Source organism: Cherax quadricarinatus, unplaced genomic scaffold (genome assembly GCF_038502225.1).
Source record: "Cherax quadricarinatus isolate ZL_2023a unplaced genomic scaffold, ASM3850222v1 Contig424, whole genome shotgun sequence".
NCBI classification, from domain to species: Eukaryota; Metazoa; Arthropoda; class Malacostraca; order Decapoda; family Parastacidae; genus Cherax; species Cherax quadricarinatus.
The window spans coordinates 10,450-82,538 of NW_027195450.1; the positions used below are offsets into that span (position 1 = coordinate 10,450).

The 72,089-nt window shown below is 44.5% G+C and overlaps 1 protein-coding gene across 1 annotated transcript; it reads left to right on the forward strand.

Annotated features, from left to right (window-relative positions):
- The first annotated feature begins 13,681 nt into the window (after positions 1-13,681).
- On the forward strand, positions 13,682-54,700 carry Phax (phosphorylated adaptor for RNA export). Its single transcript, XM_053794557.2, has 9 exons — positions 13,682-13,838; positions 15,392-15,561; positions 15,749-15,845; positions 29,582-29,790; positions 31,012-31,190; positions 39,962-40,053; positions 48,008-48,188; positions 51,480-51,613; positions 53,577-54,700. Exons 1-9 carry the CDS (start codon positions 13,785-13,787, stop codon positions 53,805-53,807), a joined length of 1,347 nt encoding a protein of 448 aa, XP_053650532.1. The 5' UTR covers positions 13,682-13,784; the 3' UTR covers positions 53,808-54,700.
- The last annotated feature ends 17,389 nt before the right edge of the window (positions 54,701-72,089 follow it).

A 72,089-nucleotide genomic window follows, 5' to 3' on the forward strand; every position in this document is an offset into this window, starting at 1 on the left:
AACAAAAGGTATTTGGGCATAAAATTACGTTAATTTAATGTAATTGATAATTATTAAGGACGAGACAGAGCGTCAGCAATTACATTACAATGACCACTTATGTGTTTTATACTAATAGAATAAGGTTGGATTCTGAGGGCCCACCTCATGATCCCAGCATTTTTACTTTTCATGGTATTAATATAAGTGAGTGGATTGTGGTCTGAAAAAACGTTAATTTTAAATGGGGAAGTGCCCAAATACACGTCAAAATGTTCCAATGACACCACAAGAGCTAGAGCCTCTTTCTCAATAGTGGCATAATTTTTCTGGTGTCGTTTAAGCTTAGATGAATAGTAACATATAGGATGGAGAATATCAGTGGATGTTGACTGTTGGAGCAGCACAGCACCCACTGCATAACCACTCGCATCTATATGTAAAAAGAAGGGAAGATTGAAATTAGGACTCTTCAACACAGGAGCAGAGGATGACAAGCGCTTCAACCTTTTGAACGAGTCTGAACAATCTCTAGTCCAGATGAACTGAACTTTGGTACTAATGAACATAGTGAGAGGTGCAGGTGGAGGTGAGTGAGCTGGCTTGCCTGTCACTTGACACACATGGCAACGTCGCACATGATCAGCTACTGTTTCCTTCATCTTTGGCCAAGTAAAATGTTTTGCCAGTTTACCGAGTGTCTTCTTGACACCCAAATGTCCTCCTATGGGACTATTGTGAGCAAAATCAATGGCTTGTTCACGAAATGTAACTGGTAACACAACTAGATTCTTGACTGTGGTAGAAACACTATCAGCTGACAACTTACATGTATTTTTCTCCATCAGTAGAGATCTCCAGTGAATACTAGAAAGGATGCCCTTCTAGCATCCAGCCTGTTACTGGGTTTTCGTAACAAGTAGTCAGTATCCTTGTCCAATTATCCATTAAAATTCAGTATGGTTCAATAGTGCTTTAGGATTACAACTGGTAGGCTACTAACTAGAGAAATTAAAATTTAATAAATTTATTAAGTAGTAAGTTGTCTAGAGGTATATTATCAAATTAAATTAATTACAGCAATCAAAATAAAATCAATCTCTCGAGTTCAATATTATTGTGCTGAAAGCACATATCACATTTATAATTCTTAAGTACCGTCAGGTACATTAACATTTAATAAGATATTACAAATATGTACAAGTAAGTGTGTATGCGTGTAAGTGCTCTTAAGTAGTTAGCTATGTCTCAAGACTCGAATAAGACTTAAACAAGTGACTGACAAAGTCCTCAAATAAACTAACTTCTTGACCGACTGGCAACCCGAACAGTCTGCTTGAACAGCAAAGAATGCTAAGCCCAATAGCAATGCAATATCAAGCGACTGCGACACAGAATCAGGAACTGGGAAATAATATAACGACACTAAGTAGGGACCATCAGCAGATCCTCCACAAAAGTTACAAAACTCCCATAATACTGAATCTTTGTTCAGCATAGGTAAAACTGTGACTGTGACAATACACAGGAACCAGTACAAAATTAGGTCAGAAGCTATAGCTAAGGACCTGAGATACTCAGAGTGTCTATGTGACACACAACCTCAGTACAACGTCGAAAATCACTAAGTCTTTACAATGTTCTGAGAACAGAGTTCTACAGAACTAACAAGAATAATGAGACAGACAATGTCCAACCACCAAGCGAGTCTACAGCAGACTGACTACTTCACGAGAGGTGAGGACACCCCCCCCTCGATCACGTGATAGCTACGTGGACAACTGCAGCTCAGAAACCGGCAGTATAACGAGCGACAAGCAATAATTACAGTAGTTTGACAATCAAGACTAACTGAGCACATTTTATGTACATCCTAACAACATAAGCTAAATAACAATATAACAGTCAAATAATAATATAAAGTCATACATTTACGATTTAGCTATTATCGCAAATATAAGCAATATAAAATTAAATGAAAAGGTAATATACAATATATATATATACATAATAATCATTGTAACCCATTCAGGGGTTGCAACACCCTGACATTTATTGTATGGTCTCTTAACGTGCTAGTGACACCCCTGCTTTTCATTGGGGGGATGTTGCATCGTCTGCCAAGTCTTTTGCTTTCGTAGTGAGTGATTTTCGTGTGAAAGTTCGGTACTAGTCCCTCTAGGATTTTCCAGGTGTATATAATCATGTATCTCTCCCGCCTGCGTTCCAGGGAATACAGGTTCAGGAACCTCAAGCGCTCCCAGTAATTGAGGTGTTTTATCTCCGTTATGCGCGCCGTGAAGGTTCTCTGTACATTTTCTAGGTCGGCAATTTCACCTGCCTTGAAAGGTGGTGTTAGTGTGCAGCAATATTCCAGCCTAGATAGAACAATGACCTGAAGAGTGTCATCATGGGCTTGGCCTCCCTAGTTTTGAAGGTTCTCATTATCCATCCTGTCATTTTTCTAGCAGATGCGATTGATACAATGTTATGGTCCTTGAAGGTGAGATCCTCCGACATGATCACTCCCAGGTCTTTGACGTTGATGTTTCGCTCTATTTTGTGGCCAGAATTTGTTTTGTACTCTGATGAAGATTTAATTTCCTCATGTTTACCATATCTGAGTAATTGAAATTTCTCATCGTTGAACTTCATATTGTTTTCTGCAGCCCACTGAAAGATTTGGTTGATGTCCGCCTGGAGCCTTGCAGTGTCTGCAATGTCTGCCTGGAGCCTTGCAGTGTCTGCAATGGAAGACACTGTCATGCAGATTCGGGTGTCATCTGCAAAGGAAGACACGGTGCTGTGGCTGACATCCTTGTCTATGTCAGATATGAGGATGAGGAACAAGATGGGAGCGAGTACTGTGCCTTGTGGAACACTGGGAGCGAGTACTGTGCCTTGTGGAACACTGGGAGCGAGTACTGTGCCTTGTGGAACACTGGGAGCGAGTACTGTGCCTTGTGGAACACTGGGAGCTAGTACTGTGCCTTGTGGAACACTGGGAGCGAGTGCTGTACCTTGTGGAACACTGGGAGCGAGTGCTGTGCCTTGTGGAACACTGGGAGAGAGTACTGTGCGTTGTGGAACACTGGGAGCGAGTACTGTGCCTTGTGGAACACTGGGAGCAAGTACTGTGCCTTGTGGAACACTGGGAGCGAGTACTGTGCCTTGTGGAACACTGGGAGAGAGTACTGTGCGTTGTGGAACACTGGGAGCGAGTACTGTACCTTGTGGAACACTGGGAGCGAGTACTGTGCCTTGTGGAACACTGGGAGCGAGTACTGTACCTTGTGGAACACTGGGAGCGAGTACTGTGCCTTGTGGAACACTGGGAGCGAGTACTGTGCCTTGTGGAACACTGGGAGCGAGTACTGTGCCTTGTGGAACACTGGGAGCAAGTACTGTGCCTTGTGGAACACTGGGAGCGAGTACTGTGCCTTGTGGAACACTGGGAGCAAGTATTGTGCCTTGTGGAACACTGGGAGCGAGTACTGTGCCTTGTGGAACACTGGGAGCAAGTATTGTGCCTTGTGGAACACTGGGAGCGAGTACTGTGCCTTGTGGAACACTGGGAGCCAGTACTGTACCTTGTGGAACACTGGGAGCAAGTACTGTGCCTTGTGGAACACTGGGAGCGAGTACTGTGCCTTGTGGAACACTGGGAGCAAGTACTGTGCCTTGTGGAACACTGGGAGCGAGTACTGTGCCTTGTGGAACACTGGGAGCGAGTACTGTACCTTGTGGAACACTGGGAGCAAGTACTGTGCCTTGTGGAACACTGGGAGCGAGTACTGTGCCTTGTGGAACACTGGGAGCAAGAACTGTGCCTTGTGGGACACTGGGAGCGAGTACTGTACCTTGTGGAACACTGGGAGCGAGTACTGTGTCTTGTGGAACACTGGGAGCGAGTACTGTGTTTTGTGGAACACTGGGGGCGAGTACTGTGTTTTGTGGAACACTGGGAGCGAGTACTGTGCCTTGTGGAACACTGGGAGCGAGTACTGTGTTTTGTGGAACACTGGGAGCGAGTACTGTGTTTTGTGGAACACTGGGAGCGAGTACTGTGTTTTGTGGAACACTGGGAGCGAGTACTGTGCCTTGTGGAACACTGGGAGCGAGTACTGTGTTTTGTGGAACACTGGGAGCGAGTACTGTACCTTGTGGAACACTGGTAGCGAGTACTGTGCCTTGTGGAACACTGGGAGCGAGTACTGTGCCTTGTGGAACACTGGGAGCGAGTACTGTGCCTCGTGGAACAGAACTTTTCACCGTAGCTGCCATAGAGTTTACTCTGTTGACTACTACTCTCTCTGTTCTGTTTGTGAGGAAATTATAGATCCATCTACCAACTTTTCCTGTTATTCCTTTATCACGCATTTTGTGCGCTATTACGCCATGGTCACACTTGTCAGAAGCTTTTGTAAAGTTTGTATATACTACAACTATATTCTTTTTGTCTTCTAGTGCATCCAGGACCTTGTCATAGTGGTCCAGTAGCTGAGACAGACAGGAGCGACCTGTTCTAAACCCATGTTGCCCTGGGTTGTGTAACTGATGGGTTTCTAGATGGGTGGTGATCTTGCTTCTTAGGACCCTTTCAAAGATTTTTATGATATGGGATGTTAGTGCTATCTGTCTGTAGTTCTTTGCTGTTGCTTTACTGCCACCCACCACTACTACAACCTCTATCACTACTACTTCTACTATTACCACCACTACTACCACAACTACTACCACCACTACCATCATTAATTCCACCACTACCATAACTATCACCACTACTGCCACTACTACCACCACAACTACTTCCACAACCAATACCATTCCCACTACCACTACTACCACCACCACCACTACTACCTCCACCATACCATTACTACCACCATTACTACCACCGCTACTACCACCACTTCTACCAGCACTAGCACTACAACCACTACCACCACCACTACCTCTATCACTACTACCACCACTACCACCACCACTACCTCTATCACTACTACCACCACTACCAATACAATCACCACTACCACCACTACTACCACCACCACTACCACTATTACTACTACCACTACTACCTCGACCACTACTACTACTGCCACAACTATCACCACCACCACTACTACCACCATTGCCACCACTACCACCATCATTGCCACCACCACCATTACCACCACCACGACTACCACCACCACTGCCACCACCACTACTACTACCACCACTACAACTACTACTACTACTACCACCACTAAAACTACTACTACTACTACCACCACTACAACTACTACTACTACCACCACTACAACTACTACTACTACTACCACCACTACAACTACTACTACTACCACCACTACCACAACTACTGCTACCATTACCAAGAACATTGTCCTAACTAAACCTCATGAAACACCACTACATCCCACTGACACAGCTAACAAGATAAACGACTTCTTCTCAAACATAGGATCTAATCTCGCCAGTAAAATCCCACATACCAATGCCCATGCCGGGGACTACCTAGATGGAAATTTCCCTAATTCCTTCTATCTTGCACCAACTGAGCCCACGGAAGTCATTGAGATTATAAAGTCACTTAAAAATAACTCAGGGAATCTGTCTCATGTCCCACCATTACTGTACAAGCGAGCGGCCCATGTCCTTTCACATGCTATCTCATTACTTTTTAACAAGTCACTAGAGACTAGCACTTTCCCGAAACTACTCAAGATGGCAAGGGTTACACCAATACATAAAGGTGGTGACCCTACAGACTTAAACAACTATAGGCCAATATCTAACTTACCATTGCTATCCAAAATCTTTGAGAAACTCGTGCACAGGAGACTGTATTCATTTATAACGGCTCAAAACATACTCAACCCCTGCCAGTTTGGATTCAGGAAAAATAAAAGCACTAATGATGCAATCATAAAAATGCTAGATCTGCTTTATACAGCATTGGAAAATAAGGAATATCCACTAGGAATTTTTATTGACCTAAGAAAAGCTTTTGACACAGTAGACCACGACATCCTACTCCACAAACTTGACCATTACGGTATAAGAGGCCATGCGCTTGCTTATTTCAAATCTTACCTTACTAATAGGTATCAGTATGTCACCATTAAAGACACAGCATCAACAACACGGCCACTTGATACTGGAGTTCCGCAGGGAAGTGTCCTTGGTCCCCTGCTCTTCCTCATATACATCAATGATCTTCCAAACGTATCTCAACACCTGAAACCCATTCTCTTTGCTGACGACACGACTTATGTCATCTCTCACCCTAATCTTGCCACCCTCAACACCATTGTTAACGAGGAGCTGATCAAAATATCGACTTGGATGACAGCCAATAAACTTACACTTAACACTGACAAAACCTACTATATTATGTTTGGTAGCAGAGCAGGAGATGCACAAATTAACATTAAGATTGACAACACTCTAATTACCAGACATAATGAGGGCAAATTCCTAGGCCTATACCTCGACAACAACCTGAATTTCAGCACCCATATCCAACACATAGCCAAAAAAGTATCCAAAACGGTTGGGATCCTCTCCAAGATACGATACTACGTGCCGCAAAATGCCCTTCTCACACTATACCATTCACTTATTTATCCATACCTCACCTATGCTATCTGTGCTTGGGGATCAACTGCAGCAACACACCTAAAGCCAATAATAACCCAACAGAAAGCCACAGTAAGAATAATCACTAAATCCCATCCCTGGCAACACTCCCCCCCACTCTTCATAGATCTAAACTTACTCCCTGTTCAGTACATCCACACTTACTACTGTGCAATCTACATCTACAGGACCTTAAACTCCAATATCAACCTTGACCTAAAACGCTTTCTTGATAGTTGTGACAGAGCCCACAGGCATAACACCAGACACAAACATCTCTACGACATTCCCCGTGTCCGACTAAACCTTTACAAAAATTCAATGTATGTCAAAGGCCCTAAAATCTGGAACACCCTACCTGAGAACTCTAGAACTGCAGACACATTCATCACCTTCAAAACTACCATCAGAAAACATCTTATCTCCCTGATACACCCTGTCAACTAACTACACGAATACCACCTGGTGGTTCACACTTACACTCACTCACCCATTTGACCATAAACAGAAATATTAATCTCAGTCTTAAAATAATGAATCCTGTGATACTCCAATACTGAAACTATGTACTGTGCCAAAACAAAAACATTCACATTGCTAAACTCACAAACTAGTATTTAGTCACTTAGCCATAATACCAACTTACCTCATAATTTGTAATATTTTAAAATTAAGAATAAAACTAAGCCCGAAATGCCTAGCCATGCTAAGCGTTCTAGTGGTACACTCTGCAATCACAATTTTACTACATGTAAACCAAACAATAACCAAATTTCTGTAAACTCAGCATTGTAATCCTTATAGAGAATAAACTTTGAATTTGAATTTGAATTACCAACCCTGCTACGGCAACTACTACCACCACAACCATCATTACTACCACCACTATTCCCTGCACTACCACAACTACTACCACCACTACCACCACTACTACCACCACTACCACTACTACTACCACCACTACCAACCATACTACCACCACCAGTACCTCCAACATCTTGCTCCTGGGGGATTTCAACTTAAGGCACCTAAAATGGAGGAATATAGCAAATAATATTGTTGCAGTAATAACACCAGGAGGCAGCTCTGATGAAAACTCACACTCACACGAGCTTTTAAATCTCTGCACAAAATTCAATTTAAACCAGCAAATAATAGAGCCTACTAGACTGGAGAATACACTAGACCTCATCTTCACTAACAATGATGATCTGATAAGAAATGTCACCATATCAAAAACAATATACTCAGATCACAACATAATTGAGGTTCAGACATGTATGCGTGGAGCCCCAGACCGACATAATGAGACTAGTCACGAGGGAGCATTCACCAAATTCAACTTCAATAACAAAAACATAAAGTGGGACCAAGTAAACCAAGTCCTAACCGATATAAGCTGGGAAGATATACTAAGCAACACAGACCCCAACTTATGCCTAGAACAGATTAACTCGGTGGCACTCGATGTATGCACAAGGCTTATTCCTCTAAGAAAAAGGAGGAGTAGATGTAAAATAGAAAGAGACAGGCGCTCCCTTTACAGGCGACGGAAAAGAATAACAGAGCGGCTAAAAGAGGTCAATATATCTGAAATGCGTAGGGAGACACTGGTCAGAGAAATAGCAAGCATCGAACTTAAGCTAAAGGAATCTTATAGGAGCCAGGAATCGCGGGAAGAACTAAAAACCATAAATGAAATCGAAAGAAGCCCAAAGTATTTCTTCTCCTATTCCAAATCAAAGTCGAGAACAACGTCCGGTATTGGGCCCCTACTTAAACAAGATGGGTCCTACACAGATGACAGCAAGGAAATGAGTGAGCTACTCAAGTCCCAATATGACTCAGTTTTTAGCAAGCCGCTAACCAGACTGAGAGTCGAAGATCAAAATGAATTTTTTATGAGAGAGCCACAGAATTTGGTTAACACAAGCCTATCTGATGTTATCCTGACGCCAAATGACTTCGAACAGGCGATAAATGACATGCCCATGCACTCTGCCCCAGGGCCAGACTCATGGAACTCTGTGTTCATCAAGAACTGCAAGAAGCCCCTATCACGAGCTTTTACCATCCTATGGAGAGGGAGCATGGACACGGGGGTCGTCCCACAGTTACTAAAAACAACAGACATAGCCCCACTCCACAAAGGTGGCAGTAAAGCAACAGCAAAGAACTACAGACAGATAGCACTGACATCCCATATCATAAAAATCTTTGAAAGGGTCCTAAGAAGCAAGATCACCACCCATCTAGATACCCATCAGTTACACAACCCAGGGCAACATGGGTTTAGAACAGGTCGCTCCTGTCTGTCTCAACTATTGGATCACTACGACAAGGTCCTAAATGCACTAGAAGACAAAAAGAATGCAGATGTAATATATACAGACTTTGCAAAAGCCTTCGACAAGTGTGACCATGGCGTAATAGCGCACAAAATGCGTGCTAAAGGAATAACAGGAAAAGTTGGTAGATGGATCTATAATTTCCTCACAAACAGAACACAAAGAGTAGTAGTCAACAGAGTAAAGTCCGAGGCGGCTACGGTGAAAAGCTCTGTTCCACAAGGCACAGTACTCGCTCCCAGTGTTCCACAAGGCACAGTACTCGCTCCCAGTGTTCCACAAGGCACAGTACTCGCTCCCAGTGTTCCACAAGGTACAGTACTCGCTCCCAGTGTCCCACAAGGTACAGTACTCGCTCCCAGTGTTCCACAAGGCACAGTACTCGCTCCCAGTGTCCCACAAGGTACAGTACTCGCTCCCAGTGTTCCACAAGGTACAGTACTCGCTCCCAGTGATCCACAAGGCACAGTACTAGCTCCCATCTTGTTCCTCATCCTCATATCCGACATAGACAAGGATGTCAGCCACAGCACCGTGTCTTTCTTTGCAGATGACACCCGAATCTGCATGACAGTGTCTTCCATTGCAGACACTGCAAGGCTCCAGGCGGACATTGCAGACACTGCAAGGCTCCAGGCAGACATTACAGACACTGCAAGGCTCCAGGCAGACATTGCAGACACTGCAAGGCTCCAGGCAGACATTGCAGACACTGCAAGGCTCCAGGCGGACATCAACCAAATCTTTCAGTGGGCTGCAGAAAACAATATGAAGTTCAGCGATGGGAAATTTCAATTACTCAGATATGGTAAACACAAGGAAATTAAATCTTCATCAGAGTACAAAACAAATTCCAGCCACAAAATAGAGCGAAACACCAACGTCAAAGACCTGGGAGTGATCATGTCGGAGGATCTCACCTTCAAGGACCATAACATTGTTTCAATCACATCTGCTAGAAAAATGACAGGATGGATAATGAGAACCTTCAAAACTAGGGAGGCCAAGCCCATGATGACACTCTTCAGGTCACTTGTTCTATCTAGGCTGGAATATTGCTGCACACTAACAGCACCTTTCAAGGCAGGTGAAATTGCTGACCTAGAAAATGTACAGAGAACCTTCACGGCGCGCATAACGGAGATAAAACACCTCAATTACTGGGAGCGCTTGAGGTTCCTAAACCTGTACTCCCTGGAACGCAGGAGGGAGAGATACATGATTATATACACCTGGAAAATCCTAGATGGAATAGTACCGAACTTGCACACGAAAATCACTCACAACGAAAGCAAAAGACTTGGCAGACGATGCAACATCCCCCCAATGAAAAGCAGGGGTGTCACTAGCACGTTAAGAGACCATACAATAAGTGTCAGGGGCCCGAGACTCTTCAACTGCCTCCCAGCATACATAAGGGGGATTACCAACAGACCCCTGGCAGTCTCCAAGCAGGCACTGGACAAGCACCTAAAGTCGGTTCCTGACCAGCCGGGCTGTGCCTCGTACGTTGGATTACATGCAGCCAGCAGTAACAGCCTGGTTGATCAGGCTCTGATCCACCAGGAGGCCTGGTCACAGACCGGGCCGCGGGGGCGTTGACCCCCGGAACTCTCTCCAGGTAATCTCCAGGTACTCCCACCGCTGTCACCACTTCCACCAATACTACCACCACTATCCCCACTAGCATCACCACTACCACTACTACCACCACAACTACTTCCACTGCCACTGCTAACACCACTTCCACCACCACCAGTACTAAGATTACTACAACCACAACTAATACTACCAGCACTGCTAGTACTTCCACAACTACCACTACTGCCACCACCACTACTACCACTGGTACTACCACCACCACCATTACTTTCACCACCACTACCACTACTACCACCACCACTTCCAACACCATTATCACTACCACTACTACCACCACCACTACTACTACTATCATTACTACTACCACCACTATCATCACCACCACTACTACCACCACTACCACCATTACTACCACTACTACTACCACTACTACCACCGCCACTACTACTATTATCACTACTACCACCACTACAACCACTACTACCACTACTACTACCACTACTACCACCACCACTACCACCACTACCACCATCACCACTACCACCACTACCACCACTACCACCACCACCACTACCACCACTACCACCACTACCACCATCACCACTACCACCATCACCACTACCACCACTACCACCATCACCACTACCACCACTACCACCATCACCACTACCACCACTACCACCACTACCACCACTACCACCATCACCACTACCACCACCACTACCACCATCACCACCACCACCACTACCACCATCACCACTACCACCACTACCACCATCACCACTACCACCACCACCACTACGACCACTACCACCACTACCACCATCACCACTACCACCACCACTACCACCATCACCACCACCACCACTACCACCACCACCACTACCACCATCACCACTACCACCACCACCACCACTACCACCATCACCACTACCACCACTACCACCATCACCACTACCACCACTACCACCATCACCACTACTACCACTACCACCACCACCACTACTACCACCACCACCACCACCACCACAACCACCACCACCACTACCACCACTACCACCATCACCACTACCACCACTACCACCACAACCACTTCCACCACTACCACCATCACCACTACCAACACCAGTACCACCATCACCACCACCACCACTACCACCACCACCGCTACCACTACTACTACCAACACCACTACCACCACTACCACCATCACCACTACCACCACCACTACCACCATCACCACCACCACCACTACCACCATTACCACTACCACCACTACCACCACCACCACTTCCACCACTACCACCACTACCACCATCACCACTACCACCACTACCACCACCACCACTACGACCACTACCACCACTACCACCATCACCACTACCACCACCACTACCACCATCACCACTACCACCATTACCACCACCACCACTACGACCACTTCCACCACTACCACCATCACCACTACCACCACCACTACCACCATCACCACCACCACCAGTACCACCATCACCACTACTACCGCTACCACCATCATCACTACTACCACCACCACCATCACTACCACCACCACCACTACCACCATCACCACTACCACCACTACCACCACCACCACTACCACCACTACCACCACTACCACCATCACCACTACCACCACCACCACCACCACCACTACGACCACTACCACCACTACCACCATCACCACTACCACCACCACTACCACCATCACCACTACCACCACCACTACCACCATCACCACCACCACCAGTACCACCATCACCACTACTACCGCTACCACCATCATCACTACTACCACCACCACCATCACTACCACCACCACCACTACCACCATCACCACTACCACCACTACCACCACCACCACTACCACCACTACCACCACTACCACCATCACCACTACCACCACCACCACTACCACCACTACCACCACTACCACCATCACCACTACCATCACTACCACCACCGCCACTACCACCACCACCACTACCACCACCACTACCACCATCACCACCACCACCACTACCACCACCACCACTACTACCACCACTACCACCACCACCACCACCACCACTACCACCATCACCACCACCATCACCACTACCACCACCACTACCACCATCACCACCACCATCACCACTACCACCACCACTACCACCACCACTACCACCATCACCACCACCATCACCACTACCACCACCACCACTACCACCACCACTACCACCATCACTACTACCACCACCACTACCACCATCACCACCACCACCACTACCACCACTACCACCACCACCACTACCACCATCACCACCACCACCACTACCACCACCACTACCACCATCACCACTACCACCACCACTACCACCATCACCACCACCATCACCACCACTACCACCACCACTACCACCACCACCACTACCACCACCACTATCACCATCACCACCACCACCACTACCACCACCACTACCACCACCACCACTACCACCACCACTACCACCATCACCACCACCACTACTACCACCACCACTACCACCATCACCACCACTACCACCACCACTACCACCACCACTACCACCATCACCACCACCACCACTACCAGCACCACAGCTACCACTACTACTACCAACACCCAGGTGTTGTACAATGTGCATAAGAGTCAAGAATAAGAGTATTTAGAGCCATTGCCTTTGATCAAGAGCTCTTAGAGGCTCCCAGGCTCCGACTCCTGGATCCTGAACCATGCTCCGCCGCCTTGGATCAACACCAGCTGAAGATAGAGCCTCTGAAGGAATGTCTGCAATCAATTATAAGCCTTATTATTGGCCTCAGAGGCCACTGCCTTGGATCAAGTGCCGCCGTCTTGAATGATGAGCCTGTAAAGTCTCCCTGGCTCTAGCTCCTGGACCTTGGATCGCGCTCTTTTACCTTGGATCAAAACAGTTGGAGATATAGCCTTTGCAGGAATATCTTGAGTGTATAATAGGCCTCAGGAGCTACTGCCTTCGATCAAGAGCTATTAGTAGCTCGTAGGCTCAAGCTCCTGGGTCGTGTACCCCGCTCCACCACCTTGGATCAAGTCCTGGCCAGCTGTGCGCATCTCGACCTTCACTTATCATTGTTTACATCTGGCGGCGCCTGGACACGACTACTCGACCATTTTCCTCTATTTTAACTATTTTTGGCCATTTTTGGGCGGTTATGGAGCGCCGGGAGGAGGGCGAGTGTTCCGACGCCCACGACGACAGTTTTGACGTGAGTGTGGGCGGCATGGGCGGCCTGTGGGCGGCTGTGTGGGCGGTAATATGACCCCCCCCGAGGGTGGATCTCCTGGTCGGGTCCGGAGGCTGGAGGGTTTTTGATCCGAGGAAGGGGAGTGGGGGTGGTTAAGAGGGTTTAATGGGCGGCTGGGGTGCCGCCCACACCACCCAGCCGCCCAGTTACCCTTAATAAGGGGCGGAAATTCTCCTTAATAACTTAAGGGGGTAATTCTAAGGGGCTTTTGATCCGAGGAAGTTGAGCGGGGGTTAGAGGGGGATGTGGGCGGCCCGGGGGCCGCCCACACGCCCATTTACCCGTTAAAAAGGGGGAATCCCCCCTTAAGGGGCTTCTATGGAAAAAGGAGATCTTGATCCGAGGAGGTGGAGCTGCTGCTCCTCTTCCTCGGATCAAAACCTGTGTTTACCCGTAACCAGGGGGGCTGCCAGGTCCCCTACGGGCTTAGTGCTCCAATGAATGATAATTATAAAAAATTAATTATTAAATTACTATTATTAATTATTATTATTATTATTATTATTATTATTATTATTATTTTGGATTAACAACTGGACCGTCCAATCAGAATTGTCCGCTGGTCCACTAGATTATTAATATTAATTATTATTATCCTTCTGCTTTTAATAATTATAATTATAATAATTACAATAGTAATAATATTTGTAATAATTATTATAATTATTATTATCCCTCTACTTTTATTAATAGCAATTATGATTGTAATTATAATTATAATAATTACAATAATAATAATTACAATAATAATAATAATAATAATAATGTGAGAGCGGACTAAGGGCGGAACTCAGTGTTGATTGTTGACCAGAAATTGATTTTCCGCTGTGGCGGCGACATCAATTTTAATTGGTGTAGCGGCCAGCGGACTCCCTCGGCCGTTTGGCACAAGTCAGTTCGCCCGGTTGACCTTAGAGTATGATTCAAATTGAATCGACTTCTTCCGTTAAGTTCAGAATTATAATAATTGTAATAATGTACGATTCAGATGTAATAAAATTTCCACTGAATTCAAAACGAATCTTCGGATCATAACTGACATTCGATTCAGATTGAATCAGCTTTCCGCTAAATTTCAAATGATTCTACCCCGTGGACTTAATCGTTATTTATGTCCGCTGGATCAGTCCAGCGTAAATAACGCTTGATTTGGATTGAATCAACTTTCCACTAAATTCAAAGTCAATCAGCCCAGCGGACATAAAGAATGACGATCGTCGATGGTACAAACAATTCCATTTTCAACCCTCGTCCGGTCACGGATTCTTTTGTCGTGTCCAAAAATTTCCAAAATTCGTTACCCTGGGGTTTGTTCCATTTCCGTTTTGAATGCGTTGGTGTTTGTACGGCGGGAGAAGCACCGCTTCACGGTTCATACAACACCATCTGCATTTGTTATTTATTTGTAACTTGCAATGTTTACGATATTTTCAACCTATGTTATTTACAATATTTTCAATTTACAATGTTTACAAGATTTTCACCTAATGTTATTTACGATAATAATAACACAGGTCGCCTACAAGCCGGTGTCTCGGCCAGACTCGACCAAGTACCGCTATGCGGCCCGAGAGCTGCCATCCAGTGACACGGACGGCTCGTCTGGCTCCGATTCAGACAGCCCGGCCACGACCAAGCGCCGGCGGCCCAACCTTGGCCCCATGGACATCTGTGGACCTCAGAGGTAAATTTCTGGCCCTTGGCCGCTCTTTATACAGTCAGTCCTCTCGTAAAATTCCTCTATTCACTCTCAGTGTATATACACTATGGTGTAGTAGATAGACTTGAAACTTTATCAACCAGTGATAATAATAATAATAATAATAATAATAATAATAATAATAGTAATAATAATAATCATTATTGTACAGCGGTGACCCCAGAGTATGGAGTGTGGACAGCGCTGCCAGACAACCATCGCGACCCCGGCGCCGCAACAATGTTTGGTCTACTGTCATGGAAGAACAGGTAGGCCTAGTCAGGTCTAGGGTAGGCCTAGGGGTTATCTGTAGGCCTAGAGGTCTAGGGTAGGCCTAGGAGTTTGGTAATTCTAGGGGTCATGGGTAGGTCTGAAGGTCTAGGGTAGGCCTAAGGGTCAAGGGTAGGTCTATGGGGTCTTGATCCAGGGAGTGGAGTTTGTCTCGATGCCTCCTGGACCCCCAATGGGTTTAGTGCTTTTCCTGACTATTTTAATAGTAATAATAGTATCAACAATAGTAATAATAATAATAATAGTAATAATGGTAGTAAATAATAATAACAGTAGTAATAATAATAGTAATAATAATAATGGTAATGTAATAATAGTAATAGTATTATAATGGTAATAATAATAATAGTAATAATGGTAATAGTAATAATAATAGTAATAGTAATAATAGTAATGATATTAATATTTGAGTTTGTGAAGGCTTACTCAGCCCTGTAACAACTTCAGTAAGTATTACTCAGGCTGGCTCCTCCTCAGGAAAATTATTGAATAGAAAAAGAAATAATAACAGACAAACATAAACACTTTATTATATAGAAAATATAAAATGTAAAACACTTAAATATGAAATATTAATCCTACATTAAAGAAAATGAAAATTGAAAAAAATAAATGATAACTGAATTCAACGCTAATATAAAACTTGGGTGTCTGGTGTTGGTGACACTGTGTTGTTGAAATTGTAGCCGTTGCTGATGATGGGGGGGGGGGGTCGCAGGTGTTGGTGACCACCACTGGCTAGATCTTCACAGATTATTGCCGTGAGTATAATATCCCGATGACAGGAAAGCAGGTTCTTTACCGCTGCAATGATGTGGGGTTATGTCCTGCAATTTCATACAGGTGCACAGGTACTTCAATACAAAATGGAGAAGTCTCTGGACGTTAGTCCTTCTCCTGTTCTGCTCGTTGATTGACAGGTGACCCTCACTGTCATCCAAGAGTAGTGTTGGGAGCTGTGAGTCGAGTGATTTACTGTTTGACCAGAGCCCCACACGTCACCTTTCGAGGGGAGGGGGTGGAAGAGGGATAGCGGGAGCTAGACTGACCCTACGTTAACAAGCAGCCGGCAGTCAAACTATCACTTTCAGGGAGGGGGAGAAAAGGCGGGAAAAACGGGAGCTTGACTTACCCTACCTTAACTAGTAGCCAGTAATGAAACTATCGTTACTCTATCTACTCTATCTATTGAACTTTTCCCTCACAGAGTTATTAATGATAATAGATATTAAAACACTGAAAGTCAAGATCCCGGGTCTGGAACTTGTCCACAACCTCCAAGAATTTAAAAATAATATATATATATATATTTTCTAATGAAATGATAGAGAATCTTTTTCTGAAGGTACAGTGGACCCTCGACGAATGATATTAATCCGTTCAGAGAGCTCATCGTTAATCGAAATTATCGTTAGTCGAGTTAATTTTCCCCATAAGAAATAATGGAAATCAAATTAATCCGTGCAAGACAACCAAAAGTATTGAAAAAAAATTTTTTACCACATGAAATATTAATTTTAATACACACAAACTGAAGAAGACATGCACAGTTACATGACACTTACCTTTATTGAAGATCTGGTGATGATTGATGGGATGGGAGGAGGGAAGAGTGTTGATGGTGTTTAGAAGGGGAATCCCCTTCCATTAGGACTTGAGGTAGCAAGTCCTTTTCTGGGGTTACTTCCCTTCTTCTTTTAATGCCACTAGGACCAGCTTCAGAGTCACTGGACCTCTGTCGCACAACATATCTGTCCATAGAGGCCTGTACCTCTCGTTCCTTTATGACATTCCTAAAGTGTTTCACAACATTGCCAGTGTCACAATTAAACACTTGTTCAGGTTTCAGTCCTTCACTGTCTATGTACTACTTGAATTCCTGCACATATTTTTCAGCCGCTTTTTGGTCCAAACTGGCAGCCTCACCATGCCTTATCACACTATGTATGCCACTACGATTCTTAAATCTCTCAAACCAACCTTTGCTGGCCTTAAATTCACTCGCATCACCACTAGTTGCTGGCATTTTTCTAATTAAATCCTCATGCAACTTCCTAGCCTTTTCACATATGATCGCTTGAGAGATGCTATCTCCTGCTATCTGTTTTTCGTTTATCCACACCAATAGTCTCTCAACATCTTCTATCACTTGCGATCTCAGTTTCGAAAACATAGTTGCACCTTTGGCAAGAACAGCTTCCTTGATTGCCATTTTCTTGCCCACAATAGTAGCGATGGTTGATTGGGGTTTTGTGTACAACCTGGCCAGCTCGGAGACTCACACTCCACTTTCATACTTAGCAATGATCTCTTTCTTCATATCCATAGTAATTCTCACCCTTTTTACTGTAGGGTTGGCACTAGAAGCTTTCTTGGGGCCCATGGTGACTTATTTTGCAGGTGCAATCACTAAAAACGCTGTGATAATATGAAATGTTCCGATTGTATGTTTGGATGGGACCGCGGTGGCTGGCTGGCTTGTAAACACTGGCCACAAGTGGACGCGTCTCAGACGGAACGAATCATGTTGGTCGAGTTTTTTAGCGCTAGTCGAGGCAAAATTTTTGCGTTAAAATGTATTGCTAGTCGGATTTAACGTTAGACGATGCCATCGTTGGTCGAGGGTCCACTGTAATAAGAAAAAAGTGCAAAATTTGATGGCAAATTGGCAAAATTACGCTTTTGCGAATTTTGGTGCATCAGCGATATTTATGCATCTGTGGTTTGTTCCAATTGACCAAATTCTGAGCTGTTTCACTAGTACAGTGATACCTGGGGTTTCGAACACCTCCCAACTTGAATAATTATATAAGTGTATTTTATCAGTGGTTTTGTAAGTGTATTTCTGGGGGTCTAAAATGGACTAATCTAATTTACATTATTCCTTATGGGAACAAATTTATTCAGTGTCAGTACTCGAACAGTCTTCTGGAATGAATGAAGTTCGTAACTCAAGGTACCATTCTGTATCTTCTATTTTATCGATTGAGCACAAGAAACTGTCCAATCAACTATTTCATCCACCCAATAAAGTGATTAGAAATTGGTAATTTGTCCAATTAAATACAGATTTCAGAATACAGCTTCTCACTTAATGACAGAGTTGCATTCCCATGACTGCATCGGTAAACAAATTCGTTGCTAAGCGAGGAGCATACTGTAATGGTAGTGGGTTTGTTTTTTTTTGTTTGCGTGCTTGCTTCCAAGTGTTTCTGGATCCTGTCTCGTCTTTGTTGTCTGCTCCTGCTGCTTCATTTGGGAAATTCTGCTTTTACTAGGAGGTCCCTCAGTGACTTGGCTTTTTTCCAGGCCATCATTGGGGGTCTTGTTGGGAAGAAAGTCCTCCAAGATGCTCCTCCAAATTCTTTATCTATCCATTCCCATAGTTCCCCTAGTTGTGTCTCATGTTTGAGTAGAGGGCTGAACATTGATGGAAGTATGTTAGCTGTACAGGTCTCCCTCAACATTCACGTTTTCAGCTTTCGCGGGCTTCACACATTTGCGAATTCCCAGCCGCCAAATTCCCAGCTGCCAAATTCCCAGTCGCCAAATTCCCAGCTGCCAAATTCCCAGCCACAAAATCATATTTACGTTTCCTGCCACCCAAGCATCCTTACTACCCTCCCTCCGACCCCTGCAACATGCAGCCAGCCCGCCTGCCACTCACTCAAGTCATTCTCCAGCCAGTGATGCTGACAGTGAAGACTTAGAATCCACACATAAGACTCATCATTCCATGCAGTTACACTCCATATATTCATGACTGCATATTGGAATGGCCATTTGGACAGGTATTGGATGGTGACGTTATTTGTTTATTCTTGAACACGGCAAAGAATCAAACATTTCTGCTGCTGCTACTGCTAATAATAATAATAATAATAATAATAATAATAATAATAATAATAATAATAATAATAATTGGATATTGGATGGTGACATTATTTGTTTACTCTTGAACACGGCAAAGAATCGAACATTTCTGCTGCTGCTACTGCTAATAATAATAATAATAATAATAATAATAATTGGATATTGGACGGTGACATCATCTGTTTACTCTTAAACACGGCAAAAAATCGAACACTTCTGCTACTGCTAATAATAATAATAATAATAATAATAATAATAATAATAATAATAATAATAATTGGATATTGGACGGTGACATCATTTGTTTACTCTTAAACATGGCAAAGAATCGAACACTTCTGCTACTGCTAATAATAATAATAATAATAATAATAATAATATAATAATAATACGATAAAATTGAAGGAAATTGTACAAAAACATGAGGGTTGAAGCAGTGGTGGAGGCATCGTGAGAAGTGTGACTTTGTTTATGCTGGAGTGAGCATTAGCCTCTGGACTCTTCTAAACATTTCATAATAATTCATTGTGTTTGATGCTTGTAGATTGAGTGTGACTGCTACATAATTAACCATGGGCCCAAAGAAACTTGCTAATGCTAGCCCTTTGGTAAACAAATTGAGAAACACGATAGAGTTGAAGAAAGAAATTGTACAAAAATACGAGGCAGTGGTGGAGGCAGTACAATATTTTACGATGTTTTCATGTATGTTTTTTATGATTGTTCATAAGAACGTAAGGAAGGAGGAACACTGCAGTAGGCCTGTTGGCCCATACTAGGTAGGTTCTTCACAAATCCAACCCACTAACAGAATAAATGCTACCCAAGCAATAAGCTTTAATAATTCTATTTACTCACGTGCAAGTTCCACTCAAATCCAACGCTTCTCACTCTTGTATTTATCCAACCTTAATTTGAAACTACCCAAGGTTTTAGCTTTGGTAGGACCTTTGGAAGCTTTAAAAAGAGATTGGACAAATGTATGAGTGGGAGGAGCATGTATGTTTATACATGTATGTATTTTACGATGTTTTCGTGTGTTTTATGATTGTTCATGGTTCAATAGGTTAAGGAAGCAGTGTTTTATTATTCCCTACAGTATGGGCACCAAACATTCGCAATTTTTCAACATTCATAAGGCTCTTGATCCCCTAACCCTCACGAATGTTGAGGGAGACCTGTATTTGTTCCCTTTTCTTTTACTGCTAATAGCTGTTCTCCGCTTATTGTACCGAGTGTCTGTTTGGCTGTGTTTAGGCAGTCTTATGGGTCGTCCCTTAATTTAAAGAACTTCAGCATCTCTTTCAGGGAAGCTTCAAACCAGGAAGTTTCACTACAAACTTTTTTTATCCGGAGGGTTAACTAGTATGGGAGAGAAGTTTTCAGTGTTGTGGGGTGCAAGGATGACCACAGTAGGTACTGGTGAGCATTTCCTGGCTTGTAATATGTTTTAGTATGTATGTGCCTTTGCTCATTCTGGTATATAATTGTGTCTTAAGAAGGGAAATTCATTGTCGCTAGAATCTGAGGTGAATTTCAAGGATGGGTGTACTCCATTGGCCCATGTCCTTAGTTCTTCTACTTTATCGTCTCCTGTTAATATGCAGAAAATGTCGTCGATGTATCCTAAGTAAGCTATAGTAGGAGGTCCTTTGGTTTTCCTGTTTTTTTCAAATATACAATGTACAAAGATCTCGGCAACTGCCACACTAACTGATGCTTCAGTTGCCGACCCTGTCTTCTGCTTGTAGGTTTTATTGTTAAACTTCAGGACATTGTCCTCCATTATCTGTATTAAGGCCTTTCTTACTGTGTTTTCCTCAGGAGGTTTTCTTATTCCTAGCTCCCCTAGTTTTCCTTTGATTTTATCGAGGTTTTCAGAGTAGAAATCTGCTACTACTGCTGCTGCTTCTTGTTGTGGGATTGAGGGATATAGGACCTCAATGTCTAATGAGACTAGTCTCAAGTTCTCTGGGGGCCTTTCTTATTTTCTTCTTGGTTTCTTCAATTTCTATTAGGAAATGTTTGGTATCTTCTATCCTTTCTGGCAACCAGTCCAGCAAGGGCATTAGGAGGGCTGTCGTGAACTTGTGTGTTGGTCTGGTTGGTGCAGTACAGACTGACAGCACCGGTCTAGTCTTGAAGGTTTCCATTTCCTTGTCCATTTCCTTGTGAGTTTTGGGAAGGAAATACATGTTCGGAATTTTTGCCTTGAAGCTAAGCAAGGAATCCGTCAAGTTGGTAAACGAGTATGTTACTAAGTGAGGAGAGATTGTATTCCAGTTTCAAAATAGGCTCCAGAATAAACAATGCAGACATTCCTGGCACTAAAATAACACTTCCTCTTGTCACGTTCCCAGAGGCTTTACACACGAATTCCATTTTGGCATTTCAGTCGCACACAGAATTTTTATTCACGCCAAAAAAAATAGAAGTTTTACTGTTAAGAAATATTGTAATAATTGTGTAAATAATAAGAGGACATTGGGCACACGTATTAGACTGGCCAGCGGATGTGTATTGGACAAGTCATCTGATTTTTGTGCTTTTAAATATCGGCAAAAATCGAACATTTCCACTACAGTGGACCCTCGGTTATCGGCTGTAATCAGTTCCAGAAGCTCGGCCTAAGACCGAAATGGCCGAAAAATGAAATAATAGTACCCATAACAATTATTGGAAATACAATTAATCCGTTCCAGACAAAAATATTCAGACAAAAAATTTTAAATATATAAGTATTACATACCTTTATTGAAGGCTAATGCTGACTTCTGGAAGATAGGGAAGAGGAAAGAGAGAGGAGTTAGTGTTTGGAAGGGAAATTCCCCTCCATGAAGACTTTAGGTAGCAAAGCCTTCTCTGGGGTTACTTCCCTTCTTTCTCTTTTAACCCTTTGAGGGTTTTCGTCGTACTAGTACGTCTTACGCGTAGGGGTTTTTGACGTACTAGTACGCATAAATTCTAGCGGCCTCAAATCTAGTGGGAGAAAGCTGGTAGGCCTTCATATGAAAGAATGGGTCTATGTGGTCAGTGTGCACAGTCTAAAAAAAATCCTGCAGCACACAGTGCATAATGAGAAAAAAAAAACTTTGACCATTTTTTTGGAATAAATTAGCGACTTTGCAGTGTATTTTCGTATGGTATTTATTGTTGTATTCTAGTTTTCTTGGTCTCATTTATAGAATGGAAGATATATTACAGAAATTGAGATGTTAATGCTACTAGGACCAGCTTGAGAGTCACTGGACCCCTGTCTCACAACAAATCTGTCCATAGAGGTCTGTTTCTGGCATCTCTTTAAGATTTCCCTGAAGTGGGACAGGGTTTTGTCACTGAACATGTTGCAGATATGGCTTGTTTCAGCTTTTGTCAGGGTGGTGTTTCTCTACAAAAGCTTGCACCATGGTCCACATCCTCACCACTCACCTCCAACCCCAGGGACTTCCCCAGTGCTACAATACAGTCCACAGGGTCGGCAAGGTCAGGGTCAGCCTCAAACCCTTCAAAATCCCTCTCTTAGACACAACCTGGCCACAGTTTTCTCCAAGCATAGTTCAAAGTCCTGGAAGTCACTCCCTCCCGAGCCTTACCTATAAAGCTTATGTAATTGAGGCTGGTGAAGTGATCTATCCAGAACTCTCTTAGCATCAACTTAGTGTCTGTGGTCACTTCAAACCACTTTTCAAACACTGCTTTTGTGTAGAGTTTTTTGAAGTTAGAAATGACCTGCTGGTCCATGGGCTGGAGGAGAGGAGTGGTGTTAGGAGGCAAGAACTTCACTGTTATAAAACTGAAGTCTCTAAACACTTGGTCTTCCAAGTGTTTAAGGATGTGCAGCAGCATTGTCCAGTACCAGGAGGCACTTGAGTAGCAATTTCTTTTCCAGGAGGTATTTTTTCACACTTGGGCCAAACACATCATTAATCCACTCTTTGAAAATTTGCCTTGTGACCCATACCTTGATTAGCTTTCCACATCACACACAATCTGTTCTTGATGACATTGCTTTTCTTAAACACACTGGGATTTTCTGAGTGATACTCCAGTAAAGGCTTAACTTTGAAATCCCCACTAGCATTACCACACAACAAAAGAGTTAGTCTGTCTTTCATAGGCTTGTGTCCTGGCAGTGCTTTTTCCTCCTGTGTGACGTATGTCCTGTTTGGCATTTTCTTCCAAAACAGACCTGTTTCGTCACAATTGAACACTTGTTGGGGTTCGTATCCTTTAGCCTTTATATAGCCCTTGAACTCCTGTATGTACTTTTCAGCTGCTGTTTTGTCAGAATTTGCAGCCTCTCCATGCCTTGCAACACTGTGTATGCCTCAGCATGCCTTGCAACACTGTGTATGCCTCAGCATGCCTTGCAACACTGTGTATGCCTCAGCATGCCTTGCAACACTGTGTATGCCTCAGCATGCCTTGCAACACTGTGTATGCCTCAGCATGCCTTGCAACACTGTGTATGCCACTACGCTTCTTAAATTTCACAAACCAGCCTTTGCTGGCCCTAAATTCACAACCAGCACTTGTTCCAGGAGTTTTCTGTAGAAGATCCTCATGTAACTGCTTTGTTTTCTCACAAATAGCAGATTCCGCAACACTGTCTCCCACTAATTCTTTTTCCTTAATCCACAATAACAACAACTTTTCCATCTATTCCATTATTGGTGACCTTTATTTCATTTTAAAAGTTACTCCTTTTGCAACATTAGCATCCTTGATTTGTTCTTTCTTTGCCAGGATGAATGTAATGGTAGATTTGTTTTTCCCGTACATCCCGGCAAGTTCCAGCACCTGCATACCGCTCCCAGATTTATCAACAACTTCAGCTTAAATTCCATGTTGTTTCTCACTTTCTTTAGCACAGGAACTTTACTGCAAAAGAACCTTTACTGCAAAAGAACCTTAAAAAGCAGTGGAAAACAAGCAGAATGTTTGGATGTAGTATGAGAAGCTTCGTCACACACTGAGAGAGACAGCCAGACTGACGTGCAAGCGACCCCAGCCGGCGGACGGACACGTCTGAAACGGCTGATCACCGAAATAATGGCTGATCACCGGGAGCCGAAAAACCGGCCGATGACCGAGTTAGTTGATAACAGGAACGGCCGATATCCAAGGGTCCACTGTGTTGCGAATAAGAAATTTTATAAAGAACTTCAGAATGTGGTTGTTAATATTTTCTTCTTATGCAACAAGATTTTGGATCCGAGTTATTTTAAAGGTATTTTAGAGTCTAGGGGAAATAATTTCAACTGGGAAACTCCATAGAATAATATTCAAATTTATTAAAGTATTTAAATACAATACTTTATCTTCTCTCTGTAGTTAATGTAACTTAATACTTTGTACAATAAATTCACAATATACATTTAGTTCAAAATCATGGAAATATCACATTAATAGGGAAGATTAATTATTCTTCCAGTAATTAAGTCTTCACTAACATTCACGTCTTTGTCTTAACAAGACTGTGTAACCTCAAACTACAAAATGTACAAGATTCAACAAGACCTTTGAATCCGGCCGTAAAGTAAGTAGAAAGCAAGAGTTTGTCTGAGAAGACGTATCTCTGTGGATTACTGAACTGACCAAGAATATAAATATCAAAACAATCTTTCAGAGCAATGAGGAACAAACTGAGTCAGCTCTAGAGCCTAATTCTCAAACCCATTCAAACTGTACACCATAAGAGAGCCAATATACGATTAGTTGTCAAGGCTAGAGCAGGGAGCGGACTGACTACCTACCAGTCTGTTGACCCGTCGTCAGGTTGGATCACCTGACCCAAACGTCAGTCAGCCGGACATAAACAATTGAACAATTCACCGGATGGTTCTGAGACTTATGCTCTATATACATAAGAAATCCTACCTAACAATAATAATAATAAAATAGGGACAATACCATGGTATTTTTTATATATTTTAACAGATAATAATATAACACCGAAAGTCTCTATTTTAGCTATAAACGGGGACTTTCGCGCTATAATATTAAGTGATGAACATATTCTCTTACAATAGTTAAATAACACAGGATGACCAATTTCCAAGATATAACACACTGTACTTTGAGCTCAATTTCAAGCTATTTTTGAATCCTCAAAACCATCAAAATCATGTTTATTTCTGTAATTTATCTTCCATTCTGTCAAACGAGACCAAGAAACCAAGATGATGACCATAAAAACCGCACGAATATACAGTGGAAACTGGATTTTTGTGTGCCACAGGTTGTATATAAAACTGTAGTTATTCTCTATAAAACGTAGTTTTTGTTAACATTTCCCATAAGAAATAATGTAAACCCAATTATTCCATTCCAGACACCCGAAAATATTAACCAAAAAATAGATTTTTTAAAGAATAACTATAGTTTTACATACAACCTGGGCCATACGAAAACTGAGGCTCCGCTGTACACCGCAAAGTCGCTGTTTTACAACAAAACCACGGAAGCAGCTTTTTTCTAGTGCATTGTGCGCTGCAAGATTTATTTATATGGTGCACACTTACTACATTGACCCATTCTGTCATTCTTAGGCCCAAATTCACCGCTCACAGCTGATCTGAGTGCGCTGAGCTCATCACGTACAGCAACGGCACGGGTCCTGGAAGGGTTAATGATATTCTCAGCTTATATCACTCTCGATCGCTAGCGCACTCATCTCACTCACTGAGGTCCAGGGTTCAATTCTCCTCTGGTACGGCTGGAAAACATTAGGAACGTATTTCCATAAGACGCCTGCTGTCCCTGTCCCTGTTCACCCATCAGTTTAAAATGGGTACCTGGGTGTTACTCAACTGGTGTTGGTCGCATCCTGGGACAAAACTGACCTAATTTGCCCGAAATGCTCAGCATAACAAGCGCATTTCTATATAGTAGTATGTCATTGATGTCAGCTATGGTCTGTATACCTTGTACATGTACTGGTAGTAAATATTATTATTATTACAGGTCCCCATCACAAATCGGGCATCACTGGGACCTGTAGTGTGCCAGATTACTTAGTTTGCCGGGTTACACAGTGATTTGCTTAGAATACACTTAATAAAATTAACTAACTTGACTTCACAAAGTTTCATTGATGTAAAATAAGACATTTAGTGTGCCCAAGAGTGATTATTATTACGTAGTATTGGCGTCATGAGTAGATTATTATTACGTAGTATTGGCGTCATGAGTAGAGAGAGACCTAGAGATTTTAGTGTGTACCTGCACACCAGCACAGTGTGTAAGTATATTTAGGTACAGGTACACTTAAGTATAATATCTGAGTACATATAAAATATGCAGTAACTTTAAAACACTTGGAATTTTGGAAAGTTTCCTGACATAATAGATGTGGTCACGGAGAATGTAAACAAACCGGGTGGGTGGCGCCGTATTTAAAAGACCGCTTGCCGTATAGCAAATTTTGGTCATAATTTGACATCGCTGTATTAGCGGAATGCAGTAAGGCGAAACGCCGTAAAGTGGGGCCCTACTGTATATGTACATGGTATACAGGCCTAGCTGACATCAGTGACATACTACTATATAGAAAGTCCCTTGTTATGGTAAGCATTTCAGGCAAATAAGGTCAATGTTCCAGGATAACACCTACACCAGTCCACTAACACCTGGGTGCCCATTTACTGATGCGTGAACATACCCAATGTTTCTATCCTGGCTGGGAATCGAATATTTACCAAAACCATATATGGCTAGCCCAAGCCAGGTACTAGATATAAGCCACTTTGTCTGGTTATCCTAGGTTCTCTACACATATGCTGCTATGTGTGACAAACTATGTAGAGAGAATAGCTGTTTTGTTTCAGTTTTATGGTGCATTACAAGTGTATATCACAGTTACCCCTCTGCTATACTTTGTTTTCTCTAATATAAGCCACCAAGACAGGGATAGGAGAATCATCCTCGTATCCTGTGTCCTCTTCATACCTCTGTCGAACTGCTCGGTATTATTCCAAATATTATTCATTCTGGAGTATTTAACATGTTTTATGTTATTTATATTGTTTATTATGTCATATTAGATCAATTGTGATAGGCAAATAAGCTGTAGTGTTGATATTAGCGTAATAATAAAGCATATTCTCCTGCATCATGAGACTGAGTTCATGACAACCAACAGTGGCTTCAAAGTCACCTTATCTTTAATGGATAATGTACTGTGTTGGTGCTTTACATAATGAGAAGCATTTCTTTTATTCATTGGAACCATTGCTAGGGCTAAAAGTAAGCAGGTTAAAACAAATGAAGAAAAGAAATTGGAATGACTTATGCAGCAAGTAGCACCACCAAACAGTACCAGCAGGTTGGTGTGGCGACCCTGGAAATTTGAAATTATGCTAGCCAAAATTAGTGCCGAATAACTGATTGCCGGATTTGTGATGGTGGACCTGTATTATTATTATTATTATTATTATTATTAATATTGGTAGAATTACCGACAATATGTTAAGTAAAAGGACACAAATGCAATTCTATTGTGGCAATGAAACATTGACATAGATGTAATTCATTGAGGGACCCTGATCTAGGTTGTAATTCCTGATCTCGGTGACTCAGATAGGCTCTAAGTGGTGAATTTAGGCCTAGATATGAGGTAATGGGTCTGTGTGATCAGTTTGCACTGTGTAAAAAGATCCTGCCTCATTAATTAAGTGCATGAGAGACGCCGAGCCATGACCGCATGTTTGGTGTAAAACAGCAAATCAAGTTTTTTTGATGGTTTTTATGGTGTCTTAGTGTTTTTCTGGCATCATTTGATAGAATGGAAAACGTATTGAAATAGAGATTATTTTGGGTAATTTCTGGACCAGAAGTACCTTGAAATTGACCTCAAAGTAGCAGAAATATTCAAGTTTGGCTGATATTCCAGAGGACAGGTAAGGCCTCACTACAACCCCTCCCCCCAGCATGTTTTATGGATTTTTAATAGGCCTTATTCAATTATTGGGACGATGTAAACAATGAACAACCATTCCTGGGTATATTTTGCAAGAAATAGAATAAATCTTCAATTTTTGTGTGAATAAGAATTAAAAATGGAAGTCAAGTGTGATACAGGAGAGGCCTAAGGAGGTCTAGGGAAGTCTGGGGAAACTTGGAGAGCCCTAGGGAGGTCTAGGGAAGTCTGGGGAAGCTTGGAGAGGCCTAGGGAGGTCTAGGGAAGTCTGGGGAAGCTTGGAGAGCCCTAGGGAGGTCTAGGGAAGTCTGGGGAAGCTTGGAGAGCCCTAGGGAGGTCTAGGGAAGTCTGGGGAAGCTTGGAGAGCCCTAGGGAGGTCTAGGGAAGTCTGGGGAAGCTTGGAGAACCCTAGGGAGGTCTAGGGAAGTCTGGGGAAGCTTGGAGAGCCCTAGGGAGGTCTAGGGAAGTCTGGGGAAGCTTGGAGAGCCCTAGGGAGGTCTAGGGAAGTCTGGGGAAGCTTGGAGAGCCCTAGGGAGGTCTAGGGAAGTCTGGGGAAGCTTGGAGAGCCCTAGGGAGGCCTAGGGAAGTCTGGGGAAGCTTGGAGAGCCCTAGGGAGGCCTGGGGAAGCCTGAGGAGGCCTAGGGAGGCCTGAGGCTGTGACTAATGAACAGAGGAAATGTTTCAGTACCAGCAATGTCTACTCTCTCTCTATTATGGTACTCCAACAGATCAGTGGGTCCGGACTCAACCTTCCCTCACCCACAGGTACTCTTGCAGGAAATCAGTGGGTCTGGGCTCAACCTTCCCTCTCTCACAGGTACTCTCACAGGAGATCAGTGGGTCTGGACTCAACCTTCCCTCTCCCACAGGTACTCCCACAGGAGATCTGGGGGTCTAGACTCAAAATTCCCTCTCCCACAGGTACTCTCACAGGAGATCGGAGGGTTTGGACTCAAGCGGAGGCTGGACCAGGGGGAACGGAGTGTGGAAAGCTATGACTACACACAAGCCTTGAAGGCCCGGGGCATCAAACCTCCAGACTCCGACACAGAGGAGGAGGAGGATGAGGAAGAAGAGGAGGAAGAGGAGGTGGAGGAGGACAAGGAAGATGAGGAAGTTAAAGTGAAGAGGTACGGTTGCATTTCCCAGTTTGGGGAAATGGATTTTTTTATTTGTGGCTTTCCGTTGGGCCATGGGTTGAGGCGTTTCCACCAGCGCTCCGCGTGTCAGCTGATGCATTATTGCTAGTGCTCCTCATGTTACTTGTCACACTACTTTCCCCTGTGTTCAGATTTGGTGTCAGAGGCCTGATAGGCCTAGGCAATAGAGTACAGGCCTGTTGTAAACAACCTGGAACCCTGTAGCACCTTGTAGAAGTACCAGGGACACTTTATGTAGAAGTACCAGAGACACTGTAGTACCTTTTAGAAGTACCAGAGACACTGTACCATCTTGTAGAAGTACCAGAGACACTGTACCACTTTGTAGAAGTACCAGAGACACTGTACCACTTTGTAGAAGTACCAGAGACACTGTACCACCTTGTAGAAGTACCAGAGACACTGTACCACCTTGTAGAAGTACCAGAGACACTGTACCACTTTGTAGAAGTACCAGAGACACTGTACCACCTTGTAGAAGTACCAGAGACACTGTACCACCTTGTAGAAGTACCAGAGACACTGTACCACTTTGTAGAAGTACCAGAGACACTGTAGTACCTTGTAGAAGTACCAGAGACACTGTACCACCTTGTAGAAGTACCAGAGACACTGTACCACTTTGTAGAAGTACCAGAGACACTGTACCACTTTGTAGAAATACCAGAGACACTGTACTACCTTGTAGAATTCCCAGACACTGTACCACCTTATAGAATTACCAGAGACACTCTTCAAATCGCTCATGGTCCCTCACTGGAACAACTGATGCCCTAACACTTTGAGGGTTGAATGCGATTGATGGGCCCCTGTTGGAGTAATGGAGGCATTTCTTCTTTTTTCTGGCAGCCTGACGTATTTAGAATAAATGCCAGGGCAAGATTTGAACCCAAATGGACTATGACACCAGGACTCAAGTCCAGCCAGCCAGTTACTGAATCCCTTAGTAAACATTGCCTTGCTCGCACTCCAACAGCAAGGTGGCATGTAAGACCTTCTTTACCCCCGTCTCTCCAGCCTTTCCCAGGGCCACCCCGTACCATGCTTGCCTGTTATGCTTTAGGGTTTATCAGGCGCTGTTAAGTGGATTTTCCCAAGTGTCATTGGTAAGAAGTTGCCCGTTTATAATGTAACAATGAGTATAGGTTTAGTCTTCTCTTTATCAACAACCATGAACATTATATTGAACAGACTGAACCGGAAGCGGCACATCAGAGAGCGGATCAGCTACAAGAAGACGCGGTCGAAGGGCGGAGGTGGCGGCCAGCGGAACCTGGCCGACCTGGCCGTTGGGGTCGAGTCCTCAACTGACGAAGAGCTGGGCCGGGCCATCGCGGCTGGATTGATGGAACGCAAGCCAGAGTTGATCAGTGAGTGGATTTGAGCTTGATTTTCCACTTAGGCTTAATTTACATAGACCTAGTGGTCAGGTCCTGTGTAAATATTGATTTACATAGACCTAGTGGTCAGGGTACTATGTAAATATTGATTTACATAGACCTAGTGGTCAGGGTACTATGTAAATATTGATTTACATAGACCTAGTGGTCAGGGTACTGTGTAAATATTGATTTACATAGACCTAGAGGTCAGGGTACTGTGTAAATATTGATTTACATAGACCTAGTGGTCAGGGTACTGTGTAAATATTGATTTACATAGACCTAGAGGTCAGGGTACTGTGTAAATATTGATTTGCATAGACCTAGTGGTCAGGGTACTGTGTAAATATTGATTTACATAGACCTAGAGGTCAGGGTACTGTGTAAATATTGATTTACATAGACCTAGAGGTCAGGGTACTGTGTAAATGCTGATTTACATAGACCTAGAGGTCAGGGTACTGTGTAAATATTGATTTACATAGACCTAGTGGTCAGGGTACTGTGTAAATGCTGATTTACATAGACCTAGAGGTCAGGGTACTGTGTAAATATTGATTTTTATAGGCCTAATAGTCAGGGTACTGTGTAAATATTGATTTACATAGACCTAGTGGTCAGGGTACTGTGTAAATGCTGATTTACATAGACCTAGAGGTCAGGGTACTGTGTAAATATTGATTTTTATAGGCCTAATAGTCAGGGTACTGTGTAAATATTGATTTACATAGGCCTAGTGGTCAGGGTACTGTGTAAATGCTGATTTACATAGACCTAGAGGTCAGGGTACTGTGTAAATGCTGATTTACATAGACCTAGAGGTCAGGGTACTGTGTAAATGCTGATTTACATAGACCTAGTCTGTGGTGGCTTGAAAACAAGTATATTTATTTCCTTGGAAAGCCAAGACTGTCTGGTTCACATCTTACAAGTTATTAATTACCAAGAAAACCACTAACATACCCAGACATTTCTGGCACACTAATATTAACCCTTTGACTGTCACGGCCGTATATATACGTTTTACGAGGCGCTGTGTTTGACGTATATATACTCATAAATTCTAGCGGCTTCAAATCCAGCAGGAGAAAGTTGGTAGGCCCACATGTGAGAGAATGGGTCTGTGTGGTCAGTGTGCACCATATAAAAAAAATCCTGGAGCACGCAGTGCATAATGAGAAAAAAAAACTCCGACCGTTTTTTTTAATTAAAATGCCGAATTTGTGGTCTATTTTCGTATAGTATTTATGGTTGTATTCTCGTTTTCTTGGTCTCATTTGATAGAATGGAAAACATATTACAGAAATAGAGGTGATTTTGATTGATTTTACTATAAAAAGAACCTAGAAATGGAGCTCAAAGTAGGGGAAATGTTTGATTTTTGCCAATGTTCAAAAGTAAACAAATGATGCCATTGTCCAATAAATGTCCAACTAGCCATTCTAATATGCAGTCATGAATGGGTTGATGTTATTTATACAATTATTACAGCATTGCAGTAGTCTGCATAATAGTAAGTCTAATATTTTTTGTTTGAATAAAAATTCAAAATAGAAAGCAAGAGTAATATCAGAGAGGCCTGGAGACATGACTGATGAGCAAAGAAAATGTTATTTTAGAGCCAGGAATGTCTGCATTGTTCATTCTGGACCTTATTTTGAAATTGTCATATTTTTTAGTTTTCGTGAAATTGGCCAAATTGCAAATTTCTGACCACATTATTAGGTAGTTGAAATCAGTAAATGGGCAGTTTCTTGTATTCAATCGATAGAAAAAATGAAGTTCTAAAGAAATAGCTATGAGTTTGGGCGACTGGAACAATGGAATTAGCCGAAAATAGGGCTCAAAGTGGGCGAAATCGCCGATTTGTAAACAGCGCCGAGGTCGCTAACTTCGCGAGAGCATAATTCTGTCAGTTTTCCATCAAATTTCGTTTTTTTTGGTGTCATTACAATCGGGAAAAGATTCTCTATCATTTCATAAGAAAAAATAATTTTTTTTTTTTTTTTAAATTTTTCGACACCAGGAGACACCTCAGGATTGGGGGTTGCGACAGTCAAAGGGTTAAGTTTTACTGACTATATTGACACAGGTTATTGACACAGGTTATTGACACAGGTTATTGACACAGGTTATTCAGCAGTACATTCTGTTGTTTATTGTTTCACTATAATATAAATGTTAGGTAATTAAGTGATAATAGTGAGAACGTAGATAACATATAACGATTAGTATAAATTAGTAATGGTAATGGTTTTATGTGGGCTTGATACACTGTTACTGTAATTAACAGCTGCTATATTGATAGAGTATTTCAGGCAAACTTATGACTAACTTAAGATTAACTAGGCAATAATTATTAGTATTTTTATGTTGGATGAGTATAAATATAAAGTTGTAAGAATTACAGACAATGAGAATAAGTCATTATATTTTGTTTGTGTTCATTATACAGAAAATATCACGTGTGGTTGTCACGTGATGCTGAGGTGAGTTAGGGAGATAAGGTGTTTTTAAAGAGCAGTTTTGAATATGGTGGTTGAGTCTGTGCTTCTGGAGTTTTGTGACAGTGTCCTCCAGATTTTGGGCCCTTTTATGTACATGGAGTTTTTGTAGAGGTTTAGCCGGACACGGGGAATGTCAGAAAGTTGTGCTTCTGGTATTGTGTGTGTGAGTCCTGTTGCAACGGTTAAGAAAGTGTTTTAGTTCAGGGTTAATATTAGAATTGATTGTTCTGTTAATGTAGGTTGCACAGTAGTATAGTGAATGTTGTGTACAGTGAGTAAGTTTAGGTCTTTGTAGAGTCGGGGGTTGTCTAGCAGTGGATTGTGTGATTCATACTGCAACTTTGTGTTGGGTATAGTGTTGGGTATAGTGTTGGGTATAGTGTCAGTAGTGGTGTTTGTGGTACTACATACTAACTTAGAGAGGATCCCAACTGTTTCAGATACTTTTTTTGTTATGTGTTATATATGGGTGTTGAATTTCAGGTTATTATCAAGGTGTACACCCAGAAATTTTCCCTCATTATGTTTAGCAATAATAGTGTTGTTAATGATAATGTTCAGTTGGGCATCACCTGTTCTGTCCCCAGACATAATGTAGAAGATTTTATCTATATTAAGTTTAAGTTTATTGACAGTCATCCAGGTCAATATTTTTACTTGGTCTTCATTAATAATAGTGTCAAGAGAGGCAAGATTATGGTGGGAGATGACACGAGTCATGTCGTCAGCAAAGAGAATAGTCATAAGTTGTTGTGACACACTTGGAAGATCATTGATGTATAAGAGTAGGGGACCAAGGACACTTCCCTGTGGTACACCAGTGTCCAGGGGTCTCGTTGATGATACTGTGTCCTTAATAGAGATGTATTAACCCCTTGACTGTCGCAACCCCAAATCCTGAGGTGTCTCCTGGTGTCGCAAAATTCCCCCCCCCCCCAGAAAAAAATTTCTTATGAAATGATAGAGAATCTTTTCCTGATTGTAATGACACCAAAAGAATGAAATTTGGCGGAAAACTGACAGAATTACGCTCTCGCGAAGTTAGTGACCACGGCGATATTTACGAATCGGCGATTTTGCCCACTTTGAGCCCTATTTTCAGCTAACTCCATTGTTCCAGTCGACCAAACTCATAGCTATTTCTTTAGAATTCCATTTTTTGTATCGACTGAGTACAAGAAACTGCCCATTTACTGATTTCAACTACCCAATAATATGGTCAGAAATTTGCAATTTGGCCAATTTCATGAAAATTAAAAAATAAGACAATTTCAAAATAAGGTCCAGAATGAACAATGCAGACATTCCTGGCTCTAAAATAACATTTTCTTTGTTCATCAGTCATGTCTCCAGGCCCCTCTGATATTACTCTTGCTTTCTATTTTGAATTTTTATTCACACAAAAAATAGAAGATTTACTGTTATGCTGACTACTGCAATATTGTAATAATTGTATAAATAACATCAACCCATTCATGACTGTATATTAGAATGGCTAGTTGGACATTTATTGGACAATGACATCATTTGTTTACTTTTGAACATTGGCAAAAATCAAACATTTCCCCTACTTTGAGCTCTATTTCCATGTTCTTTTCATAATACAACCAATCAAAATCGCCTCTATTTCTATCATATGTTTTCCATTCTATCAAATGAGACCAAGAAAACGAGAATACAACCATAAATACTATACGAAAATAGACCACAAAGTCGGCATTTTAATTAAAAAAAAACGGTAGGAGTTTTTTTTCTCATTATGCACTGCGTGCTGCAGAATTTTTTTTATATGGCGCACACTGACCACACAGACCCATTCTCTCACATGTGGGCCTACCAACTTTCTCCTGCTGGATTTGAAGCCGCTAGAATTTATGAGTATATATACGTCAAAAGCGGTGGCTTGTAAGATGTATATATACGACCAAAACAGTCCAAGGGTTAATGTCTGTTAGTAAGGTAGGCTTTGATATATGTAAGTGTGTGGACTCTTATACCATAATGGTCTAGTTTGTGGAGTAGGATGCTGTGGTCTACTGTATCAAAAACTTTCCTTAGGGTGATAAAGAGTCCTAGAAGATATTAATTTTTTCCAGTGCTGTGTAAAGTAGGTTCGGCATTTTTACAATTGCATTGTTTATGCTTCTGTTTCTGCTGAAGCCAAACTGGCAGTGGTTGAGGATGCTTTGTGATGTTATGAAGGAATATAATCTCTTGTGTATGACTCTCTCAAATATTTTAGATATAGGAAAGTACTGGTTTGGTAATAGAGTTGTGGATGAGTGGAACAAGCTCCCGAGTACAGTTATAGAGGCTAAAACCTTGTGTAGTTTTAAAAATAGGTTGGATAAATACATGAGTTCTCCATGGGGAAGTGGAACAGAATTCTTCCTCCGTAAGCCATGCGTGTTGTAAGAGGCGACTAAAATGCCGGGAGCAAGGGTCTAGTAACCCCTTCTCCTGTATATATTACTAAATTTGAAAGGAGAAACTTTGGTTTTTTCTTTTGGGCCACCCTGCCTCGGTGGGATATGGCCAGTGTGTTGAAAGAAAGAAGAAATACATGAGTGGGTGTGGGTGGGTGTGAGTTGGACCTGACTAGCTTGTGCTGCTGGGTCTGGTATAGTGCTCCTTCCTTGAGTGGGGATGACCAGACTGGGTGGGTCATTGGTCTAATCCGCGGGGGGAGGGACATGGACCTGCTCCGCATGGGTCAGTAGGCCTGTTGCAGTGTTCCTTTTTTCTTATGTTCTTATGTAAGTTAGATATTGGCCTATGGTTATTTATTGTGCTGGTGTGACACTTGCTGGGTAGTGCCGGGAAAGTATTGGTTTTTAGTGATTTGTTGAACAATAATGTAATGGCGGGTGAGAGAACACGAGCCGCTCTTTTGTATAATAATAAATTTCCTGATTTACTTTTAAGTGACTTGATAATGGTGGTGACTTGTGTGGGCACGGTAGGTGCAAGATAGGAGGAGGTTGGGAAATTCCCATCTAAGTAATCACTTGCTTGGGCGTTGGTACCTGGGATTTTACTGGCAAGATTAGATCCTATGGTTGAGAAGAATTCATTTATCTTGTTAACTGTGTCAATAGGCTGCAGTTGTGGTTCATTTGGTTTAGTTAGGACAATATCACTAGTTTTGTCAAATGTGTGATACCCAGAATCTGAGAAAGTGTCTTCCAGGTCTTTTTTATATCTCCTCTTTGTTTCAGTAACTATTAGAGTAGTACAGTTGCTTAGCCTTTGTTATTAGTTTGGTGAGGATTGATGTCTAGTGTTTAATAATATCTTTGTTTATTAAGCTCTCTCTATATTGTTTTTCATGTTGATGTTTCTTATCAATGGATTTTAGTATGCTGTTAGTTAGCCATGGGCAACCTAGCCGTTTATTCATAATCTGCTTCATTTTAACGGGACAATGTTTGTTAGGTAGTCTAAGTAATTTGTTAAGAAATGCAGTGGAACCTCAAATATCGAACTTTTTTCGGTCCAGAAGGCTGTTCGAGTGCCTTTACCGAATGAATTTATTCCCATCAGGAATAATATAAATTAGATTAGTCCATTTCAGACCCCCAAAAATACACTTATAAAAGCACTTATAAAAATACACTTACATAATTGGTTGTGTTGGGAGCAGTTCGATTTTTGAGGTTCCACTGTATGTCTATCCAGTCATCGATACCATTGACATTGGTGAATTGTGTAGTCCAGTCAACTGTATTTAGCTCTGTTGTGAAGTTACTGATGCCTCATCATGGAGTCTAAAAGACACCTTGTTATATTCCATTGGTTGTTTACTAATGTTTGTTAAGAGGAAGGTGGAGTAGTGGTCAGTAATGTTGTCTGTGATTATCTCCGCTTTAATGGGGTCGAGTATATTGGTCCATGTGTGGTTAATTATAGTCGCACTTGTCTCAGTCTTGTTATAGCTGGTATGAGTAGTGTTAATGAAGTTAGTGTCTGGCTGGTCGTCTTGTTCATTTGATTGTTATTAGTGTTTTTAATTTATCACTAAAGTTTGAGATATAATGGTACCTTGAGTTACGAACACCTCACAAGTGTATTTTTGTAAGTGCTTTTGTAAGTTCATTTTTATAAGTGCTTTTGTAAGTATTTCTGGGGGTCTGAAATGGACTAATCTAATTTCATTATTCCTTATGGGAACAAATTCATTCAGCAACAGCACTAACAGCCTTCTGGAATGAATTAAGTTCATAACTGGAGGTAGCACTATACAGTGGACCCCCGCATAACGATTACCTCCAAATGCGACCAATTATGTAAGTGTATTTATGTAAGTGAGTTTGTACGTGTATGTTTGGGGGTCTGAAATGGACTAATCTACTTCACAATATTCCTTATGGGAACAAATTCGGTCAGTACTGGCACCTGAACATACTTCTGGAGTGAAAAAATATCGTTAACCGGGGGTCCACTGTATTAGTATGAGGCATCTGGTATATGGCACCAATTGTTATAGGAGTCTTAAGGTTTTTTTTTATAGCAAAATTAGCAAAAATATATTCTCCATTATCATCAGTATAACAATTGATGTTACAACCTGATAGTTCATTAGAGTAATAGATGGCAATACCTGCCTCAGTGTGTGTCCTGGTAGTGGGTAGATATCTTGTGTCCTGGTAGTGGGTAGATATCTTGTGTCCTGGTAGTGGGTAGATATCTTGTGTCCTGGTAGTGGGTAGATATCTTGTGTCCTGGTAGTGGGTAGATATCTCAGTAGTAGTAACCAGTTACCAGTAACCAGTGTATCAGTAGATGACTCGCTACCAACCGTCTCTGCCTGAGTCACTGTCTGTATTCATATTGTGCTGACCACAGCAGTATTCAAAGACCCCCTCACATATGGGTACTGTGGGCGGCCAGTCAGTTATACGAGAGTGAGCAAGGTGGCAGGCCGGCTGTTTGGGCGCTCCCCACATTATCCGTAATTTTACGTACTACCAGCCTACGTGAGTATTACTTTACCCTATCCACGTGTTCGAACTCCCACATGATAGATATCTTGTGTCCTGGTAGTGGGTAGATATCTTGTGTCCTGGTAGTGGGTAGATATCTTGTGTCTTGGTAGTGGGTAGATATCTTGTGTCCTGGTAGTGGGTAGATATCTTGTGTCCTGGTAGTGGGTAGATATCTTGTGTCCTGGTAGTGGGTAGATATCTTGTGTCCTGGTAGTGGGTAGATATCTTGTGTCCTGGTAGTGGGTAGATATCTTGTGTCCTGGTAGTGGGTAGATATCTTGTGTCCTGGTAGTGGGTAGATATCTTGTGTCCTGGTAGTGGGTAGATATCTTGTGTCCTGTTTAAGCCAGGTCACACTGACAATAATACCGCAGAAGGTTGCTTTTAATGAATCAATAAGTGCCAGGAGGTCATCATAGGAGTGCCAGGAGGTCATCATAGGAGTGCCATGTCATCATAGGAGTGCCAGGAGGTCATAGGAGTGCCAGGAGGTCATCATAGGAGTGCCAGGTCATAGGAGTGCCAGGTCATCATAGGAGTGCCAGGAGGTCATCATAGGAGTGCCAGGAGGTCATCATAGTATTTACTTAGTGATATAATATTGTAGTTAAGATCTGTAATATTACTGGCATTAGTGGTCTGGGTTCTGTGTAAATATTGATTTACAAAGCCTGTGTAAATATTGATTTACATAAGCCTGTGTAAATATTGATTTACATAAGCCTGTGTAAATATTGATTTACAAAGCCTGTGTAAATATTGATTTACAAAGCCTGTGTAAATATTGATTTACAAAGCCTGTGTAAATATTGATTTACAAAGCCTGTGTAAATATTGATTTACAAAGCCTGTGTAAATATTGATTTACAAAGCCTGTGTAAATATTGATTTACAAAGCCTGTGTAAATATTGATTTACATAAGCCTGTGTAAATATTGATTTACATAAGCCTGTGTAAATATTGATTTACAAAGCCTGTGTAAATATTGATTTACAAAGCCTGTGTAAATATTGATTTACAAAGCCTGTGTAAATATTGATTTACAAAGCCTGTGTAAATATTGATTTACAAAGCCTGTGTAAATATTGATTTACAAAGCCTGTGTAAATATTGATTTACAAAGCCTGTGTAAATATTGATTTACAAAGCCTGTGTAAATATTGATTTACAAAGCCTGTGTAAATATTGATTTACAAAGCCTGTGTAAATATTGATTTACATAAGCCTGTGTAAATGTAAATTATGTTCTTATAATAATAATTACAGTAAGAGTGGTCAGTGTGGTGGGTCGAGACAGGGCCCAGGAGCTGTACAAGGAGACACAGGAACTCGAACGAAATGGTGGACTACTGGTACTGGTGAGTAGACTATCTTGTACTATTACTAAGATTCTGCTTCTGTTACTACTACCATTGCTATTACTACTACTACTATTACTACTACCATTGCTATTACTACTACTACTACTATTACTACTACCATTGCTATTACTACTACTACTATTACTACTACCATTGCTATTACTACTACTATTACTACTACCTACCTACCAACCACCTACTATCATCCACTAATCACCTACCTCACCATCACATTACTACTCACCACCACCTAATACCTACCACCATCACACACTCACTTCACCACCACCACCACCAATCACACTTACCACCACCATCACTCACCACCATCACACACCACCTAACCACCACCACACCACCCTGGATCTAGGCCACCACCACCTCACTACCACTAACACCAATACAAGCCACGAACTGACTAATTACCACCACCACTTACACACCACCTACCTACCTACTACCACCTACCTACCATTGGGCTATTACCTACTACCTACTATTACTCACTTCACCATTGCACACACTCAGCCTACTACTATTACTACTACCATTGCTATTACTACTACTACTATTACTACTACCATTGCTATTACTACTATTACTACTACCATTGCTATTACTACTACTACTATACTACTACTACTATTACTACTACTACTATTACTACTACTATTGTCAGCATAGTTGCTGATCCCGTTATATGTGTTGTATAGCATATAGTACCATCCATGTGTTTACATAGAAGATCCCTAGGCCGAGTGACCGTATGACGTCACGGGGTACAGCTTGAGTGTGAGGCGAGCTACCTCGGCCTCATTCAGCACGTAGACATCCAGGCCAGAACACGGCAAGGTGACGTCACGGGGTACAGCTTGAGTGTGAGGCGAGCTACCTCGGCCTCAGTCGGCACATAGACATCCAGGCCAGAACAAGGCAAGGCTGGCCTACATCTCCCATTACCACAGTCTGACAATATAGTGTTACCATCCAACAAGTGTGTCTATCTTCAACCCTCGATATCTCCTTTTAAGAACCCCTACGACACTATTACTATTACTACTACTATTACTATTATTACTACTACTGCTACTACTACTATTACTACTACTACTACCTACTCATTTACCTACCTACTTCACCTACCTACCTAATTACTACCTTACCTATTACCTACCTACTACCTATACCTACCTATTCACACCACCACCACTAACCACTAATTACTCACTTGAAGGCCGACCACCACCTACTTATTACCTACCACCTGCCTACTACCACCACTTCACACCACACCTACCTATTCACTACTACCTACACCTACCACCACTCACCTACCTAATTACCACACCTACCACCTCATTCACTACACCTACCACCACCTATTACTACCACCTACCTACCAACCACCTATTCACCTACCACACCTACCACCACCTACCTACCTACCTACTCACTACCACCTACTACCACCTACCTAATTAACACCACCTACTTTACCTATCCAATTTCCATTACCTACTACCATTACCACCTACCACCTATACCACTACATTGGCTACCACCTACCTACCATTCACTCACTTACCTACTCACTTAACTACCACCACCACTTACTCCACACCGCCACCACAACTACCATCACCACCACCACCACCTACCACCTACCACCATCAACTACCACACCACCTACCACCACACCACCTATCCACTCATCCACTCCATTTCCACCACCACCTACTACTAACCACCACCATCACCTAACCACCTAACCACCACCACACCACCTAATCACCTACCAATACCACCACCACTACCTAATACCACCTAATACCAATTCATCCACCACCTAATACCTAATACCACCATCACCACCACTCACCACCACCATCCACATCACCACCACCACCACCACTCCACCCCACCACCACACTATTCACCTACCACTTATCACCACCTTATCCACTATCCACCACCAACTACCACCACCGCCTAATACATCACCACCTATCCACTAATACCACCACCAACACCACCACCACTCACCACCACACCTACCTATCACCTATCCACTTCATCACCAACCACTGTCACCACACCACCATCACCACCACCTATCACAAGCACCTACCTACCATTCACTCATTCACCTACCTACCTACACTCACCTACACAACCACTTCTACCTACCTACTTCACCATTACTACCACCTCATTCACTTCACCATTACAATTACTAACCTACCACCTACCTACCACCTACCACCTACACTTACTTACCATTCACCTACCTACCTATTCACCATTCACCTACCATTCAACCATTCACCTACCTTATTCACCTATTACTACTACACCTACTACCATTACTACCACTTCAATTACCTACCTACCTACCACTAACTTACCTACCACCTACCACTACTCACCACCACTTATCACTACACCAATTACTAATTACCTACTATCTACTTAACTACCACCACCACACCACCATTGCTACTACTATCCACCATCATCACCTACCACCACCAACTGGCCACCATCCACTGCAACTTAATCACCACCAATACCACCTACCACCACCACCACTACCACCTAACACCACTCCATCACCTACCATCCCACCAACACCACCACCACCACCACCACCACCAATTACCGACCACCAGCCACAATTACCACCACCTGGACACCTGGACACCCACACTCAATCACCACCCACCTATCATCTGCCACCTGTCACTCACCACCACCACAACACCAATTACCACTAATAACTCAATTACCACCACCACCAGCACCATACCACCATCCACCTATCCAACCAACCAGCACCATTCACCACCTAGCACCATTCAACACCTAGCACCACACCTACCTACCACATTACCATTGCCTAACCACACCTACCTACCACCTACTCATTACCTAACCGCCATTACTACTATTACTCACACCTACTTACCACCACCACTACCACCATTGCATCCACCTACCATCATTACCTACCTACACTGCCTAACCACCTACCTACCTATTCACCTACCTACCATTCACCTACCATTCACCTACCTACCTACCTAACATCCACCACCATTCACTCACCATTCCCTACCACCTACCTAACCATACCCACTATTATCCACTCCACCATTAGTACTACCTACCACCACCTATTACCTACTCTAATTACTCGCCAACCGTTTACTCAGCCTATTCACCTACCTAATTAACTAGTGCACCTAATTATCCATCCACCTACCATCACTCATACTACCACCTGCCAACTTAACTACCACTACCACCATCACTATTCACCTACCTACCGCCATTACCTGCCACCTACCACCAATTACCTACACCGTTCACCAATTGGGCTACCGCCACTACCATCACCACCAATTACCTAACTACTACCATCTGTCCACCACCGCCGCCTACCACCTACCATTACCACCAGCACTACCACCACCGCCACCACCTACCTACCTACCACCATCATCACTTATTACATTACCTACCTAGTTCACTGCACTCACCACCTACCTACCACTACCACCAATTACCTATTCACCTTACCACCGTTACCACTGCCACTACCACCTACTTCATTACCACCATCGTTCACTCATGTCTAGAGGTGTTGTGGTCACTTTCTGTACCAAGACGTTGACTCAGTCTCTGGTCTAGCTGTCCTTGGACTCAGATGACATTTTAATTTTGGGATTATAATTAACAGACAATTATCCAGCTAGATTAAATTTATGAGTCTTAATACAGACAAATTCTTATAAAAACTTAGTGTATGATACAATGTTCTTCTCTCTCTTGTAGTGTAATACATAAACATACACTTAATACAGAAAACACTCGACTTACGACTTGTAAATGTTTCTGTACAATGCTTATACTTAATCATATGAATCTTATCCAGTAACATACAGTGGACCCTCGGTTATTGGCCGTAATCCGTTCCAGAAGCTCGGCCTAAAACCAAAATGGCTGAAAACCGAAATAATATTTCCCATAAGAATTAATGTAGATACAATTAATCCATTGTTGTCACTTGTTGTGACGCTCGTGTTGGCGCTCGCTGTGATGCTTGTGTTGTCGCTTGCTGTGACACTTCCTGTGGCGCATGCTGTGACACTGGCTTTGACGCTGGCTGTGACGCTGGCTGTGACGCTCTCTATGATGCTCTCCGTGATGCTGGCCGTGGCGCTGGCCGTGACTGGCTGTGACGCTGGCTGTGACGCTGGCTGTGGCGCTGGCTGTGGCATTGGATGTGGCACTGGCTGTGACTGGTTGCGACTGGCTGTGATGCTTGCTGTGATGCTTGCTGTGGTGCTGGCTGTGACGCTGGCTGTGGCGCTGGCTGTGACGCTGGCAGTGTCACTGGCTGTGCCTAGCTGTGACTGGCTGTGACGCTGGCTGTGACGCTGACTGTGATGCTGGCTGTGACGCTGGCTGTGGCGCTGGCTGTGGCATTGGATGTGGCACTGGCTGTGACTGGCTGCGACTGGCTGTGATGCTTGCTGTGATGCTTGCTGTGGTGCTGGCTGTGACACTGGCTGTGGCGCTGGCTGTGACGCTGGCAGTGGCACTGGCTGTGCCTAGCTGTGACTGGCTGTGACGCTGGCTGTGACGCTGACTGTGATGCTGGCTGTGACAATGGCTGTGGTGCTGGCTGTGGCACTGGCTGTGGCACTGGTTGTGATGCTGGCTGTGATGCTGGCTGTTGTGCTGGCTGTGACTGGCTATGGTGCTGGCTGTGATGCTGTGATACTGGCTGTGACACTGGCTGTGACGCTGGCTGTGATGCACGCTGTGATGCTGGCTGTGACGCCGGCTGTGATGCTGGCTGTGATGCTGGCTGTGACACACTCCGTGATGCTGGCTGTGACGCTGGCTGTGATGCATGCTGTGATGTTGGCTGTGACGCTGGCTGTGATGCTGGCTGTGATGCTGGCTGTGACACTGGTTGTGATGCACTCCGTGATGCTTACTCTGACGCTGGCTGTGTTACTGGCTGTGGTGCTGGCTATGACGCTGGCTGTGACTCACACTGTGATGCTGGCTGTGATGCTGGCTGTGACGCTGGCTGTGACGCTGGCTGTGATGCTGGCTGTGATGCACGCTGTGATGCTGGCTGTGACGCCAGCTGTGATGCTGGCTGTAACACTGGCTGTGACACACTCCGTGAGGCTGGCTGTGACGCTGGCTGTGATACTGGCTGTGACGCTGACTGTGACGCTGGCTGTGACGCATGCCGTGACGCTGGCTGTGATGCTGGCTGTGACGCTGGCTGTGACGCTGACTGTGACGCTGGCTGTGACACTGGCTGTGACGCTGACTGTGAGGCTGGCTGTGACTCACACTGTGATGCTGGCTGAGATGCTGGCTGTGACGCATGCCGTGACGCTGGCTGTGATGCTGGCTGTGACGCTGGCTGTGATGCTGGCTGTGACACTGACTGTGACGCTGGCTGTGACTCACACTGTGATGCTGGCTGAGACGCTGGCTGTGACACACTCCGTGATGCTGGCTGTGACACTGGCTGTGATGCTGGCTGTGACTCACACTGTGATGCTGGCTGAGATGCTGGCTGTGACGCTAGCTGTGACGCTGGCTGTGACACACTCCGTGATGCTGGCTGAGACGCTGGCTGTGATGCATGCTGTGACGCCGGCTGTGACGCCGGCTGTGACGCCGGCTGTGATGCTGGCTGTGACACTGGCTGTGACGCTGGCTGTGACGCTGGCTGTGATGCTGGCTGTGACGCTGGCTGTGACACATGCCGTGATGCCGGCTGTGATGCTGGCTGTGATGCTGGCTGAGACGCTGGCTGTGACACATGCCGTGATGCCGGCTGTGATGCTGGCTGTGATGCTGGCTGTGATGCTGGCTGAGACGCTGGCTGTGACACATGCCGTGATGCCGGCTGTGATGCTGGCTGTGACGCTGGCTGTGATGCTGGCTGAGACGCTGGCTGTGACACATGCCGTGATGCCGGCTGTGATGCTGGCTGTAACACTGGCTGTGACACTCCGTGATGCTGGCTGTGACACTGGCTGTGATGCTGGCTGTGACTCACACTGAGATGCTGGCTGTGACGCTAGCTGTGACGCTGGCTGTGACACACTCCGTGATGCTGGCTGAGATGCTGGCTGTGATGCATGCTGTGATGCCGGCTGTGACGCCGGCTGTGACGCCGGCTGTGATGCTGGCTGTGACACTGGCTGTGACGCTGGCTGTGACGCTGGCTGTGATGCTGGCTGTGACGCTGGCTGTAACGCTGGCTGTGATGCTGGCTGTGACGCTGGCTGTGATGCTGTGATGCTGGCTGTGACGCTGGCTGTGATGCTGGCTGTGACGCTGGCTGTGACGCTGGCTGTGACGCTGGCTGTGACGCTGGCTGTGACGCTGGCTGTGACGCTGGCTGTGACGCTGGCTGTGACGCTGGCTGTGACGCTGGCTGTGACGCTGGCTGTGACGCTGGCTGTGACGCTGGCTGTGATGCTGGCTGTGACGCTGGCTGTGATGCTGGCTGTGACGCTGGCTGTGACGCTGGCTGTGACGCTGGCTGTGACGCTGGCTGTGACGCTGGCTGTGATGCTGGCTGTGATGCTGGCTGTGACGCTGACTGTGACGCTGGCTGTGATGCTGGCTGTGACGCTGACTGTGATTCTCTACAAAATGTTTTTCTCAAATTCCTTGTTGGTCAAGTAATGCACCTGGGTTCCTGGGTTCTTGGGTTCCTGGGTTCCACTGTATTACTGTTAAATTACTATTTTTGCCATTACTGTTTCTACCATTATTATTACCATTACTACCATCACTATTACTACCATTACTACCATCACTATTACTACCATTACTACCATCACTATTACTACCATTACTACCATCACTATTACTACCATTACTACCATCACTATTATTACCATTACTACCATCACTATTATTACCATCACTATTATTACCATTACTACCATTACTACCATCACTATTATTACCATTACTACCATCACTATTATTACCATTACTACCATCACTATTACTACCATTATAATTACTACCATTATTATCAGTAGAAGAATAATTCACTTGTAGCTGAGTAGTACTCTGTATATCAAATATCACTATGAGGCCTGGTCTCAGACCGGGCGAGGCCTGGTCTCAGACCGGGCGAGGCCTGGTCTCAGACCGGGCGAGGCCTGGTCTCAGACTGGGCGAGGCCTGGTCTCAGACCGGGCGAGGCCTGGTCTCAGACCGGGCGAGGCCTGGTCTCAGACCGGGCGAGGTCTGGTCTCAGACCGGGCGAAGTCTGGTCTCAGACCGGGCGAGGCCTGGTCTCAGACCGGGCGAGGCCTGGTCTCAGACCGGGCGAGGCCTGGTCTCAGACCGGGCGAGGCCTGGTCTCAGACCGGGCGAGGCCTGGTCTCAGACCGGGCGAGGCCTGGTCTCAGACCGGGCGAGGCCTGGTCTCAGACCGGGCGAGGCCTGGTCTCAGACCGGGCGAGGCCTGGTCTCAGACCCGTAACTCTCTCCAGGTAAACTCCAGGTAAACTAATAATAATTGTTCATTTGTTCACTGTACATACAGAATATTGTTCATTATAAGCACAATATTGTTCATTTGTTCACTGTACATACAGAATATTGTTCATTATAAGCACAATATTGTTCATTTGTTCATTATAAACACAGATTATTATTCACTATAATCATGTTCACTATACATTGTTCATTTGTTCATTATAAACACAGATTATTATTCACTATAATCATGTTCACTATACATTGTTCATTTGTTCATTATAAACACAGATTATTATTCACTATAATCATGTTCACTATACATTGTTCATTTGTTCACTGTAAAACTATTAAACCATGAACATTGTCTAAACCTTTGGTACCCTGTGTTGGGCTCTTGCTCCTGGTCCAGGACGGGTCACGACGTCGGACATCGGGTGGAGTGTACCTGCAGCTTGTCAAGTCACTGCCGAGCCTTGGCAAGGCGGAGCTCCAGCGCATCTTCCCGCAGGAGGAGTCACGCTCCTCGCAGCAGTGGCGCAAGCGTAAGAGAGCCCACCGTCGCCGCGAGCGTCATGAGTCCAAGCCCCAGGGTAAGTGGCCCTCGCCAGTCCTGGGTTCCTTGTCATCAGTCTGGGGGATCCATCATGCTTCTTTGTTATACCTGGTGTTCCTTGTTATACCTGGTGTTCCTTGTTATACCTGGGCTTCCTTGTCATACCTGGTGTTCCTTGTTATACCTGGTGTTCCTTGTTATACCTGGTGTTCCTTGTTATACCTGGTGTTCCTTGTTATACCTGGGCTTCCTTGTCATACCTGGTGTTCCTTGTTATACCTGGTGTTCCTTGTCATACCTGGTGTTCCTTGTTATACCTAGTGTTCATTGTTATACCTGGGCTTCTTTGTCATACCTGGTGTTCCTTGTTATACCTGGCATTCCTTGTCATACCTGGTGTTCCTTGTTATATCTGGGCTTCCTTGTTATACCTGGGCTTCCTTGTTATACCTGGTGTTCCTTGTTATACCTGGTGTTCCTCATCATACCTGGGCTTCCTTGTTATACCTGGGATCATACCTGGGCTTCCTTGTTATACCTGGTGTTCCTTGTTATACCTGGGCTTCCTTGTTACACCTGGGATCATACCTGGGCTTCCTTGTTATACCTGGTGTTCCTTGTCATATCTGGGGTTCCTTGTCATATCTGGTGTTTCTTGTCATACCTGGTGCTCCTTGTCATACCTGGGGTTCCTTGTCACACCTGGTGTTCCTTGTCATACCTGGGGTTCCTTGTCATACCTGGGGTTCCTGTCATACCTGGTGTTCCTTGCCATACCTGGTGTTCCTTGTCATACCTTTTGTTCCTTGTCATACCTGGGGTTCCTTGTCATACCTGGGGTTCCTTGTCATACCTGGGGTTCCTTGTCATACCTGGTGTTCCTTGTCATACCTTTTGTTTCTTGTCATACCTGGTGTTCCTTGTCATACCTGGGGTTCCTTGTCATACCTGGTGTTCCTTGTCATACCTTTTGTTCCTTGTCATACCTGGTGTTCCTTGTCATACCTGGGGTTCCTTGTCATACCTGGTGTTCCTTGTCATACCTTTTGTTCCTTGTCATACCTGGTGTTCCTTGTCATACCTGGGGTTCCTTGTCATACCTGGTGTTCCTTGTCATACCTTTTGTTCCTTGTCATACCTGGTGTTCCTTGTCATACCTGGGGTTCCTTGTCATACCTGGTGTTCCTTGTCATACCTTTTGTTCCTTGTCATACCTGGGGTTCCTTGTCATACCTGGGGTTCCTTGTCATACCTGGTGTTCCTTGTCATACCTTTTGTTCCTTGTCATACCTGGTGTTCCTTGTCATGCCTGGTGTTCCTTGCCATACCTGGCATTCCTTGCCATACCTGGCATTCCTTGTCATACCTGGTGTTCCTTGTCATACCTGGTGTTCCTTGTCATACCTGGTGTTCCTTGCCATACCTGGCATCCTTGTTATACCTGGTGTTCCTTGTCATACCTGGTGTTCCTTGCCATACCTGGTGTTCCTTGTCATACCTGGTGTTCCTTGTCATACCTGGTGTTCCTTGTCATACCTGGTGTTCCTTGTCATACCTGGTGTTCCTTGTCATACCTGGTGTTCCTTGTCATACCTGGTGTTCCTTGTCATACCTGGTGTTCCTTGTCATACCTGGTGTTCCTTGTCATGCCTGGTGTTCCTTGTCATACCTGGGGTACCTTGTCATACCTGGTGTTCCTTGTCATACCTGGTGTTCCTTGTCATACCTGGGGTACCTTGTCATACCTGGGGTACCTTGTCATACCTGGGGTACCTTGTCATACCTGGGGTACCTTGTCATACCTGGGGTACCTTGTCATACCTGGGGTACCTTGTCATACCTGGTGTTCCTTGTCATACCTGGTGTTCCTTGTCATACCTGGGGTACCTTGTCATACCTGGGGTACCTTGTCATACCTGGGGTAACTTGTCATACCTGGTGTTCCTTGTCATACCTGGTGTTCCTTGTCATACCTGGGGTACCTTGTCATACCTGGGGTACCTTGTCATACCTGGGGTACCTTGTCATACCTGGTGTTCCTTGTCATACCTGGTGTTCCTTGTCATACCTGGGGTACCTTGTCATACCTGGGGTACCTTGTCATACCTGGGGTACCTTGTCATACCTGGGGTACCTTGTCATACCTGGGGTACCTTGTCATACCTGGGGTACCTTGTCATATCTGGGGTACCTTGTCATACCTGGGGTACCTTGTCATATCTGGGGTACCTTGTCATACCTGGGGTACCTTGTCATACCTGGCACCCCTACAACACACCTGTTGTTAGTCTCTGCCCGGGCCAACACAAACATCAATCAGAGTGACGGCCAGTCTAATGCCGTGTCTTATCACCATATCTGTTATACTCAAGTATTGGAAGGTTGGCAACACCTCACTTGCTATATGCAGTCCTTTCACTTATAAAGTTCCACTATATGCAGTCCTTTCACTTATAAAGTTCCACTATATGCAGTCCTTTCACTTATAAAGTTCCACTATATGCAGTCCTTTCACTTATAAAGTTCCACTATATGCAGTCCTTTCACTTGTTCCACTATATGCAGTCCTTTCACTTATAAAGTTCCACTATATGCAGTCCTTTCACTTATAAAGTTCCAATATTTACAGTCACTTATAAAGTTCCTCTGTATAGTCACTTATAAAGTTCCACTGTATACAGTCAGTTCACTTATAAAGTTCCACTATATACTTAGATTGATGTCTTACATTGATGACCCTTGTTGATGTCTTACATTGATGACCCTTGTTGATGTCTTACATTGATGACCCTTGTTGATGTCTTACATTGATGACCCTTGTTGATGTCTTACATTGATGACCCTTGTTGATGTCTTACATTGATGACCCTTGTTGATGTCTTGCATTGATGACCCTTGTTGATGTCTTACATTGATGACCCTTGTTGATGTCTTACATTGATGACCCTTGTTGATGTCTTACATTGATGACCCTTGTTGATGTCTTACATTGATGACCCTTGTTGATGTCTTACATTGATGACCCTTGTTGATGTCTTACATTGATGACCCTTGTTGATGTCTTACATTGATGACCCTTGTTGATGTCTTACATTGATGACCCTTGTTGATGTCTTACATTGATGACCCTTGTTGATGTCTTACATTGATGACCCTTGTTGATGTCTTACATTGATGACCCTTGTTGATGTCTTACATTGATGACCCTTGTTGATGTCTTACATTGATGACCCTTGTTGATGTCTTACATTGATGACCCTTGTTGATGTCTTACATTGAAGACTCATGTTAATGTCATACATTGACTGTTGTCATTGATGTCACACAGGAGAGGACGCGAGGGAGGAGGAGCTGCAGCTGGGGGGTGTGTTGTCAGATGACCCTGGGGGGGCCAAGTGCCCCGGCTCCACCCCGGTCACCTCGCCCCGGCCGTCAGACAACGAAGATGACCCCGGACCCCTGGTGAGTACCGGGCCCTGGGGGCCAGTGACTCCTTGTTCCAAAGGGGAAGTGACCTCTGGTGAGTATCATGCCCTGGGGCAGTGACCCCTTGTTCCAGGGGGCAGTAATCCTGGTGAGTAACATGCCCGGGGGCAGCAACCCCTTGTTCCTTGGGGGCGACGACCCCTCGTCCCCTTATTTCGACTTGACAATGGTTCAGCTTACACTTGTGTACCAGTAAATTGATGACCATCTGTACACTTGTGTACCAGTAAATTGATGACCATCTGTACACTTGTGTACCAGTAGAGATGAGGCTCACAGTAAACCCTGGATAAGTGTAACCACAGGCACCAAATCCATGGATCCTGGGGCTCTGCTGTCTTCTTGTTTTACTCAGACAGCAGGTTAAGTAGATGGTGTAGATGTACAGTGGACCCCCGCATAATGATTACCTCCGAATGCAACCAATTATGTAAGTGTATTTATGTAAGTGCGTTTGTACGTGTATGTTTGGGGGTCTGAAATGGACTAATCTACTTCACAATATTCCTTATGGGAACAAATTCGGTCAGTACTGGCACCTGAACATACTTCTGGAGTGAAAAAATATCGTTAACCGGGGGTCCACTGTATTTTGACATAGTGATGTCAGGTACTGCTCGCATCCTCAACCTGTTTTAATTCATTATTATTAATACAAAAGAAACGCCAAACCTATGAAGGTCATGAGGGTCATACGGCGTCTGTTTTAATTCACAGTACCGAGACTCCCTTATGTATGAATATTCATGTTGTGAACTTTCAATAATATGAACAATTTGTATACATTATAAATATTGAAAGTTAAGACACATGTGCAACATCTGGATATCTTTATTGTAGACGTTTCGCCATCCAGTGGCTTTATCAATACAGATTCTAGGACATAATAGGAAGACAGTAGAACTATATACAAAAGATGAGGTAATCAGTCCCTCGGCCTTGGAGTTAGTGTTCACAGCATCGTGGTGGAGGAGAATCTGGAGAAAAGGCAAGAAGACTGGCGGTTCAGAGGACATCTACAAGACCTTCTTCACGGCTTCTGCAACTAACCCATCTCTTTGGGAAGGACCTACTTTCACTGGGGAATCACGCCTACCAGTGACTGCCCTCGTCTGCTGCCCGTCCCTATCCACTGACGCCTATATAACCGCCAGTCTTCTTGCCTTTTCTCCAGATTCTCCTCCACCACGATGCTGTGAACACTAACTCCAAGGCTGAGGGACTGATTACCTCATCTTTTGTATATAGTTCTACTGTCTTCCTATTATGTCCAAGAATCTGTACTGATGAAGCCACTGGATGGCGAAACGTCTACAATAAAGATACCCAGATGTTGCACATGTGTCTTAACTTTCATATTGTCGGTATTGTATACCTGTCTTGCACATTATAAATATTGTTTTGCATTTATTTTTTACTCTTCAATACTGGTATTTAGTTAGGTTATGGTAGTTATTTATTTACTCGTTTATGTATTTATATTGACTTAGATTCACTGTAAGTCAAGGTCCACCTGATAGATTTCTCTTAAGATGAACCTAGTATGGGCCAGTAGACCTTCTGCAGTGTTCATTCTTATGAAGATGGTCCCCTCAAGGGAGGTTCCTTGATGCTGGTGAGGGACTCTTGTTCTAGGAAATTGGATCTGTGCTCCAGTTCCCTGGATCAAGCCTGAATACCTTCCACTCCCCTCCCACATGTGCTGTATAATCCTATGGGTTTAGCGCTCCCCCGTGATTATAATAATTATAATATGAAGATGGTGATGGGAAAGTCAATATTTTGACACTGTGATATTGATAGGTCCTACACGAGTCCTGAACACGTTTTAGTCCAGACCGATTCATCTTACATTTGAACCTGGTATGGGCCAGTTGGCCTTCTGCAGTGTCCTTCCAAATGCATTTTAATCTAGACTAACTGATTTCTCTTTTTCCAGATAAACCAGCTATCTCCCTCTGGATTGCCAGACTTGATATCCATATCCAAGCCACCAGTTCTTGCTGACCCCAGGGCTTGCAAGCCAGACAGCACCCTAGACACTTTCAATGGGGGCTTCCTGAATGTGGGGACTGATGTGCAGGAGGTCAAAGAGGACGACAGGACTGTAGAAGCCTACGACGAGGACTTTCTTGACATCCACACCAATGAGGAGATGGAGCTCTTTTGATGCCGTCTGTCTTGTTGTAGCCACAACCTGTTGAAGATGCGTTTAGGACTATTAAGACGTGAGGTGAACCTATATTCTAGCCAGAACCTGTTGAAAATGTGTTTACCTGTGCCAAGACAGGAGGTAAACCTGTATTCTAGCCAAAACTTGTTGAAAACCTGTCTAGAACTGTCAAGACATAAAAAAGACCTGTACTCTAGCCAGAACTTGTTGAAAACGTGTCTAGACCTGTCAAGACACACGGTAAACCTGTATTGTAGCCAGAACCTGTTGAAAACCTCTCTAGAACTGTTAATACATGAGCTGAACCTATATTCTAGCCAGAACCTGTTGGAAACGTGTTTACCTGTGTCAAGACACAAGGCAAACCTGTATTCTAGCCAAAACTTGTTGAAGACCTGTCTAGAACTGTCAGGACATAAGGCAGACCTATACTCTAGCCAGAACCTGCTGAAGACACGTCTAGAACTGTCAAGACATGAGGCAATGCATTCAAAATGCATAGAATACACAGTGTCAGCCTTTAGGCCTAAGTGTTGAACTCAAGAGAGCTGGTGTTCTTCTGAACAGTGTTATTTTACTGAACAATGGTATTGTTCCACTCTACGTACAGTGAACCCTCTTATAAGACTCCACATACAGTCAACTCTCTTATAATACTCCACCGAGCACTGTGATTTTTAGTTTAAGCGACTGAAGAAGTTCACCAACAATGTCACATGAAAGGCCTTCATAAATTCAATTGTAGAAAATATTTGGAGTGTAAGACAGTTGACTGTAGCATTAATGTCATCAGATTGATGATATTGTTGTCCAGTATCCACAGATTGATGAATAAAACACATGTACAACATCTGGATGTCTTTATTGATGAATAAAACACATGTACAACACCTGGATGTCTTTATTGATGAATAAAACACATGTACAACACCTGGGTGTCTTTAATGGTGAATAAGACTTATGCAGTGAGTCCCTGTTTAGTGGCTGGAGACCCAGTAGTAACAGAAGACCAACCCAGGTCTTCTTCAGTGGCTGGAGACCCAGTAGTAACAGAAGACCAACCCAGGTCTTCTTTAGTGGGTGGAGACCCAGTAGTAACAGAAGACCAACCCAGGTCTTCTTTAGTGGCTGGAGACCCAGTAGTAACAGAAGACCAACCCAGGTCTTCTTTAGTGGCTGGAGACCCAGTAGTAACAGAAGACCAACCCAGGTCTTCTTCAGTGGCTGGAGACCCAGTAGTAACAGAAGACCAACCCAGGTCTTCTTTAGTGGGTGGAGACCCAGTAGTAACAGAAGACCAACCCAGGTCTTCTTTAGTGGGTGGAGACCCAGTAGTAACAGAAGACCAACCCAGGTCTTCTTTAGTGGCTGGAGACCCAGTAGTAACAGAAGACCAACCCAGGTCTTCTTTAGTGGGTGGAGACCCAGTAGTAACAGAAGACCAACCCAGGTCTTCTTTAGTGGCTGGAGACCCAGTAGTAACAGAAGACCAACCCAAGTCTTCTTTAGTGGCTGGAGACCCAGTAGTAACAGAAGACCAACCCAGGTCTTCTTTAGTGGCTGGAGACCCAGTAGTAACAGAAGACCAACCCAGGTCTTCTTTAGTGGCTGGAGACCTAGTATTAACAGAAGACCAACCCAGGTCTTCTTTAGTGGGTGGAGACCCAGTAGTAACAGAAGACCAACCCAAGTCTTCTTTAGTGGCTGGAGACCCAGTAGTAACAGAAGACCAACCCAGGTCTTCTTTAGTGGCTGGAGACCCAGTAGTAACAGAAGACCAACCCAGGTCTTCTTTAGTGGCTGGAGACCTAGTATTAACAGAAGACCAACCCAAGTCTTCTTTAGTGGCTGGAGACCCAGTAGTAACAGAAGACCAACCCAGGTCTTCTTTAGTGGCTGGAGACCCAGTAGTAACAGAAGACCAACCCAGGTCTTCTTTCTCTTTTCAATATATATATATATAAGGTGAATAAGTTCTGTAATGTTTTATCCAGATTTTATTGAGTATAATTTTAAGCTTCTTGATTTCCTTAGTAAATTAAATAATTGATAAAAGCACCTTATAGGTGGGACATGAACAATTCATGTATATACTTGCCTTTAACACTTATATATACAGTCACTATCCATGGGGAAGTGGAACAGAATTCCTCCGTAAGTCATGCGTGTTGTAAGAAGCGACTAAAATGTTCCGGGAGCAAGGGGCTAGTAACTCCTTCTCCTGTATACATTATTAAAGTTAAAAAGAGAAACATTTGTTTTTCTCTTTAGGCCACCCCGCCTCGGTGGGATGCGGCCGGTGCACTGAAAGACAAGAAAGACATCGTCACTATAGTTTCATAATCAACAAACACAATACAGTGGACCCTCGGGTAACAGCGGCATTGGCTAATGCCAAAATCAGATTACAGCACGTTTTTGCATCAAAAACGCCCAAGAACTCGGTTAAGGGCATTCGTTCCGAAAGTGTCCATGTAGCCTGAGCCCACGTAAAGCCAGTGTGCCATTGTTTACAAGCCAGGGAGGACGATTCCATGCATACAAGCGATATATTTTGTATTATTCCATTTTTTTAGTGCTTGTAACTGCTAAATAAGCCACCATGGGGCCCAAAGAAAGCTTCTAGTGCCAACCCCGTGGTAACGAAGGAAAGAAACACAATAAAATTCAAGAAAAAACTCGTAGTAAAGTACCAAAGTGGAGGAGGAAGAGAGAGAGGAGACTGTGCCTTCTGCAGTGATTCACTGATTCTACAATATGTATGATAATAAAGCAGGTGTCAATAAAGGCTAAAGTGCCAGCCAGCGATCAAGTGTAGAATTAACAGTGTAGTGAGTAAGCGATAGAAAAACGACACGAAAGTAACTCTCCAATGTTGTTGGATGTGTATAAGGCCGCTGAACATATGCCGCCCTGCTATCTTCCACCACCCTAAACCTCTGCCAACATCTCCTCCATCAAACTAACTAATTAAACTAACATCTCCTCCAAGGTAAGTGTAAATATAAAAGTGTAAGTATAAAAGTAAATATAAGTGTAAATATAAAAGTGTAAGTATAAAAGTAAATATAAGTGTAAATATAAAAGGACCCCAATGGAAATACATAAGTCATTCTTGACTTTTTTGAGTCATCTTAGGTACTTTACACGAATGCTGCTATGTATGATAATCTATGTACGTAACTGTATTTGTGTATACCTGAATAAACTTATTTATTTATAAATTAAAGTGTAAATATTTCTTATTTATAAATTAAAATGTAAATATTTCTTATTTATAAATTAAAATACAAATATTTTTTATTTATAAATTACATAGATTGTTTAAGTGTGATGGTGTTGATGGGTTGTGGTGCCGCCGCCGGTGATGGTGTTGATGGGTTGTGGTGCCGCCGCCGGTGATGGTGTTGATGGGTTGTGGTGCCACTGCCGCCACCACTAATATGTACAACTTCTCTCAGTGGTCATTATAAACCCAACAACAACACTTCCACCACTTACTCCTCGCATACATTATGACATATTTTATTCATTCTAGAGTATATATCATGTTTCTATGTTATTAATATTGTTTATTATGCCAGATTAGATGAATTGTGATAGATAAATAAGCTACAGAGATTATATTAGCATCATATTGAAGCATAATAAACTCATCTCCCTCTCCCCTCCTACCTGTCTGCCATACACCAACAAAAGCATATAAATCTATAGGGGAAGGAAGGAGGGGTAGGGGTCGTCCTTGAAAGGGTTGGAGAGAGGGGGTAAAGGAGGTTTTGTGGGCGAGGGGCTTGGACTTCCAGCAAGCGTGCGTGAGTGTGTTAGGAGTGAATGGAGACGAATGGTACTTGGGACCTGACGATCTGTTGGAGTGTGAGCAGGGTAATATTTAGTGAAGGGATTCAGGGAAACCGGTTATTTTTATATAGTCGGACTTGAGTCCTGGAAATGGGAAGTACAATGTTGCCTGCACTTTAAAGGAGAGGTTTGGGATATTAGCAGTTTGGAGGGATATGTTGTGTATCTTTATACGTATATGCTTCTAAACTGTTGTATTCTGAGCACCTCTGCAAAAGCAGTGATTGTGTGTGAGTGTGGTGAAAGTGTTGAATGATGATGAAAGTATTTTCTTTTTGGGGATTTTCTTTCTTTTTTGGGTCACCCTGCCTCGGTGGGTCACCCTGCCTCGGTGGGTCACCCTGCCTCGGTGGGTCACCCTGCCTCGGTGGGTCACCCTGCCTCGGTGGGTCACCCTGCCTCGGTGGGTCACCCTGCCTCGGTGGGTCACCCTGCCTCGGTGGGTCACCCTGCCTCGGTGGGTCACCCTGCCTCGGTGGGTCACCCTGCCTCGGTGGGTCACCCTGCCTCGGTGGGTCACCCTGCCTCGGTGGGAGACGGCCGACTTGTTGAAAAAAAAAAAAATGTATATCTATATTTAACCTTTAAAAAAAATATTTTTTGTTGTTAATACTTTTGGCTGTCTGAAATGGATTAATTGGATTTACCTTATTTCTTATGGGGAAAATTAATTTGGCTAACGACAAAATCAGTTAAAGGCAAGCTCTCTAGAATGGATTAATGCCGTTACCCGAGGGTCTGCCGTACATGACTGAGATCTCCAACACAGTGAATGATGTACAGTATGAGGTTCCTTTACACCCTCATTAATCACTTATATACACAAATTTACTACAGTTGGAACAGGTTAGAGACTTCATCACGAGGCTTGAGTGGGTATACAACACAAACTTAGTCTAAAAACAAACCATACCACGGGCGGGGATAGAACCCACGATCAGAGAGTCTCAAAACTCCAGACTGCGGTCTGGAGTTTTGAGATGAGAGACTCTCTGTTCGCGGGTTCTATCCCCGCCCATGGTATGGTTTGTTTGCATTCGAGTCAAAATTGCTTCACAGAGTGGATAACTACACAGGCGTAATCCACCAAGACTCACAAAATCGTAATGACACGATTGCAAACAAACCATACCACAATCTGGAGCTTTATGACTGATTGTGGGTTCTAACCCCACCCGCAGTATGGTTTGGTAATCCACCAAGTACGTATTTCCAACACAAACATAATTCAACAATCTCTCGCTCATACTGAGAGATCCCAGTGATATATTATTTGTTGATTAAGAAACTATAGTGACTGTATATATAAGTGTTAAAGGCAAGTACATGTACAGTGGACCCCGGTTTATATTTTTTCACTCCAGAACTATGTTCAGGTGCCAGTACTGACAGAATTTGTTCCCATAAGGAATATTGTGAAGTAGATTAGTCCATTTCAGACCCCCAAACATACACATACAAACACACTTACATAATTGGTCGCACTGGGAGCTGATCGTAAACTGGGGGTCCCCTGTATATACATGAATTGTTCATGTCCCACCTATAAGGTGCTTTTATCAATTATTTAATTTACTAAGTAAATCAAGAAGCTTAGTATTATACTCAATAAAATCTGGATAAAACATTACACAACTTATTCACCTTATATATATATATATATTGAAAAGAGAAAGAAGACCTGAGTTGGTCTTCTGTTACTACTGGGTCTCCAGCCACTAAAGAAGACCTGGGTTGGTCTTCTGTTACTACTGGGTCTCCAGCCACTAAAGAAGACATGAGTTGGTCTTCTGTTACTACTGGGTCTCCAGCCACTAAAGAAGACCTGGGTTGGTCTTCTGTTACTACTGGGTCTCCAGCCACTAAAGAAGACCTGGGTTGGTCTTCTGTTACTACTGGGTCTCCAGCCACTAAAGAAGACTTGGGTTGGTCTTCTGTTACTACTGGGTCTCCACCCACTAAAGAAGACTTGGGTTGGTCTTCTGTTACTACTGGGTCTCCAGCCACTAAAGAAGACCTGGGTTGGTCTTCTGTTACTACTGGGTCTCCAGCCACTAAAGAAGACCTGGGTTGGTCTTCTGTTACTACTGGGTCTCCAGCCACTAAAGAAGACCTGGGTTGGTCTTCTGTTACTACTGGGTCTCCAGCCACTAAAGAAGACCTGGGTTGCTCTTCTGTTACTACTGGGTCTCCAGCCACTAAAGAAGACTTGGGTTGGTCTTCTGTTACTACTGGGTCTCCACCCACTAAAGAAGACTTGGGTTGGTCTTCTGTTACTACTGGGTCTCCAGCCACTAAAGAAGACCTGGGTTGGTCTTCTGTTACTACTGGGTCTCCAGCCACTAAAGAAGACCTGGGTTGGTCTTCTGTTACTACTGGGTCTCCAGCCACTAAAGAAGACCTGGGTTGGTCTTCTGTTACTACTGGGTCTCCAGCCACTAAAGAAGACCTGGGTTGGTCTTCTGTTACTACTGGGTCTCCAGCCACTAAAGAAGACTTGGGTTGGTCTTCTGTTACTACTGGGTCTCCACCCACTAAAGAAGACTTGGGTTGGTCTTCTGTTACTACTGGGTCTCCAGCCACTAAAGAAGACCTGGGTTGGTCTTCTGTTACTACTGGGTCTCCAGCCACTAAAGAAGACCTGGGTTGGTCTTCTGTTACTACTGGGTCTCCAGCCACTAAAGAAGACTTGGGTTGGTCTTCTGTTACTACTGGGTCTCCACCCACTAAAGAAGACTTGGGTTGGTCTTCTGTTACTACTGGGTCTCCAGCCACTAAAGAAGACCTGGGTTGGTCTTCTGTTACTACTGGGTCTCCAGCCACTAAAGAAGACCTGGGTTGGTCTTCTGTTACTACTGGGTCTCCAGCCACTAAAGAAGACCTGGGTTGGTCTTCTGTTACTACTGGGTCTCCACCCACTAAAGAAGACTTGGGTTGGTCTTCTGTTACTACTGGGTCTCCACCCACTAAAGAAGACTTGGGTTGGTCTTCTGTTACTACTGGGTCTCCACCCACTAAAGAAGACTTGGGTTGGTCTTCTGTTACTACTGGGTCTCCAGCCACTAAAGAAGACTTGGGTTGGTCTTCTGTTACTACTGGGTCTCCACCCACTAAAGAAGACTTGGGTTGGTCTTCTGTTACTACTGGGTCTCCACCCACTAAAGAAGACTTGGGTTGGTCTTCTGTTACTACTGGGTCTCCAGCCACTAAAGAAGACCTGGGTTGGTCTTCTGTTACTACTGGGTCTTCACCCACTAAAGAAGACCTGGGTTGGTCTTCTGTTACTACTGGGTCTCCAGCCACTAAAGAAGACTTGGGTTGGTCTTCTGTTACTACTGGGTCTCCAGCCACTAAAGAAGACTTGGGTTGGTCTTCTGTTACTACTGGGTCTCCAGCCACTAAAGAAGACCTGGGTTGGTCTTCTGTTACTACTGGGTCTCCAGCCACTAAAGAAGACCTGGGTTGGTCTTCTGTTACTACTGGGTCTCTACCCACTAAAGAAGACCTGGGTTGGTCTTCTGTTACTACTGGGTCTCCAGCCACTAAAGAAGACCTGGGTTGGTCTTCTGTTACTACTGGGTCTCCAGCCACTAAAGAAGACTTGGGTTGGTCTTTGTTACTACTGGGTCTCCAGCCACTAAAGAAGACCTGGGTTGGTCTTCTGTTACTACTGGGTCTCCACCCACTAAAGAAGACCTGGGTTGGTCTTCTGTTACTACTGGGTCTTCACCCACTAAAGAAGACCTGGGTTGGTCTTCTGTTACTACTGGGTCTCCAGCCACTAAAGAAGACCTGGGTTGGTCTTCTGTTACTACTGGGTCTCCAGCCACTAAAGAAGACCTGGGTTGGTCTTCTGTTACTACTGGGTCTCTACCCACTAAAGAAGACCTGGGTTGGTCTTCTGTTACTACTGGGTCTCCACCCACTAAATAAGACCTGGGTTGGTCTTCTGTTACTACTGGGTTTCCAGCCACTAAATAAGACCTGGGTTGGTCTTCTGTTACTACTGGGTCTCCAGCCACTAAAGAAGACCTGGGTTGGTCTTCTGTTACTACTGGGTCTCCACCCACTAAATAAGACCTGGGTTGGTCTTCTGTTACTACTGGGTCTCCACCCACTAAAGAAGACCTGGGTTGGTCTTCTGTTACTACTGGGTCTCCACCCACTAAAGAAGACTTGGGTTGGTCTTCTGTTAATACTGGGTCTCCAGCCACTAAAGAAGACTTGGGTTGGTCTTCTGTTACTACTGGGTCTCCAGCCACTAAAGACTTGGGTTGGTCTTCTGTTAATACTGGGTCTCCAGCCACTAAAGAAGACCTGGGTTGGTCTTCTGTTACTACTGGGTCTCCAGCCACTAAAGACTTGGGTTGGTCTTCTGTTACTACTGGGTCTCCACCCACTAAAGAAGACCTGGGTTGGTCTTCTGTTACTACTGGGTCTCCAGCCACTAAAGAAGACTTGGGTTGGTCTTCTGTTACTACTGGGTCTCCACCCACTAAAGAAGACCTGGGTTGGTCTTCTGTTACTACTGGGTCTCCAGCCACTAAAGAAGACCTGGGTTGGTCTTCTGTTACTACTGGGTCTCCAGCCACTAAAGAAGACCTGGGTTGGTCTTCTGTTACTACTGGGTCTCCAGCCACTAAAGAAGACCTGGGTTGGTCTTCTGTTACTACTGGGTCTCCAGCCACTAAAGAAGACTTGGGTTGGTCTTCTGTTACTACTGGGTCTCCAGCCACTAAAGAAGACCTGGGTTGGTCTTCTGTTACTACTGGGTCTCCAGCCACTAAAGAAGACTTGGGTTGGTCTTCTGTTACTACTGGGTCTCCAGCCACTAAAGAAGACCTGGGTTGGTCTTCTGTTACTACTGGGTCTCCAGCCACTAAAGAAGACCTGGGTTGGTCTTCTGTTACTACTGGGTCTCCAGCCACTAAAGAAGACCTGGGTTGGTCTTCTGTTACTACTGGGTCTCCAGCCACTAAAGAAGACCTGGGTTGGTCTTCTGTTACTACTGGGTCTCCACCCACTAAAGAAGACCTGGGTTGGTCTTCTGTTACTACTGGGTCTCCACCCACTAAAGAAGACCTGGGTTGGTCTTCTGTTACTACTGGGTCTCCACCCACTAAAGAAGACTTGGGTTGGTCTTCTGTTACTACTGGGTCTCCACCCACTAAAGAAGACCTGGGTTGGTCTTCTGTTACTACTGGGTCTCCACCCACTAAAGAAGACTTGGGTTGGTCTTCTGTTACTACTGGGTCTCCACCCACTAAAGAAGACCTGGGTTGGTCTTCTGTTACTACTGGGTCTCCACCCACTAAAGAAGACCTGGGTTGGTCTTCTGTTACTACTGGGTCTCCACCCACTAAAGAAGACTTGGGTTGGTCTTCTGTTACTACTGGGTCTCCAGCCACTAAAGAAGACCTGGGTTGGTCTTCTGTTACTACTGGGTCTCCAGCCACTAAAGAAGACTTGGGTTGGTCTTCTGTTACTACTGGGTCTCCAGCCACTAAAGAAGACCTGGGTTGGTCTTCTGTTACTACTGGGTCTCCAGCCACTAAAGAAGACCTGGGTTGGTCTTCTGTTACTACTGGGTCTCCAGCCACTAAAGAAGACCTGGGTTGGTCTTCTGTTACTACTGGGTCTCCAGCCACTAAAGAAGACCTGGGTTGGTCTTCTGTTACTACTGGGTCTCCACCCACTAAAGAAGACCTGGGTTGGTCTTCTGTTACTACTGGGTCTCCACCCACTAAAGAAGACCTGGGTTGGTCTTCTGTTACTACTGGGTCTCCACCCACTAAAGAAGACTTGGGTTGGTCTTCTGTTACTACTGGGTCTCCACCCACTAAAGAAGACCTGGGTTGGTCTTCTGTTACTACTGGGTCTCCACCCACTAAAGAAGACTTGGGTTGGTCTTCTGTTACTACTGGGTCTCCACCCACTAAAGAAGACCTGGGTTGGTCTTCTGTTACTACTGGGTCTCCACCCACTAAAGAAGACCTGGGTTGGTCTTCTGTTACTACTGGGTCTCCACCCACTAAAGAAGACTTGGGTTGGTCTTCTGTTACTACTGGGTCTCCAGCCACTAAAGAAGACCTGGGTTGGTCTTCTGTTACTACTGGGTCTCCACCCACTAAAGAAGACTTGGGTTGGTCTTCTGTTACTACTGGGTCTCCAGCCACTAAAGAAGACCTGGGTTGGTCTTCTGTTACTACTGGGTCTCCACCCACTAAAGAAGACTTGGGTTGGTCTTCTGTTACTACTGGGTCTCCAGCCACTAAAGAAGACTTGGGTTGGTCTTCTGTTACTACTGGGTCTCCACCCACTAAAGAAGACCTGGGTTGGTCTTCTGTTACTACTGGGTCTCCACCCACTAAAGAAGACTTGGGTTGGTCTTCTGTTACTACTGGGTCTCCACCCACTAAAGAAGACTTGGGTTGGTCTTCTGTTACTACTGGGTCTCCACCCACTAAAGAAGACTTGGGTTGGTCTTCTGTTACTACTGGGTCTCCAGCCACTAAAGAAGACCTGGGTTGGTCTTCTGTTACTACTGGGTCTCCACCCACTAAAGAAGACTTGGGTTGGTCTTCTGTTACTACTGGGTCTCCACCCACTAAAGAAGACTTGGGTTGGTCTTCTGTTACTACTGGGTCTCCAGCCACTAAAGAAGACTTGGGTTGGTCTTCTGTTACTACTGGGTCTCCAGCCACTAAAGAAGACCTGGGTTGGTCTTCTGTTACTACTGGGTCTCCACCCACTAAAGAAGACTTGGGTTGGTCTTCTGTTACTACTGGGTCTCCAGCCACTAAAGAAGACCTGGGTTGGTCTTCTGTTACTACTGGGTCTCCACCCACTAAAGAAGACCTGGGTTGGTCTTCTGTTACTACTGGGTCTCCAGCCACTAAAGAAGACCTGGGTTGGTCTTCTGTTACTACTGGGTCTCCAGCCACTAAAGAAGACCTGGGTTGGTCTTCTGTTACTACTGGGTCTCCACCCACTAAAGAAGACGTGGGTTGGTCTTCTGTTAATACTGGGTCTCCAGCCACTAAAGAAGACCTGGGTTGGTCTTCTGTTACTACTGGGTCTCCACCCACTAAAGAAGACTTGGGTTGGTCTTCTGTTACTACTGGGTCTCCAGCCACTAAAGAAGACCTGGGTTGGTCTTCTGTTACTACTGGGTCTCCACCCACTAAAGAAGACCTGGGTTGGTCTTCTGTTACTACTGGGTCTCCACCCACTAAAGAAGACTTGGGTTGGTCTTCTGTTACTACTGGGTCTCCAGCCACTAAAGAAGACTTGGGTTGGTCTTCTGTTACTACTGGGTCTCCACCCACTAAAGAAGACCTGGGTTGGTCTTCTGTTACTACTGGGTCTCCACCCACTAAAGAAGACCTGGGTTGGTCTTCTGTTACTACTGGGTCTCCAGCCACTAAAGAAGACCTGGGTTGGTCTTCTGTTACTACTGGGTCTCCAGCCACTAAAGAAGACCTGGGTTGGTCTTCTGTTACTACTGGGTCTCCACCCACTAAAGAAGACTTGGGTTGGTCTTCTGTTACTACTGGGTCTCCAGCCACTAAAGAAGACCTGGGTTGGTCTTCTGTTACTACTGGGTCTCCACCCACTAAAGAAGACCTGGGTTGGTCTTCTGTTACTACTGGGTCTCCAGCCACTAAAGAAGACCTGGGTTGGTCTTCTGTTACTACTGGGTCTCCACCCACTAAAGAAGACCTGGGTTGGTCTTCTGTTACTACTGGGTCTCCAGCCACTAAAGAAGACCTGGGTTGGTCTTCTGTTACTACTGGGTCTCCAGCCACTAAAGAAGACCTGGGTTGGTCTTCTGTTACTACTGGGTCTCCAGCCACTAAAGAAGACCTGGGTTGGTCTTCTGTTACTACTGGGTCTCCACCCACTAAAGAAGACCTGGGTTGGTCTTCTGTTACTACTGGGTCTCCACCCACTAAAGAAGACCTGGGTTGGTCTTCTGTTACTACTGGGTCTCCACCCACTAAAGAAGACCTGGGTTGGTCTTCTGTTACTACTGGGTCTCCAGCCACTAAAGAAGACCTGGGTTGGTCTTCTGTTACTACTGGGTCTCCACCCACTAAAGAAGACCTGGGTTGGTCTTCTGTTACTACTGGGTCTCCACCCACTAAAGAAGACCTGGGTTGGTCTTCTGTTACTACTGGGTCTCCACCCACTAAAGAAGACCTGGGTTGGTCTTCTGTTACTACTGGGTCTCCACCCACTAAAGAAGACCTGGGTTGGTCTTCTGTTACTACTGGGTCTCCACCCACTAAAGAAGACCTGGGTTGGTCTTCTGTTACTACTGGGTCTCCAGCCACTAAAGAAGACTTGGGTTGGTCTTCTGTTACTACTGGGTCTCCACCCACTAAAGAAGACCTGGGTTGGTCTTCTGTTACTACTGGGTCTCCAGCCACTAAAGAAGACCTGGGTTGGTCTTCTGTTACTACTGGGTCTCCAGCCACTAAAGAAGACCTGGGTTGGTCTTCTGTTACTACTGGGTCTCCACCCACTAAAGAAGACCTGGGTTGGTCTTCTGTTACTACTGGGTCTCCAGCCACTAAAGAAGACTTGGGTTGGTCTTCTGTTACTACTGGGTCTCCAGCCACTAAAGAAGACCTGGGTTGGTCTTCTGTTACTACTGGGTCTCCACCCACTAAAGAAGACCTGGGTTGGTCTTCTGTTACTACTGGGTTCCACCCACTAAAGAAGACTGCGTTGGTCTTCTGTTACTACTGGGTCTCCACCCACTAAAGAAGACCTGGGTTGGTCTTCTGTTACTACTGGGTCTCCAGCCACTAAAGAAGACCTGGGTTGGTCTTCTGTTACTACTGGGTCTCCACCCACTAAAGAAGACTGGGTTGGTCTTCTGTTACTACTGGGTCTCCACCCACTAAAGAAGACCTGGGTTGGTCTTCTGTTACTACTGGGTCTCCACCCACTAAAGAAGACTTGGGTTGGTCTTCTGTTACTACTGGGTCTCCAGCCACTAAAGAAGACTTGGGTTGGTCTTCTGTTACTACTGGGTCTCCACCCACTAAAGAAGACCTGGGTTGGTCTTCTGTTACTACTGGGTCTCCACCCACTAAAGAAGACTTGGGTTGGTCTTCTGTTACTACTGGGTCTCCACCCACTAAAGAAGACTTGGGTTGGTCTTCTGTTACTACTGGGTCTCCACCCACTAAAGAAGACTTGGGTTGGTCTTCTGTTACTACTGGGTCTCCAGCCACTAAAGAAGACCTGGGTTGGTCTTCTGTTACTACTGGGTCTCCACCCACTAAAGAAGACCTGGGTTGGTCTTCTGTTACTACTGGGTCTCCACCCACTAAAGAAGACCTGGGTTGGTCTTCTGTTACTACTGGGTCTCCACCCACTAAAGAAGACCCACTTGGGTTGGTCTTCTGTTACTACTGGGTCTCCAGCCACTAAAGAAGACCTGGGTTGGTCTTCTGTTACTACTGGGTCTCCACCCACTAAAGAAGACCTGGGTTGGTCTTCTGTTACTACTGGGTCTCCACCCACTAAAGAAGACCTGGGTTGGTCTTCTGTTACTACTGGGTCTCCAGCCACTAAAGAAGACCTGGGTTGGTCTTCTGTTACTACTGGGTCTCCAGCCACTAAAGAAGACCTGGGTTGGTCTTCTGTTACTACTGGGTCTCCACCCACTAAAGAAGACCTGGGTTGGTCTTCTGTTACTACTGGGTCTCCAGCCACTAAAGAAGACCTGGGTTGGTCTTCTGTTACTACTGGGTCTCCAGCCACTAAAGAAGACCTGGGTTGGTCTTCTGTTACTACTGGGTCTCCACCCACTAAAGAAGACCTGGGTTGGTCTTCTGTTACTACTGGGTCTCCACCCACTAAAGAAGACCTGGGTTGGTCTTCTGTTACTACTGGGTCTCCACCCACTAAAGAAGACCTGGGTTGGTCTTCTGTTACTACTGGGTCTCCACCCACTAAAGAAGACCTGGGTTGGTCTTCTGTTACTACTGGGTCTCCACCCACTAAAGAAGACTTGGGTTGGTCTTCTGTTACTACTGGGTCTCCACCCACTAAAGAAGACCTGGGTTGGTCTTCTGTTACTACTGGGTCTCCACCCACTAAAGAAGACTTGGGTTGGTCTTCTGTTACTACTGGGTCTCCACCCACTAAAGAAGACCTGGGTTGGTCTTCTGTTACTACTGGGTCTCCAGCCACTAAAGAAGACTTGGGTTGGTCTTCTGTTACTACTGGGTCTCCACCCACTAAAGAAGACTTGGGTTGGTCTTCTGTTACTACTGGGTCTCCAGCCACTAAAGAAGACTTGGGTTGGTCTTCTGTTACTACTGGGTCTCCAGCCACTAAAGAAGACTTGGGTTGGTCTTCTGTTACTACTGGGTCTCCACCCACTAAAGAAGACCTGGGTTGGTCTTCTGTTACTACTGGGTCTCCAGCCACTAAAGAAGACCTGGGTTGGTCTTCTGTTACTACTGGGTCTCCAGCCACTAAAGAAGACTTGGGTTGGTCTTCTGTTACTACTGGGTCTCCTACTGGGTCTCCACCCACTAAAGAAGACCTGGGTTGGTCTTCTGTTACTACTGGGTCTCCACTCACTAAAGAAGACCTGGGTTGGTCTTCTGTTACTACTGGGTCTCCACCCACTAAAGAAGACTTGGGTTGGTCTTCTGTTACTACTGGGTCTCCACCCACTAAAGAAGACTTGGGTTGGTCTTCTGTTACTACTGGGTCTCCACCCACTAAAGAAGACCTGGGTTGGTCTTCTGTTACTACTGGGTCTCCACCCACTAAAGAAGACCTGGGTTGGTCTTCTGTTACTACTGGGTCTCCACCCACTAAAGAAGACTTGGGTTGGTCTTCTGTTACTACTGGGTCTCCACCCACTAAAGAAGACTTGGGTTGGTCTTCTGTTACTACTGGGTCTCCACCCACTAAAGAAGACCTTGGGTTGGTCTTCTGTTACTACTGGGTCTCCACCCACTAAAGAAGACTTGGGTTGGTCTTCTGTTACTACTGGGTCTCCACCCACTAAAGAAGACCTGGGTTGGTCTTCTGTTACTACTGGGTCTCCACCCACTAAAGAAGACCTGGGTTGGTCTTCTGTTACTACTGGGTCTCCAGCCACTAAAGAAGACTTGGGTTGGTCTTCTGTTACTACTGGGTCTCCACCCACTAAAGAAGACTTGGGTTGGTCTTCTGTTACTACTGGGTCTCCACCCACTAAAGAAGACCTGGGTTGGTCTTCTGTTACTACTGGGTCTCCACCCACTAAAGAAGACCTGGGTTGGTCTTCTGTTACTACTGGGTCTCCACCCACTAAAGAAGACCTGGGTTGGTCTTCTGTTACTACTGGGTCTCCAGCCACTAAAGAAGACCTGGGTTGGTCTTCTGTTACTACTGGGTCTCCACCCACTAAAGAAGACCTGGGTTGGTCTTCTGTTACTACTGGGTCTCCACCCACTAAAGAAGACCTGGGTTGGTCTTCTGTTACTACTGGGTCTCCACCCACTAAAGAAGACTTGGGTTGGTCTTCTGTTACTACTGGGTCTCCAGCCACTAAAGAAGACCTGGGTTGGTCTTCTGTTACTACTGGGTCTCCACCCACTAAAGAAGACTTGGGTTGGTCTTCTGTTACTACTGGGTCTCCACCCACTAAAGAAGACTTGGGTTGGTCTTCTGTTACTACTGGGTCTCCAACCACTAAACAAGACTAGGTTAGGACTTCTGTTACTACTGGGTCTCCAGCCACTAAAGAAGACTTGGGTTGGTCTTCTGTTACTACTGGGTCTCCACTCACTAAAGAAGACTTGGGTTGGTCTTCTGTTACTACTGGGTCTCCACTCACTAAAGAAGACTTGGGTTGGTCTTCTGTTACTACTGGGTCTCCACTCACTAAAGAAGACTTGGGTTGGTCTTCTGTTACTACTGGGTCTCCACTCACTAAAGAAGACCTGGGTTGGTCTTCTGTTACTACTGGGTCTCCACCCACTAAAGAAGACTTGGGTTGGTCTTCTGTTACTACTGGGTCTCCACCCACTAAAGAAGACTTGGGTTGGTCTTCTGTTACTACTGGGTCTCCAGCCACTAAAGAAGACTTGGGTTGGTCTTCTGTTACTACTGGGTCTCCACCCACTAAAGAAGACCTGGGTTGGTCTTCTGTTACTACTGGGTCTCCACCCACTAAAGAAGACCTGGGTTGGTCTTCTGTTACTACTGGGTCTCCACCCACTAAAGAAGACTTGGGTTGGTCTTCTGTTACTACTGGGTCTCCACCCACTAAAGAAGACTTGGGTTGGTCTTCTGTTACTACTGGGTCTCCACCCACTAAAGAAGACTTGGGTTGGTCTTCTGTTACTACTGGGTCTCCACCCACTAAAGAAGACTTGGGTTGGTCTTCTGTTACTACTGGGTCTCCACCCACTAAAGAAGACTTGGGTTGGTCTTCTGTTACTACTGGGTCTCCACCCACTAAAGAAGACTTGGGTTGGTCTTCTGTTACTACTGGGTCTCCACCCACTAAAGAAGACCTGGGTTGGTCTTCTGTTACTACTGGGTCTCCACCCACTAAAGAAGACCTGGGTTGGTCTTCTGTTACTACTGGGTCTCCAGCCACTAAAGAAGACCTGGGTTGGTCTTCTGTTACTACTGGGTCTCCACCCACTAAAGAAGACTTGGGTTGGTCTTCTGTTACTACTGGGTCTCCACCCACTAAAGAAGACCTGGGTTGGTCTTCTGTTACTACTGGGTCTCCAGCCACTAAAGAAGACCTGGGTTGGTCTTCTGTTACTACTGGGTCTCCACCCACTAAAGAAGACTTGGGTTGGTCTTCTGTTACTACTGGGTCTCCACCCACTAAAGAAGACCTGGGTTGGTCTTCTGTTACTACTGGGTCTCCACCCACTAAAGAAGACTTGGGTTGGTCTTCTGTTACTACTGGGTCTCCACCCACTAAAGAAGACTTGGGTTGGTCTTCTGTTACTACTGGGTCTCCACCCACTAAAGAAGACTTGGGTTGGTCTTCTGTTACTACTGGGTCTCCACCCACTAAAGAAGACCTGGGTTGGTCTTCTGTTACTACTGGGTCTCCACCCACTAAAGAAGACCTGGGTTGGTCTTCTGTTACTACTGGGTCTCCAGCCACTAAAGAAGACTTGGGTTGGTCTTCTGTTACTACTGGGTCTCCACCCACTAAAGAAGACTTGGGTTGGTCTTCTGTTACTACTGGGTCTCCACCCACTAAAGAAGACTTGGGTTGGTCTTCTGTTACTACTGGGTCTCCACCCACTAAAGAAGACCTGGGTTGGTCTTCTGTTACTACTGGGTCTCCACCCACTAAAGAAGACTTGGGTTGGTCTTCTGTTACTACTGGGTCTCCACCCACTAAAGAAGACTTGGGTTGGTCTTCTGTTACTACTGGGTCTCCACCCACTAAAGAAGACTTGGGTTGGTCTTCTGTTACTACTGGGTCTCCACCCACTAAAGAAGACCTGGGTTGGTCTTCTGTTACTACTGGGTCTCCACCCACTAAAGAAGACCTGGGTTGGTCTTCTGTTACTACTGGGTCTCCAGCCACCTGGGTTGGTCTTCTGTTACTACTGGGTCTCCACCCACTAAAGAAGACTTGGGTTGGTCTTCTGTTACTACTGGGTCTCCACCCACTAAAGAAGACTTGGGTTGGTCTTCTGTTACTACTGGGTCTCCACCCACTAAAGAAGACCTGGGTTGGTCTTCTGTTACTACTGGGTCTCCACCCACTAAAGAAGACCTGGGTTGGTCTTCTGTTACTACTGGGTCTCCACCCACTAAAGAAGACCTGGGTTGGTCTTCTGTTACTACTGGGTCTCCACCCACTAAAGAAGACTTGGGTTGGTCTTCTGTTACTACTGGGTCTCCACCCACTAAAGAAGACTTGGGTTGGTCTTCTGTTACTACTGGGTCTCCACCCACTAAAGAAGACCTGGGTTGGTCTTCTGTTACTACTGGGTCTCCACCCACTAAAGAAGACCTGGGTTGGTCTTCTGTTACTACTGGGTCTCCACCCACTAAAGAAGACCTGGGTTGGTCTTCTGTTACTACTGGGTCTCCACTCACTAAAGAAGACTTGGGTTGGTCTTCTGTTACTACTGGGTCTCCACTCACTAAAGAAGACCTGGGTTGGTCTTCTGTTACTACTGGGTCTCCACCCACTAAAGAAGACCTGGGTTGGTCTTCTGTTACTACTGGGTCTCCACCCACTAAAGAAGACCTGGGTTGGTCTTCTGTTACTACTGGGTCTCCACCCACTAAAGAAGACCTGGGTTGGTCTTCTGTTACTACTGGGTCTCCACCCACTAAAGAAGACCTGGGTTGGTCTTCTGTTACTACTGGGTCTCCACCCACTAAAGAAGACCTGGGTTGGTCTTCTGTTACTAC

Excerpts from the sequence above, each read along its gene's own strand:
- Phax (XM_053794557.2), top strand. The coding sequence starts at position 13,785 with ATGGAGCGCCGGGAGGAGGGCGAGTGTTCCGACGCCCACGACGACAGT. Across the intron at positions 29,791-31,011 it reads GAGGAAGTTAAAGTGAAGAG|ACTGAACCGGAAGCGGCACA; the intron begins GTACGGTTGCAT and ends TATATTGAACAG. Across the intron at positions 40,054-48,007 it reads ATGGTGGACTACTGGTACTG|GACGGGTCACGACGTCGGAC; the intron begins GTGAGTAGACTA and ends CTCCTGGTCCAG.